Consider the following 72,089-nt stretch of genomic DNA (forward strand, 5'->3'; position numbering starts at 1 on the left):
AATTGAGATGGCACTAAGTGTGCAAAATTATTATAGCTTCGGCTAACCTTAAAAGCACTAAGTGTGTGGATGATTAAAGCATTGGTGATCTTCAGAAAATTTTAAAATATCCGAACAAGAGGTGAGAATGAAAACGAATGAATACAGGAATGTTCAGGTAAGTATAATACCTATGTGATAGATGGTATAATGCATAAAGAGTTTATTGAATTTGGTATAAACATATGGATGATGTTGGCATAGACTTGATGAATGAGCTGAGATATATAAGTACTTATGTGTTGATGTTTCATATTTTATGTACTGTTGATGTTTTTGATACGAGTTTACTAAGCTTTTGAAAGCTTACTTTGTGTATGTTTGCATTGTTTTATAGATATCGATGCTACTGTAAGCTCAGGGATCGTCAAGGATCGTCACCACACTATCGAACCTTATTTTGCTACTTTTGAAAATGTATATTTTTAAAGCATGCCATGTATAGGCTAGTGGTTATGGGATCATGTTTTGTGATGTATATACTTAGCCATGTGATTTGGCTAGTTGGTGTTTAAACTCATAATTGATAATGGCTTATGGTATGTGATGTTAATATGCAATTGTGGTATGTTATAGTAGGTAAGTTTTGGTAAGTTTAGTTTGAGATTGAATGATGTATGGAAGGAAATGTTTTGGTATTATCTTATCTTATGTTGGCATGAATTGGTAAAGTATAAGTATGAAAATGGTTGATATTGTTATAATATAAATGATGAATTTTTTGGCATAAGATTGGCTAAAATGGTAATGCATATATGCTTGTTTCTTTGCTTGTAGGTTGTCCCAAATTTGGGGTGGCAAATTGGCTATTCAAATGGCCTATTTTTGTCCACACGGGTAGAGACATGGGCATGTGTCACAGCCGTGTGCGACACACAGGTATGTTGCATAGTCGTGTGTCCCCTAGGGTACCCTACAATTGTAAGTCAGGCCCGAACACGGCCAACGCACACGAGTATGTAGCTAGCAGTGTGGCCCAAGTCAGATTCGACCAGGGCCAAGGCACACGGGCGTGTTTTGTAGCCGTGTGATCAAGTCAGTAGCTATGCCTGTTTTGCCACGGCTTAGACATACAGGCGTGTCTAAGACCGTGTGAGGCACACAGCCTGTTCACACGGGCGTCTGACCTTTTAAAAGTTGAAAATTTTTATAAGTTCTAAAACTTTCATATGTTATTGAATTGATCTTGAAAGCATGTTTTAGACTTCGTAAGATTGTTTAAAGTTCACGTTGAATATGAATGATTTATGTTTATTGAAATGATAGGATATTTGATTTTTGATGGTTCTGATCTGTGTTATGAGTCTGGTAATGCCTCTTAACCTATTCCGGTGACCGGTACGGGATTGGGTTGTTATAAGTATCCACTATTGAACCTTCCCTTATGAAAGTATATTTACTTTACTAGCTGACCAGTAGACGTGATGTCCTTGAATTGTTCGGCCATTTGTGTAAACGATGATATACCTCACACAACTACCTCCCTGGCAAGGTTTTAGTTCTCATGGTTATGTTCATATAGCCGTGAACATATCCTGATTCTGTAAGAGTTTGAGAGAACTATGCCTCAATAGTCTCCTCAAAGCAGCCCCACTTTACTCTCACATAGGTGACTTATGTTGTTCGACTCACCGAAACATACAACGATCATTAAAAGCATTGCTTAACCTATCCCATTTTTTAGTCACTGTTTACATCATAGGAACGGACTGGGGATAAGAACCCCTACAATAACTTTACAAGGTCTATGCAATTAGGTTGTCCCTTTGAACCTAGATATTGGGATCTCCAGTCAACTAGGTAGGGTTTTCCTTCACATAGCGCCTTTAATTTCCATAGGCTTTAGTCCCATTCTGTTCAATGTTTTATCAACCTAATCTCAATTTAAACCTTTAGTTAGCAGATCTGCAATGTTATCTTTTGATTTTACAAAATCAATAGAGATAATTCCATTTAAGATCAAGTATTTTAACGGTATTATGTCGACGACTTATATGCCTCAACTTACCATTATACATTACGTTAACAAGACACCCCCACACTTTCAAGTGGTTTGTAGGATGATTTTCTACCTTTCCATAACTCATATGGTGTCTTGTCTTTTCTTGTGGGGCACCTTATTTAAAAGGTAATTAACTCATAGAGAGGCTCCCCCCACATTTATGTGATAATCCAGAGCTTTCTAACAATGCGTTCATCTTTTCCTTTAGAGTCCAATTTTTTCGCTCGACTACTCCATTTGAGGAAAGTATGGTAGTGTTACTTCAAAAATAATTTCATGTTGTGTACAATATTCAAATGGTTCAACATATTCACCACCACGAGCATTTCTCACCATCTTAATCTTTTTATTAAGTTGGTTTTCAACTTCTTGTTTATAGAGAATATATTTCTCTATAGCTTCGTCTTTGCTCTTAAGCAAATATATGTAGCAATATTTTGTGTTGTCATCAATGAAGGTAATAAAATATTTATTCTCTCCTCTCGTTTGAACAAATTTTTAAGTTACAAACATTGCTATGTATTAGATCAAGTGGTTTTTGACCTTGTTAATTTTGCCTCAACACATGTTTTGCAATTATAATTATAATTATTGTGAAACTAATGAATGTGCTATAAGTTAATTAATGTACATAAAGTATCATAATTAACATGTCCAAGCCTATTATGTCATAAATTAAATGACTTAAGCATATAAACAGGAAAAAAAAAAGAGCAACATTCATAGTTTTGCTTTTACAGAGATTGCATTTAGTTTAATACATATCCCTTTCCCACAAACATTCCCTTTTAGAAAGAACACTCTTATTCATAGTTTTTGCGTATGTTAGGCATATAAGCCCATATCGGACACTTCCTTGAAAATTTCTTCTACAGTATTGGCCTTGTTAGCTCTAACTTTTTTTGGTATCCTACAGCTGGATGACTTGTACCCCATCTTGTTGCAATTGAAGCATTTTCCTTGAAATTTTTGCTTCTTGGAAATGCCACCTTTTGGTCCCAGTTTAGACCCATTTTCAGGTTGTTTTCCCTCCTTGAAATCTTTATTGACTTCTACGATGTTTGCCCTAGCACTATTGCTATTTGCTGCTTTGCTGAGCCTTTTTTTCGTACCTCTATTGTCTTCTTGAATCCGAAGTCTGACAATTAAATCTTCCACTGACATTTCCTTTCTTTTGTACTTTAGGTAATTCTTGAAGTCATTCCAAGCAAGAGGCAACTTCTCAATAATGGCTTCCACTTGGAAGGATTCACTTATCATCATCCCTTCAGCAAGAATTACGTGAATGATCAGTTGAAGTTCGTGCACTTGATTCACAACTAATTTAGAATCAATCATTACAAAATTCAAGAATTTAGCAACTAAAAAATTTTTAGCTCCAACATCTTCGGCTTTGTATTTATGGTCCAATGATGTCCATAAGCCCTTAGTTATTTTCTTAACACTATACACTTTGTAAAGTGCATCCGATAATCCATTCAGGATGTAGTTTCGGCACAAGAAATCAAAGTGTTTCCAAGCTTCAACAGTAGTGAAAGCGGTAACTTCATCTTCCTCACCCTCTTTAACAGTAGGAGGGTCATCTTTCAAAATTTTGTTCAAGTTCAACATGGTCTGTTTCCAAGTCGTGAAATTTTATCCCGAGAATTTTGCAGGTTTCGCATTGTGGCTTACAGCAGCCGCCACCGACAACACTGAGTTTTGGATTAAAGATTGTGTTTGAACAAAAGCTTCAAATTGCTAATTGACTGAATTGGTGGGAGTTTCCATTTTCTATTAAGAAAAAAAATCAAAATTAGAAAAATTATCAACTTCTTTTAAACGATAGGAATCTAATAAAACCCGAAACAAAAGTTTATACAGTCTAATAAAATACAATAAAATAATGTACCAGGTAGGTAACCCTAAAAGAGAGGTGTTACACTCGGCATGCTTAAATACCAAGTCTTTCAAAGAACCAATCCTAAACATGCATTCTCATATTGTCTTTTTAATTCACTGTTAATAAATTTCCTTTTTCTTTGATGTCACAATTTTGAAGCTATAATTTAAGCTTTCACAATTTAAAGCCACAAAAGTCACTATAAATAGAAAAATTTATCTTTGATTTGTTAAACGGCAAGATTAAAAATCTGAAACAAAATCAAAATCAATTTTATAAAACGGCAGGATTAAATCCCGAAACATAATTATTTGATTAAGTCTTTTTTTGGAAATAAAATCAAGATCGGATAAAATCTGTTAAACGGCGGGAATAAATCCCGAAGATTATTCAATTTAATTCTAATTTGGAAACAAAATCAAAAATGAATAAAATATGTTAAACGGCAGGAATAAATCTCAAAACAGATTTTATTTCATTTTAGTTTCTCTTTTGGCAACAAAATCAAAAATGGAATAAAATATGTTAAACGGTGGGAAAAAAAACCTCAAAATAGATTTTATTTAATTTTAATACTCGTTTTGGAAATAAAATTAAAATTGGAATAAAATCTGTTGAACGGCGGGAATAAATTTTGAACTAAATTTTATTTAATTTTAATACTCGTTTTGGAAATCAAATCAAAATTGGAATAATATCTATTGGACGGCGAAAATAAATCCCGAAACTAATTTTATTTAGTTTAATACTCGTTTTAGAAATAAAATTTGTTAAACAGTAGGAATAAATCACAAAAATAGATTTTATTTAATTTAAATACTCGTTTTGGAAATAAAATAAAAAATGGAATAAAATTTGTTGAACGGTGAGAACAAATCCCGAAACAGATTTTATTTAACTTAAATTTTTATTTTCAAATAAAATACAATTTTTTTCTTTTTTGCCTTGGTGTCTCATTTGTCTCGAATTAGAGAACTGCAAAATACTAAATTATGTCTTAAGGTTAATGGACGAAGCATGTTAACAAACAAAAAATATATATAAATAAACAACTATTTATATAAAATAAAATAAATAAAATTTATTTAAAATATCAAATACAAAAAACCAATACATAAGATTAGAAAACCAAAAATCGAATAAAGAATTGAATTTTACTAGATGTTGAGGCATGTTTTACACAGTTTCTTTAGACAATGATCAACTGTCTCCCAGGATACAACAATACGATGATCGAAGCCGTAGCACCACTACAGAGATCAATGAACAAGCGATATCTTTTTCTATCACCGAACATTGGAAAATATGGAGAGGAAAAGAGAAGAATTTTGGAGAGAAAATAATGTCGGTGTGAGAGACTGAGATTGAGCAAAAAATTCTGAAGAAGTCTTAGCGTTTTATAAGCATTCAAAGTGGAGGAATTTTGGAAATATCCATATACAATGAGACAAAATCTGCATTAACGGCGCAATTAAATCAATTTGATTAGAATAAAATAAAATCAAGATATATGTCCTTTTAAATCAAATTTTGTATATATTTGCTGAGGAAAAATAAATTTCGTGTTGGGCTAAAATATCTGCAGGCTCATTTTGGACCTGATCAATCCAAACATTTTGCATCACTCACGTCGTGCAAGCCCCCCCTGAGTGCGAGACAAGGTTTCAAGCTTAGTCATTTAGTTACCTTCATATATATACACATCTCACACTTGATATTTAACCAATGTGGGATCTAAGTTTTTCTTTTCCTCAACAAATATTTCCAAGTAGCTTACTTTGAGCATCAATTTCTTATTCATCACTCAACAATTTTGAGCCTATGATATACCGTTGTAAAGGTCTCATGTACTAGAATATAAAACCATAATTTTATGATTCAACTCTCAACCTTTATCAATTGAGAATATGCCTCAAAGTTTCCATAAATTACAATTTTTCCAACACAGTTGGCATGCCATAAGGATTAGTGTGTGTGATTTTATTAGAAGACAATGTTTAGTGTGAAGACCACGATATATGCCTTATGCCATAACACATAAGTGTCTAGTACAAGCCCTAAGTGTTTTGGTTGTGCTGGTTGGATGCACTTTTAGTGTAAATTAGCGTATTATGTTTAGTTGGAATCACAAATATTCGAGTCATATTTTACTAAGATTTACTTGGGGGTGAAGTTTTTAAAAAAGTTGTAACAATAAGTTCTGTTAATTAATGTACTCTATCATAAATGTGACTTAAATGAGTGAAACTATAAAATAGTGAAAGCACAAGTTGAATCAATGATGACAAGTGTTAAATGATTTAGTCACAAGGTGAAATAAAGGATTAAGAAGGCCCTTTTTGATATGGCACATTTAAAAGCCCCAGGCAGTGATGGCTTACACGCTCTATTCTATCAGAGTCAGTGAGAGCATGTTGGTCCTTCGATTTGTGAGTGGGTTAAACGAATTTTCTCTGGGGAGAACATTGATTCAAACCTCAATAATTTACTTATAGTCCTTTTACCTAAAGTTCAGCATCCGAAATATTTTTCACAGTTTCGACCTATCAGTCTATGTTCGGTCTTATACAAGCTAGTGATGAAGGTCATTGCTAATAGATTTAAAATGGTTTTTCTGAAGATCATTGGACCTGAACAAGCGGGACTTGTAGCAGGGAGAAATCAACGACAACATCATTATTGTTCAGGAGGTCATACATTCTATGAAAAATAAGCAAAAGAATAAAAGATGGATGGTCATTAAAATTAATCTCGCGAAGGCTTATGATTGCGTTCGTTGAGATTTCATAAACGCTTCTCTACAGGCTACAGGTATTCCTAATGTTCTTCATAATGTAATTATGTCAACTATTTCAAGTTCCACTATGCAGGTGCTTTGGAATGGAGTACCATCCTAGAAATTCAAACCGGCAAGAGGTATTCATCAAGGATGCCCGCTTTTACCTTACCTTTTTATTCTGTGTATGGAGTGGCTAAGGCATGGTATTCATGCAGCCATGGTTGATGGTAGATGGTCGCCTATTCAGTTGTCTAGATCAGGTCCATCCCTTTCCTATCTTTTTTTGCAGATGACTTGATCTTTTTTGGTCAGGCGGAGAAAAATCAAGCACGGTTATCAAGGAAGTTTTAGACATGTTTTTTGGTTTTTCGGGACATAAATTCTCCAAAGGTGTGGATGAAGACATTCAAAAGCGTATTAGTGGAATTTTTGAGTTTCAAGTGGTGCAAAATCTTGGTTCGTACTTAGGTTTCCCTCTCTTTCATGAGAAGATTATGAATAATACTTTGCGCTTTGTTGTGGATAAGGTGCGTAATAAGCTTTGTAGCTGGGACGCTAGACAACTTTCTCTTGCCGGCAGAATTACCTTAGCTCAATCGGTCTTGTTATCAATTCTGAGTTATTTTATGCAATGGATGATGACCCCTAAAGGCTTGTGTGATGAGATTGAAGTTATGGTTAGGCAATTCATTTAGGGATCCACTGGTGGAAATAAAAAAAAAATAGCTTTGGTCAGTTGGGACACAATATGGCAACCTAAATCGCATGGTGGTCTTGGTATAAAGTCTTTACATGATCATAATACTTCATTCATATTGATATTTAATTTAGTGACTAATACTTCTTCTCTTGGGTTAACGTGCTTAGATCTAAGTATTATGTTCAAAATGGCTTGCCAGAAACCTTATTGAGGGGTCGGAGTTCTTTTTTGTAGAGATCTTTATTGAAGGTTTGGCCTCTCATACGTGAGAATCTACTCTGGTCAGTTGGAGATGGTCGAAGTATTAACTGTTGGAGGGATCCTTGGGTTCCTAATGTTGGGTCTTTGGAAAAAAAAAGGTAGCTTCTAATTATAACTTGGATATGGATTGTACTTTCAGTGATATGGTCACAGAAAATGGGGATTGGAATTTAAAATTCTTTCGTCTTCAGTTCTCTGAGGATACCATTCAACGGATTGTAGGGATTCTGCCACCTCAACTAAATTCTAGCATGGATAGAATTATTTGGGGAGGGACCACGTCTGGTTCTTTCTCAATTAAAAGTGCGTACAAAAAACTTCGGGAAGAATCATGGAATGCAAAAGTGGATGTTTGGAAATTACCGTGGAAATATCAATGGTCACAAAGGGTTAGAGTTTGCATTTGGCTTGTTTTTAAACATCGTTTGCTCACTAATGCAGAAAGGTTACGAAGAAGATTGGAAACAGACACTACTTGTGGAATATGTGGTCATAATTATGAAAGTGTCCATGTTTTATGGGATTGCATAACGGCACGGGAAATATGGATGTAGTTAATCCCTACAGGTAAACAATCTGTTTTTTTTTTTTACAGGGCATCTTTACGAGTGGATAAAGCTTAATCTATGGAATAAGCAAGCTATTACCTTAGTCGGAGGAGTCAATTGGACTTGTTTGTTCGGGATTATCATTTGGCGCATTTGGAAGAACCGGAACCTACGCATATTTCAAGGTTTTTCGTGGAGTACTGATGAATTTATTAAAGCCACTTTGTGTTGAGCAAAGCAGTATGTTTCTATGTTAAGTTCGCATGCCACTAAACCTTCAAGATCGGATTTCGTTCTTGTTTCTTCGGATGGTTGGGTTTATTTAAATACGGATGGTTCAGTTAAATCTGTGGATATGTTTGCCGCAGCTGAAGGATTTCTGCGAGATCATAATGGGAATTGGATTATTTGTTTCAACGTGTATTTGGGCAATTCTGAAGTTTTTGGTTTAGAATTAAGGGGAATCTTAGACATGTTGAAAATTTCTCTTGATCGAGGCTTTCAAAAAGTCGTCATTCAAACAGATAATTTTAAAGCTGTTAACATCATTCATAAAGGAGTTCGTGAAGACTCTAATTCTACTTTAGTAAGGAGAATACTTTTGTTTTTGAAGCTTCTAAGCCATTGAAATCTTCAACATATTCCTAGAGATGAAAATAAAATCGCAGACACGATTGTTAAGGTTAGGCGAAACAGAGAATCGAGGTTGCAGTTGGTTAATGAGAATTATGTGATGATGTTTTTTTAATGTTTAATACTTGCGTTGTAATATCTTTTTCACCAAAAAAAAAGTAATAAGTGAAATTATATGTGAATAAAAGATAATAATAAGGTACTAAAATAAAATTTAATATTGAGACGCCATGTAAGTAATTAGTGAAGAGAAATTTCGTAATACTTTTGTTCTCACCTTGATTTAGTAAAGTGAAATGTTATAGAGACCATATTTGAGTGTTTAGAGCCTTGGTCAAGAAATGATAAATGAATGGACCTAACCCCCCTAAATGAGCAGCATAACGTGAAAGAATGACTAATTGATATAAGTAGATTCATCTGACTAATGGAACGAATGAATTTTAAAAATAATATATAAAATCATTTAGAGTTTCTATAAAAGATTATTATTTCTATCTTTCATACAATATATAAAATCATTTTAAACTATAATCCATCTATTATGAATTTTTCAAATGTCAAATGAAGAAATTCTAAAAGGCAAATAGTAAAGAAATTGACACTTATTTATAGGCTAAGCGTCAATGCAACATATACATGACATATCATTGCTATACATATATATATATATATATATATTCCTTGGATCAAAAATCTACTATACAAATGGCCACCAATTTCTAGCAATTACATCAATGGCTGCTCACAAAGCAGTAACTTGAGCCAACCAAGGAAGCAACTTTTGATGAACTAGGTCAGGTTTATCATCATGGGGGCAATGCCCTACACCTTCCAACATATAAAGGCTTACATTCGACGATTTCGAAGGTAAGGAAGAGAAGTACTTACCTACAGGCCCATCTATAGGGGTGAAAGGATCTTGATCACCCCATAAAACTAGGACAGGTAAGTTGATTCTCGGCATCAATTGCACAGGGTTTGGCCCTGGTGGACCGGTTATAATCGAGACAAAGGCATCGAGAGCACCTTCATCGTTCGCTGGTCCATTGATGATCTGCATTGTAAAAGAACATTATTATCAAGTTTAAATGGTTCGTGTTAATAAGGAACCGTAGGCGGTAACTCAAGGAGATTGATTGCTGTACCTCAACTAGTTCATCATCAACGGACTCTTTATTTCCATAAACAGATAACAAAATGTTTCTTAGATTATCTCTGCATTAAAGACAACTGGATGAGTAGCAATGAATATCAGTACAGGAAGATGGTTGAACCAAATAGAATACCTTTGCTTGGCGCGCTCAAAGACGGCCGTGGCGATTCGTCTTTGCTTCAATAAGAAATCAACCAACCAAAGCAAAGGTAAGAGGAGTTTGATCCTCCAATCATCAACAATTGCCTTGTTGTTCATCCCACCAGCACAATTCAACAGCACAATCCCTCGAACCAGGTTTTGACTAGATTCTTGTTCCACACAATATACATTAGAAATTTGTAAGTGGAAACACAATCAAACGCGAGATCAACATGGAATACATGATACGCACAAGAGATAATATTTAACATGCTCCAGTTCTGGTTGCCTACATCTAGGGATAAGAGAAAAACTCCACCATAAACATAAGGATTACAAAGAATTCAAAACACTCAATGGACAAACACTAAACCTGAGCCCCAAAAAGATGCCCAGTTTTCTATGTTCCCTAGGTTTAAGCACATGGAAACACATTATCCCATTAACCCGATATTTTACCAAGCTCTTCCTCACGACCCTACAAAGTCATTCCTATACAAAGATGCCACAGAAATTACCAAACTCTTCCTCACACCCAATAGACAAGCACTAAACTCGAGCCCAAAAACAAGCGCAGTTTTCTATGCTCCCTAGGTTTGAACACTTGGAATACACTTTACCCCATTAACCCAATATTTTACCAAATTCTTCCTCACACCCCTACAAAACTCATTTCCTATACAGAGACCCCATAGATATTACAAGAGATGATTCGGTTCCGGTTGCCTACATTGAGGGATGAGGGAAAAAAATTCCACTATAAACACAAGGATTACAACGGGTTCAAAACACGCAATACACAAATACTAATCCTGAGCCCCAAAACAAGCCCAGTTTTCTACGCTCTCTAGGTTTAAACACATGAAATACATTTTGCCCCATTAACCCAATATTTTACTAAACTCTTTCTCACAACCCTACAAAACTCATTTCCTATACAAATATGCCATAGAAATTACATCTATCTCATAATTCTGACCTAAGATCCTATTGCTTGATCATCAAGAAATCTTATTCTCTAAGATTTCTTACATGATATAAATATTTACGTATTAAATAAACTTAATTAGCAAGTAATCATTGATAACTAATTGCTAAGTAGAATTTGGTTCGGTATCTAGCAATATAATCATCAAAAAAAATTATATATGGATTTAAACTATGTGTTTTAACTACCTGAGGCAGCTATCACACAAGCAAGACTTCCCACAGAGTTTCCAATCAACACAGTAGGCTTCTGAACAACTTCATTCAAGAAATCTAGTATCAACTGTGAACAATAATATTGAGTTTAGAAGGATTAATTTTGATTAAAACAGTTAAACGCCATGTTTTTGTGAGCTTGGGGTGTAGTGAAATATACCTCAGCCCAAGCTTCCATGGAATATGAAAAACCTTGGGGCTTATCAGATGCACCAAAACCCAGAAGGTCAATAGCATAAACAGTGTAATCCTGAGCCAATGTGTCAATATTCCTACAACAATTGTTAACCCAGTTCAAATACTGCAATCATTTCAAAATAAATGAAAAGCAACGATATTTCCAGTTTGGGTACCTTCGCCAATGGGGAATGGAGGCACCAAATCCATGAACGAGAAGCAAAGGAGGGTTGGTAGAAGATGATGAGGAGACAAAGTAATTGATGGAGTACCGACCTTTCCATTGCCACTTACTGCATTTCTCCTTTATCTGACTCACCCCTAACACGCTGACACGAGACTCAGTGGATGGGTCAACATAGCAAGTGATGAAACTACGGTTACCAACACCATAGCCACGACCGAGAACGGGAAGCTTGTTATCGTAAAGGTGAGGGAAAGCAAGTCCTGGTTTCAGTCTGGGTTCTTTAGCCTTCGTCCGCGGCAGCGAATGCGGCGGTCGGAGAAAAGCCGCCGCCACAACATGAAGAACCGTGGCAGCCGCCATCTTTATTCCCACCACTCAACTGTTTGTTATTTTTGTTCCACTCAAATTTCATTCCTTTGCCATATGGGGGGAGTTGTGTGTGGTATTGGTTGCATTTGGACTTCGGATTGCTCCCACCTCTCACTATCTTCAACACTGTTTTAAATTTTACATAATTGATAAAAGCTAAAATATTTAGATTTTTTTTTCGAAAACAATTATTCTATTAAATTTTAGTAATTTGTAAAAAAAAAATTATGGACTTTTATACAATGAAAGCTTACATTAAATTACTTTTATTTTCTAAAATATATGTACATATTCATACATTAAACAAAAATAACCATATATATAAGAAGTTTAGTGCCCATTGAATTTTAATTTAATTAATATTAATATTGTTATATTGGTACGAATGTATTAAATTATTAAAATATTAATGAAAGAAAAATTATGAGATGACATAAAACTATGTTAATTTTACATGCCCTCCTTTATACCAAAATTTATTAAACTTTTCCATTCAATATTTTAATATACCAAAATTTCTAAACTTATACTAAAATTATTTGCAATTTATCAAAATTTCTAAAGCATTTCCTAAATGTCACAAACTCAACCCATTCAATATTTTTGTAAACCAAAATTTTAAGGGTTTTCTTTAGAATTTTCTACATACCTAATTTACAATTTTAAAGGTTTATGAAAATTTTAAAATTAAACCAAAATTTCTAAAAGTTTATCAAAATTCCTAAATATTTATCAAAATATCTAACGTTATACAAAAATTTTAAGATAATAAAAATTGTTAAAATTTTTCTTTTAAAATTTTAAACTTGATCCATTCATACCATAATTTTAAAGTTTATATCAAAACTCCTTACAATCTAAAAAAAAATCTATACCATACCAACATTTTAAGAGTTTACTAAAATTTCTAAAGTTATTTCTAAGAGTTCCAAACTCGACCCATTGAATATTTTAATACACCATAATTTCTAAAGTTATACCAAAATTTCTATGATTTTTCCTAAGAATTTTCTATATACCAAAACTTAATTGTACTTACCAAAAATTTTAAAGCTATATCATTTCTAATGGTTTTTAAAAAATTTAAGGCTTTACCAAAATTTCTTGTATAGAAAAGTTTTAAGGATTTAGGTTATAGTAACATTATCAAGGGTTTATCAAAATTTCTAAAGTTTTTCCTTACTTATCAAACTCGATTCATTCAACATTTTGGTGTACCAAAATTTATAAAGTTAACTTTTCATAGGATTTACCAAATTGTTTCCTCAACCCATGCACCAGTCTTGATATACTTAAACCTAAATTTCTAAATACTTATCAAAATATTTAAAGTTATAGCTAAATTTTTAAGGATGTATCAAAATTTTAAAGTTATATCAAAATTTCTTAAACTTTTACTTAGGGTCTCAGACTTGACCCATTTAACATTTTAATATACCAAAATTTTAAAATTATATCAAAATATCTAAATTTATTAAAATTTTTAAGGATATACTAAATGGTTTACCAAAATTTCTAAAAGTTTACTAGAATTTCTAAAGTTTTTCCTAAGGGTCTTAGATTCGATCCATTCAACATTTTAGTATATCAAAATTTCTAATTTATACTAAAATTTCAAAAGTTCACCAAAATTTCTATGCATTTTCCATAGAATTTCTTCTATGCCAAAATTTGATTTTTTTATAAAAATTTTCAAGGATTTACCAATTTTTTAAGATTTACTAATATCTTTAAGATTATACCAAAATTTCAAAAGCTTTTCCTTGAAACTTTTGTGTACCAAAATTTATAAGGTCACACCAAAATATCTAAAACTATACCAAAATTTTTAAGAATTTCCTAAAATTTTTAAGGTTATATAAAAATTTCTAAATTAGGGTCCTAACCTTGATCCATTCAACATTTTAGTATACCAAAATTTTAAATTTATACAAAAATTTCTTAGGACTTACCAAAATTTCTAAGAATAGCATTTCCATAGGATTTATCACAATTTTTCCTCAACCCACGCAGCTGTCTTTGTATAAGTTATACCAAATTTCTTAAGGCTTTACCAAATATTTTAAGGTATATTTTAAACTTTTCCTTAGAGTCAGATTTACCCATTCAACATTTGGGTATATCAAAATTGTTAACGTTATACGAAAATTTCTTGAAACTTGATCCATTCAACATTTGGTATATCATATTTTTAATATTATATCAAAATTTTTAAGAATTTACTGAAAATTTGAAAGATTTATCAAATTTTACAAGGGTTTGCCAAAATATTTTAGATTATGCCAAAATTTTAAAAAGTAAACTTTAAGAGTTTGTTTGGATAAAGAATCTTAAAATTTTGAGATTTTTAAAATACATTTTAAAATTCATCAATTCAAAATGTTAAGATTTGCAATTTTTTTTGTTTGGATAAATAATTTATTTAGAAAAGATTAGGTTAATGAAATTTTACAAATTAGAAAATAATTATATTAAAAACAAATAATATAAAAAATATTCAATTTGAATATCATTATATTTGTAAGCATTTATAAATAGTTTTAATAAAATAAAATTTAAAGTATATACTATAATTAAATAAAATAAATTTTGAAGTTTAAGTTTTCATCTTATAGCGAAATTATGTGTAATTAATCAAATAAAATTATGAAGAATTTTGAAAACCACCTTTTAGATGAAATTTAAAATGAATTTGAACAATTAAATTCTCTATTGAAATTTACTCATAAGTTTTGAAATTCTCTAATATATTTACTCAAAAAGTAAATTTATTTTTAGACATTTGAAAACCTGGATACAAATTAAATCTCTCTTATAAATTTCTCACCCAAACAAATCATAAAAAATTGACATTAAATTGGTAAAAGTTTTCCTAAGTTTTAAACTCGTTCTTCACATTTTTGGAGCCCTAATTAGCGTAACAATAAATTGAATTTCTTTTTAAAAACAATTATAAAATTTAAATATAATAAAAGCTAAAAAAATTTAGAGGTTTAAGAGATGAAGTATTTATGGTGAAAAATTGAAAACATTAATCATTTAATAAATTTATTTTAATTTGAATTTTCTTTTTTTTATTCTAAAAGTTGAAAATTTTTAGAGCCCTTCCAATTTTGTGCCCTAGGCGGCTCTGCAAAGCTTACTAAATTAATTTTAGTAAAGCTTTGAAATAAAGTTACAAATAAAAAAGAAAAGCGAAGAATTCTATTCGTTTGTCGTTTGTTTTAAAAATTTTAGTCTTTTCTTTTCAAAGGTAAACATAAAGAATTTGAGCTAAAATTTAAAACAAATTTGGGTTTAATACATCAAAATTAAAGAACGATCCCAAACTTTAGCTACATTTGGTTTAAACAATTTCAGTCATCCATTTTTAATGATTATTAGTAGCAATTCAATCAATATCTCTAACTTTTAGTACTAGTCAAACAATTGGATTATTCTTTTCCCTGTTTCAATCTCATTATGAAAATTATGATTTTAAAGTAAAGGTGTTTGCAGGTTAAGTCGGGTTAGATTTAAGTATGATATTGATATAATATAAAGTATTATAAATGTGTTTGTGAGTCAAGTCATGTTAGACTTAAGCATGATATTAACATAATATAAAATAGTATAAATTTAAAAATAGGCCAACTCGAGTCAAGTTCGGATTTTAAATGTTCAAGTTTGAACGTAGTCCATATTTTAAATGAGCCTAATATTTTCTTAAGTCTATTTTTGGGGATTAATATTTTTTCTCAAATCTTTCCAAATTTTAAGATAAATTTTGAGCTTGGACAGATAACTTAACTCATAAACAGGTCTATTTCAAAGTCTCATTATCATTTTGTTTTGTACAAATTTATTAATTTGTTCTTGGTTTTATCAAATCAGCCCATAACTTTAGCTTTATGAAATTGGCTCAAGGTAGTGGATCTTAGAATGAAGTCAAAAAAATTTTAGAAGGAAACAAAAGGGCAAGGCTCCTATTTGTCCTCTTTAGAACCATCCTTAGCTCTTTTGTTTAGGCATGTTGATTATTTTCGGATGTGATGAACTGGTGCTTATTTGAGCTAATGGATTAGGTTGGTGGAAGTAACTTCTTACAAGGTAAAGTTGAGGGGCGTTGGAGTTTGTGTTACGAATGTTTTTTTATACCTAAGTCTATATAGGTGTGATGAAGGAGAAAGCAAAGAATTTCAACAAAAGTTTGAGACACTAAAATATTAAAAAAACTATAGAAGTAGAAAGATTAAGATTCAGTTATTGAAGAGCACGAGACTTGAATCATGATTCTAATCATGCATATAATTGTGACATTAAACCTCCAATTAAATTTTAAAGTGATAAACACTTTTCCCACTTAAAACTTGTTATCAAAACTTAATATTTTATTTTCGCACTTTTAGCATCCATTATGATCATGTTCACTGATTAAATCGAGTCCAGATTCGATTCTAAAAAAATAATTTATACTCAAATTTGAACTTGATTCCGTCTATCTAAATGGTCCTTTTATTATTTGAAAAATAATTTTTAAACTAATATTTATATTTTATAATAAAATTTAAATAAAAATAATTTTAAAATTATTTAATTTTAATTTGAACAGAATCAAGTTAAATTAAACAAATTTGATCTAAAGTAAACCAAAACAGATGAAAGACTCAGCCCATGCCATGAAAATTTAAGTCAGTTTGTTTTGAGTTTTATTTAACTAGGGGCGTATCTAGGGGGTTGGTAGGAGACCCGGCCTCCTCTAAAATGAAAAAATTTCATTTATGCCCTTTAAAATTTTATAATTTTAAATTAGTAAAGGTAAAATTACATTTTGACCCTTTAAAATGATAAAAATTTAATTTAATCATTTAAAATAAAAATATAAACTATCTAAATAATAAAATTATATTTTTATTATAATAAAATTACAATTTAATTTCAATCCCCTAAAAATACCATACGGGAAGGCAAAGTCCAATGCCCTGAAAAAAACGAGTCGTTTGTGTTGGGGTCTCGGTGGTTTAGCGTAAACAATTATTACCCTTTGAAATTGCACGAGTTCAACTCCTCACCCTCCTACTTGCTTTTGATCACGGAATCACCATGAATTTCTCTATTTACGTTTCTTTAAACTATAACTCACCCTTAACCCCTTTTTTCATCTAAATTCAGTCCAATTTATTTCTTAAATAAAAGAACAAACCTTTTTTGTGTATTTCTTTTTTATTTTTAAAAAATTTGGTAAATTTCTTCAAAATTTAATGTCAAAATTCGTAATTATTCATCCATGAAAAATAAAATAAAATAAAAGACAGCTATATTGAAAGCACACAATGAAGCATGTTATGTAGGACAAAAGGTTAAAAAAGAGAACAAATCAAGGGTCATGAGATTGCCTAGGGACACTCACAGTCACGTTTAAGCGCCAAATGACAAATTGATCAATCCCTTGGACCATGATTTTTTATTTCAATCATGGTGAGTGCTTGTTTTAATTTTTATTATAAAACTATAATTTTAATATTTTATTAATTTTAAAACACCAAAACATGATTTGCCTTGAAATTTTTTAAGAATTCAAATGTGACCTGAGTCATGAACAAGTTGAGACATTTTTAATTTTTATAACTTTAGTAATATGTTAAATTTAAAAATTCATCAACAACAATCAACAATATTATTAATTTGTATTTATCAATAACCATTATAAGTTTAAAAATAAAATTAAGTCAAAGTTCAAATTCAGATGCTAAAATCATAATTAAATTATCCCAAGAGAAAAAAGGTTATTGTCTGGCTCTCTTGGCAATGTTCTATTATAGTGACAGGAATAATGGAAGGATCCTAATGTACACATTTTCATGCTGATGTCACTAATGAATGTGACCTCCATTTTCCTTTATCATCATCATCATTGTTTTACCCTACCTATAGTTGGCATCTCTTGGAAGCTTCACTTTCCTCTTCATTTACGTTTAAAAAAAAAAAAAAAGCATGCTTCAACCTGTCCTATATATATATATATATGAGTTCATATATAGTTGAAGATACAACACTTTGCTTCAGCCTGAAGGATAATACCTCCTATGGCTCCTTCATCATCAACCCTTTGTTTTCTGTTTTTCTTGGGGATATTCAGTTCTACTTTTACGTCGTCGTTGCCATTGACGGTCAGCTCTGTCACCGAGATCGGGGCTCGAGTCGAGGGTTCGGGTAGGATTAGAAGGAGGACTCTGATGGATAATGGGCTTGGTTTAACTCCACAAATGGGGTATGGATGTGATTATATGATGCCCTATTCTTATCCTTTTTCTCCTAATCTCATTTGTTTATAAGTTCAAAAGTATAGTGAATGGTATTTTAATATGAGCAGGTGGAACAGTTGGAATCATTTCCATTGCGATATAAATGAGACATTGATCAAAGAAACTGGTATTTAGATCTTTGTCTGCACTTTCATAATATACTTTTCTTTATTATATATTTTGTTAATTCCCTTTATTCATTTCAAGTTTTGAACACTTTAGGTTATTTATTAATATCATTCTGGGTTTGAGTCGTTGTTGTGCCGATAATTATGAAATAATGAAATTTCCTTTGCTCTATGTTGCAGCTGACGCAATGGTCTCAACTGGTCTAAGTGCCGTTGGCTACATCTATATAAATTTAGGTGATAAATCGAATCTAAAATTGGATGTCATTTCAACAGAAATCTTTTATCAATACACCACTGAATTAGTTGACAACATTATGTTTCTTTTCCTTTCAAAATAACATTAGATATTGCTTTACAACATTGGTTTCAATTAGTTTCTTACTTGCTCAACTTAATTAGATGATTGTTGGGGAGAACTCAACAGAGATTCTCAGGTACCATGTTCTTAACTCTGGGCCTCTTTTGATTCTTAAAAACTAATAAAAAGTTTTGCAATGACTAAAATGTACTTTTATTTTTCCATCAGGGAAATTTGGTTCCTAAAGCTTCAACATTTCCCTCTGGCATCAAGGCTCTTGCAGATTATGTTCATAGCAAAGGGCTTAAGCTTGGGATTTACTCAGATGCAGGGTAAATCCTTTTTCATAAATTAAAATGGTTTACTTCTGATTTTAGTCGCTAAAATTTGAGATTTAATCCTTCTAATTCAGCGTAATTTAGTGTGGTTATTTTTAAAAATACATCCAAATTAGTAACACAAGTAATTAAAGTAATGACATGAATTTTATAATTATTATTTAGTCACATAATAAATTCACATGTCAATCTAATGTTTAAAGCTTAAATAATTTTATGCAGTCTAATGTTTAAAGCTTAAAAATAATTTTATGCAATCACTTTAATGATAGTAATTAAAGGTGCTATCAATTTGGATTTACTAATAATTAAGAATAAAGAGATCAAATTATATTTATACCAATTAAAGGAGGATTTTAAATTTAAATTTGATTTTAAATCTAAATTTTAGCATAGTATCAAATTAGACCAAATTGAAATTATAAGGATGAAAGCCTAGACTTTCATACACAAGGGTGACTCTTTTTTAATGAATTATTTGCATTTTCAGGATTCAAACTTGTAGCATTTATTGAATTATTTGCATTTTCAGGACTCAAACTTGTAGCAAGACCATGCCTGGCTCCCTGGGACATGAAGAACAAGATGCAAAAACCTTTGCCTTATGGGTATACATGATTTTGTTTACCTTATCTTGTCATATTTATGTTATTTTTCGTATTATAAAAGTACGATTATATAAATATGTTAATGATTTATTTTAGGGTGAATTGCATCAAACATCCTCAAGTTATGACTTAGATTTTATAATTAATCTTCAAACTTTAAAATGTCCAAATTAAGTCCTAGAAGTATAAGTACTATATCAATATGATTCTTCTATTAGCTTAGCAGTTTGATATTAATAGCAGCTCAAAGATGACCTGAAACATATTTAAAATTATAAGAGTCTATTACATAGACAATTTATTAAAATTTATGTTGATTTTCTTTTAACATGTTAAATCAAAGATGTTAATAGATATACACAAATTTTAGAAATGGTCTACGCTACATCATATTCAAGCCAGTGTTTAACGTCCATGATAATAACTAGGTTGACTTAATAATGCCATAATCAAGGGCAAGGGGGGGGGGGGGGGGGAGCAAGTAGCATTCCTCCTTTTCGTATTTTCTTGGAACTTTTCAGTATATATTTTTTTTTGCATATTTACATTTATTTTGGTCCATAAAATATATATTTTTTAGCTTTGTTCTTAACTTTTGGAATTTTGAATGGCTAATTTAAAAAATTGTCATAATCTTTTATTTTATATAAAAAATTTTATATTCATATATTTTAAAAAAAAGTTGCTTTTTATGCATCAACTTTATTGATGGTATGTAAGAATGTAGTAAATTGGTGATAGGGAGTGGATTACTTGAAATATGACAACTGTGAAGATACCGGTGGCTTAAGCCCAAAGGAAAGGTAATTTTACATTATCTAAATGATGAAGCCAGGCTTTATTCATTTGTGCCCATCATTATTTTAGAAATTAGTCCAACTTTTTCCAACTTTTTAGTTATTTTATTTTTGGAATTTAAAAATATAAGTTCAATTATTAATACGGTCAATTTTTTATCAAATTCAAATTTATTATAATGTTAGTAATTGTATTTGAATTTTAAAATCTAAAAATCAAGAGACTAAATTTTAAATGCATGAAAAGTATAAGGACTTTAAAGAAAATTTTAACTTTATTATTTTATTATTATAGGTACCCAAAGATGAGCGAAGCATTACTTAACTCAGGGAGGCCCATATTTTTCTCTTTATGTGAATGGTTAGTGATGAATGAATAATATATTTTCTTAAGTAAATCAATGGTTAATGCCTAATCAAAATTTCTAATATTTATTATTATTATTATTTAAAAAACACAGGGGACAAGAGGATCCTGCAACATGGGCACCAAGTATAGGGAATAGTTGGAGAACAACTGGAGACATTGAAGATAACTGGGACAGGTATACACCTATGCATTAATTGCCTTATTTTAAATATTTTGGCTCAAATTATAGTTTTCATCCCTATACTTAATGAACTTGGAGGTTTTATAGTTGGAGAACCCCCTAGAGTCCTATAGCCACAATGAATCCTAAGTTTTTGGGGGTTTGCTTAATTCTTTTTTAAATTAAAGGTTTAATTAAAATTTTCAAAAAGGTTTAATAAAAAAATTTTAAGAATGTGGGGGGTTTAATTTAAAATTTTCAAAATTTGAGAGGATTAATGGAAATTTTCAAAATGTTTGGGGAAGGTCTAATTAAAATTTTTAAAACTTTTGGAAGGTCTAATTAGAATTTTAAAAAAAATTGAGGTCCCTAATTAAATTCTTTTAAAAAGTTTAAAGGGTATAAATTAAAGTTTAATTTCTAATATTGTTTTATCCATCAAAAAACGCAAATTTGAGACTTTGCTTAAGAGATATTGAACTCTTCATCACACTAACATAGTTAAAAAATTACATTAATTGTACAGTTATCAAAATATGTCAAATTATAGGAGCTAAATTTTCAAATTAAATATGATATAAGGATGAAAATTGTAATTTGGCCAGCATTTTGCTCAATTTTTTTTTTTTGTATTTTTGTCTATGTTATTCATATTCAAGTATGTGAGGCCTTCAATAAGAAATTATTTAGGTCAAGAAGAAGATTTGATTTTAACATTTTAAGTAGTATGTCTAAATCTCAAAGTTTAACAAATTATAAGGACTAATCACAATTTTTTACCATTTACTTATTTTTCAAAAGAAAATATCTCATAACTACTATAACTGTGCCTTAGTATGACGGGAATAGCTGATCAAAATGACCAGTGGGCTTCGTATGCTAAACCGGGAGCTTGGAATGGTATGAATTTGCATGTGGTAGACTTATGCTCTCAATCCTTATACTATTTGCATATTTACAATTTAATCCCTTAATTTTTAATTCTAAGAATTTATTTCATTTTCTCTTTTAATTTAAAAATTAAAGTCCAATTGATGCATCTTTTAAACTGGATTATGTGGCATTTTAAAAAGATAAATTTGCTTTGTAGCCGACTTAAAAAGGGAAAACAAACATTAACACGAAAAGTAACAATTAAAGTGAGATATTTTTTCAATGGGATCTGGTGCAATAATGTTTGACATGGATTTTTTTTATTAAACAGCACTTATCCCATTCTTATAATTCAGATTGAAGTTTAGGGTTTAGGGTTTAATTTTTTTGTTTTGTAACCGATTGATGGGTGCAACATGAATTCATCCAACGGTTGCAAAAGTCTCCTTATCCCCTTTTCATTCTAGGCCATAAATTGCAATGGATCTCACTGGAAAAAAATTCTACCGTAGTTGCCACCCAACCAAAGAGAAAATAAGGTGTTTATTTTCACTTTCTACATCTTTGAAAGTGAATTTATTTACTTACATCCGTGTAATATTGGTCACATGAGCATCATTTTTTTTTAAATCTGCCATGTAATTCAATTTAACAGAAGTTCACTAACAGTGTTTTAAATTGAACTTTAATTTTAAATAGAAAGAGTAAAGAAATTAAAATTCTAATAATTAAAAATTTAAAGGATAAATTTCAAATGCATAAAAGATATAGTAGTTTGAAAGCATAATTAAATCATTACATACAAATTAAAGGTAAAATTCTAAAATAATATTTTTCATTTAAAAAAATGATTGAAATTAAAATTATGTGAATCAGATCCCGACATGCTGGAAGTAGGAAACGGAGGCATGACAACGGAAGAAGATCGGTGCCATTTCAGCATATGGGCATTAGCTAAAGTACATTTGATTTTAATACTTCTTTATCACTCCTTCATATGTTTCGAGCTTGGATTTATATTTTTTAAATCTAATACATATTTTACTGTTTAGAATTAATAAAAAGTTATAAAATTAATTGATTATTTAAACTTTAAAACCAATCATTTTAGTGGATTTATATGAACTAATTCAGTATTAATTTTTTTTAAATCAAATTTAACTCAATTCATAAATACCTCAAATTACATCTATTGCAGTTTTTTTTCATTTTTAGAATTACTTCTAATCCTATTCTTTTTCTTTAATTTTAGTACTTCACAGTTCCTTTTTCGTCTACACTATTTTGTAGGCTCCGTTGTTGATTGGCTGTGATGTGAGGTCTATGGATAATGTGACATTTGAATTGGTAGCCAATAAAGAGGTTATTGATGTCAATCAAGGTAATTTGTTTTTTCTTTTAATTGCTGTGAAGTTTGAAAGTTTTTTTTTTTTAAATTGGGATTAGAGGTGTTGGTAGATAGGACTAGATTGAGTTTAAGTCAAGTCTATTTATGATATCAATATTATGTATAATTATTTAAATTTGACTTGATTTGAAATATGTGTATTAAATTTTGTATAAATTTACTCGTATTTATAAATAGTTAATCTAAATCTATTTAAGTAGATACATATGTTTAAAAATTTTAAAAATATAATTACTATTATTTAATATTTGATATTAATATATATTTTTATTACTATTGAATTTTTTTCCTTTTATTAAATTTAAAATTCACAATTTCGTATATTTTTAAATATGTACATTATAATATAATATATTTAAATTTCATTTGATATAAATTATTTAATATATAAAGTAAAATAAAAATAATATATCATAAACTTGAAAATGTGCTAATTCGAGTCAAGTTTAGGCTTTAATTATTGAAACTAAATCTTAGCTCAAATTTTAAACGGGTTTAAAAAATTTTCTAAACCAAATCTAATATATATATATTTTGACTCTCTCAAAATTTAATGATGCCTCTAACTTGAATGAATAGCTCAACAGTTGAACAGCTCTATTTGAGACCTTCCAGTGTACAATCATTTATGTTGGACTTTGATTAATTTTGAAATCAGGTCAAGTTAAAACATTGATGAGATATAAAACTTTTTTGAAAGACTCAAAATTAAATTATTATTTAAGAAATATCGATTTTTTTTGTTATCTAATTAAATAAATGTCAATATTCAACAACTAATTCCACATTTGAAAGAAAATAAAATAAAAAATAAAAAGCAAAAGCATCAAGTTTTTGACCAAAATCTTTGAACTTTTGTAGATAAACTTGGTGTTCAAGGTAAAAAGGTGAAGAAAGAAGGGGATCTTGAGGTAAGTTTCATTCTGATTTTTAAATTCATGTTTTTGGTCTAACTTTGGATTTAATCATTTTATCATGTTGATATTTATAATTTAATCTTCCTAATTTAATTAGACATAATTTAGTTTATCTTACTTATATCATATTAAGGGAGAATATTTGATGTATTGTCCATGCATAAGTCCTATTCATCATTGTTGAATTACATGACACATCATTATTAAATAAAACAAAACATAGTGAAGAACTTATAAATAAATATTAGTAACTTCATTTAAACATAATTAAATAATAATTAATTATAAATAAATTTTAAAACCCAAAACTCTTAAACTTAATATCATAAATTCGAGAGTTATTAATATTTATTTATAATAGTTACTTTTGATGTTTAATTATATTTAAATAAAATTATTAGTATTTATTTACAAGTCCACTATATATTTTTTGTGTAACTTAATGATGATTTGTCATGTTATTATTTATTTATGATGCACGAGACTTATGCACCGGCGAAGATATCAAATATTATTTTTAATATTAATGGTAAGTTCAAATTTGATGACATTGCTAATTGTTGTTGTCAAAATATTAACACTGATTTCTTTTACTGTCATTTGATCACACAATCAAAGCCACATGAAAATTTAATTAGTTGTGTTTAAGAAATAAAAACTCTGACTAAAAATACTTAAAATGATTTAAAATTTATATTAATAAAATAAAATATAAAAAATATATCAAATTAGAAAAACTAAATCTCAAATTTTTTCTTCAACAAAATTTGAATAAACTTTGTAGGGATTTTGTTTCTAACCTAACAATTCCTATGGGAAATGATTTTCCAACATCAAATTGATAAATCCAGGTATGGGCAGGCCCATTGGCTAACAATATGGTAGCTGTGGTGTTATGGAACAGAGGATCTTCCTCAGCAAACATCACAGCTTATTGGTCCGATATAGGCCTTAAGCCATCAACGGTTGTCGATTCTCGAGACTTGTGGGCGGTGAGCTTCCCCATCTCTATACAACTTTTCATTTAGCCTTTTATATTCTTAATCATAATCAACCTAGTGTGTTGTATCATATCTATATTCGCAACAGGGGCAAAGACAGAAAACTTTTTTAGGGGGGCCGGATGAAATTTTAATTTTTTATAGTTTATATTTTTATAATTTATAAATGATTAAATTGAATTTTTATAATTTTAGGGGAGGCCAAAGTGTAATTTTACATTTACTAATTTAAAATTTTTAAAAAATTTCAAGGGCCTAAAATGAAAATTTTCATTTTAAGGAGGGCCGAGGCCAATGCCAGCCCCCCTGGCTACGCCCCTAATTTGCAACGGATTATTTTTTTAGTTTTGGTTTAAATGGACGGTGCGGTTATCTATAATTAGTGTAAAAATAATGATGACGATGAGATTAAATACGCAAGATAAAAAAATAAACTAAATGCATTACATCACACCCTACCACCCATCAAAACTTACCTTTAATCATTGTATTGAAGAGTGTTACATTTTTTAAATTTCATCATTGGCTCTAAAGACAACCTTACAACACCCCCATTAAAAAAAAATCATACATTGAACAACATTGTCCACGACTTTTAAAATAGAGAAGTTATGTAGGCACATTTAATATCACTTAAAATAGTTTTTTTTTTTATTCTTTACATTATGAGTTTGATGATTGGATAGTTAATTTTTTCATTTATAATGTGTTAAGAGTATCATGTTAATAATGTGAATATATTATTATTTTTTAATGTCATTGCATTGAAGAGTACAATATTATTAAGATTATATCTTCGATTCTAAAGAGAGCTTAGAAGCTATTCTTGAAGACGCTTAAAAATGGTCTCGTCATTTTAAATACAATCCACAATTTATAAGATATAGAGATCATGTGAACAAGCATAGGGGTTTGAATCACCCTCTATGCACTCTCCCTTTTAGTGTCATTCAAATGAGTTTTTAGACTCTCTTTAAAGAGGATAAAACCTTTAAAAAGTGGGATTTATATGGTGTTGGACACCAATAATACTGGATTTATCTATTAGATTACTGTTTTGAAATGAACAGCATTCGACGGAGACGGGTGTTGAAGATGAGATATCAGCGGAAGTGGGTTCTCATGCATGCAAAATGTACACTTTGAAACCACTTACAAATAGAGATCGGAGTTGAACAAATAGATATTTTGGTGAAAAGCGAGTTCAATTATAGCAGGCATAAGCAGCAGTAGGACATGTTGAGAGACCATGCATGTTCTTATGTATTGTGTGATATTTTCAATGAAAAAAGAAAGACTTTTTAGTATCCGACACTCACATTAAATTTTGACTAAATAAAAAGTTGAATATCTAAATGGAGCCAAAATTCACTTAATTGTAATTTTTTTCATCCGTAAAACTTAAACTCTATAAATCCTTTAAAAGACATGAGAATTATGTATTAGAAAGGAATTCATTCAGTTTTGTATTTATCTTGGATTTTTCCTTATCCTTCTAAAAGAAACCATATTTATTAAAAATAGTTAATTTTATTTTTAGGCACAATGATTTATTTTGTCCTCTATTTAAAAAATATTTTTGCTTTTTATTTAAAATGTCACTTTTTAGCATTTAAATTTGTATTATTTGTCAAATTATCTTCAAAATAGATGAAAAAGTTAACATTTATTAACTTTGTTGATGTAGCATACATGTGGACTACCACGTTAGAAATTACTTATTTTTAAATATAAAAATTTTAAAAGTATAAAATTATTTTTAAAAAATTTAACAGTTATTAGAAGTATAAAATTTTATATACTTTTTAATTTTAAAAATTAATTAATTGCTAATGTGATATGCACATAAACTTCCATGAGGGTGCCACATCCATAAAATTAATATAAGTTAACTTTTTCATTTATTTTAGGATAATTTGACAAACAATACAAGTTTAAGAGTTAAAATTAAGTGAAAAATTAAAATAAATTTTCTATAAAATTGAAGTACCAAATAAATTATTATACCTTATTTTTATTTCAAATAAATTGAATCTTATTTTATATTTTAGAATCTTAATTGGACCTGGAAAAAAACTTAAATCGACCCGATTCAAAATAGCAATTAAATATATATTGTAGAAACAAAAGATTCTGTATTTTCTGTTTCATCCATTTTGGCCACCATGACCTTAAATTAAATTTTTTATAATAATTGTTTAAGTTTTAAAAAATACGAATAAATGTTGATTGATTCTTATTTCAATTGGTATGCGTATTGTAGTTAATGTAAAAGGACATAAGTTCGAGTGTATTAAAATACATTATCTTCTTATTAATGGGTTGAGAAGGAGTTATAAATAATTCTAATCATTATCTAAAAAAAACAGATATTATCAAAATGTATAATAAAATTGTTAAAAAAATAAAATAAGAAATATGAATAAATAGTTTGCCATAAAAGTCATGTAGCCCAAAAAAAAAATTTATGGTTTTCCCCCTTATTTTCGATAAGGTTTAAGGCTCCAATTTCCTCTCATTTGAATTTCTTCCTAAATGTCAGAAGAAATAAGAAAAGAGAAGTCAAAATTGGCTGCGTTGGGAAGACTTGCAAATGCAGCATTTCTCAATTTTCTTTACTGCTCCAACTAACAAAAATGAAATGTAGTTTATTGTTATTAGGGTTAATTCCATTATATACCCTCAAACTATGATTAAGATTTTAAATTATTCTCAAACTTCAAACCGTTGTAATTAAAATTTTAAAGTATTAATATCAATATCGATCAAATTCTTCTATCAACATAGACATTAATTTGTTGTTATCGGTACCTCACTCAATAAAAATTTCACCACCCTTACCTCGTTGTATCAGGATATTACCAACTATGACCTCACCAAAAACAACACTATGCCAACTAATAGCAAGTGTTGGATCTTTCCTTGCATGGACTTCGCCTAGTCCATGTATATTCCATAATTACCTATCTAGAGAGTTATTGTGCTCCCTATATGGTCGACACAATGAAAGCCGTATTATACACGTGTAAAATCTAAGGTTAAATGAGGCCCACCTTCTCTTATAAATACTCTTCTTCCTTCTTTACGCACACATATAGAGAAACACCTCTTTCCTTCTTCAGCGACTCTCAACACTCAACTATTGTGTGAACACCCAACTTTGCTACCCATATGTCTTATCTATTAACACTTGTATATTAAATATTAGCTCAAATATGAGATGATACATATTTAAAATAACGCAAATTAGATCGTAAACACAGTGTTTCTATATGATTACAAATTTAATCCTTAAATTGACAAAAAGATTATAATTGTTTACTAATGCTTTGGTTATTTTAAAGTTTAAATAAGACTGAAATTAAAAATTGAGAATGTTTAGCACAAGTATGATATTTTATAATAAAAATAATGGAGCAGTAGTTGAATAAAATATGCAAAAGAAAGTAAAAATGGAACAACAAAGGTAGATTCTCATATTTGACCAAAGATAAATTAAAATGAAAATAAGAAGAACCTAAAAGACAAAGGTGCTTTCTTCAATTTTAAGTTACAACCAACGAATCCGCTTTATCCAAACCTAACTCTTTCCGACAGGAATCTCATTCGTCGCCGTAATCGCCGCCGCTTCCTCCTTCCTTTTCAGGTGGGTTTCAATGGAATTGTCAAACCCATATTTAAGGAATGGGAACCAATTTAGAAGAAGTTTTCCATATTCAATGGAATTGTCGCCGTAATCGCCGTAATCGCATTTTTGGAGGATTCTTGCATTTGAACACAAGCTCAGGTGGAGTATCCATCGGAACCAATTTAGAAGAAGCTTTCTTCTTCGAAGAAACTAAGGGTGAGGCAAACAATTGATATAACACTGCAGGTCAGCAAACCCACCAACCCATTGAACCGCCTCTTCTACACTAGAAGCCAAGAATCGAAAATCCTTATGCCTTCTCTTTGGTTTAATAAAAACCGAAAAGCCACAAGCACCCTTTTTAAGAGGGTAAGAATGCACAGTGAAATGTCTAACACCAACATTGTAGGATACCTATAAAGATAAAAGAAACTAAATAGGATGATTGCAAACAAAAACCCAAAATTAAACCTTATTGGAATGATCTATTGCAGAGATAATTCCAAACCTGAATGGGTCGTTTTAGTAAAGTTTTCCATGGAATTGTCGAACCCATATTTAAGGTATGTTTTGTATCTTTTATCTTACCAGTTTATATAGATTTTTCTAATTTTCCATATTATTTATGAATTTGATACTTTGGAATCACTAATCAGTTGTCCTTGATCATAATTGTTGTTGCTAGTCTGTAGTTCTCTTCCTATCCACCTTATCCACCCATAAGATGAATAAAATCCATAATATAATTTTCTCTTAAATGAACTTGCATTGATGTGTCAATGCATCTTATGATTGTGTATGCTTTTATTATTAGTTTCTCAGATAATTATCTTTTTTTTTAAATAATTCAAGAAATACCAAAATAGTATATTTTGTCAATTATTCACTAAATATCACGAAATGAATAGTGTAACATTTTCCCTGACACTAAATCACCATACCGAAAAGTGATTTAGCCCTCTCTTTTTCCAATAATGCTGGTAAAAAAAAAAAAAAAGAGAATGGTGTAGGGAGGGACTGGAAGCCGAGTGAGGCACGCACTGGCCAGTCTAATTAGTGCTAGGGAGGGGTCATTTTGGCCCTGTGAGGGACAGAGAATCTCTGTTGCCTTGGGGGCTAAATCGGCTACTCTTTCCTGGCTCCCTTTTTGACCGGCATTATTGGGAAAAGAAGGCTAAATCGCCTTTTGGTATGGCGATCTAGTGTCAGAAAAATGTTGCATTATTCATTTTTATTATTTTGGTACATATCAACTATTATAGTAACTTTTTTTTATGTATTATTTACCAAAAAATCCTCTTTTCTTTTGTGGCACGCTTTATTCATTTTTCTATAAATTCTTGCTTTTTTCTTTAGTTCTACGTCTATTTTCTTTTTTCCTGTTATTCTTATAGTCAATAAGAAACACAGACTTTAGGCTTGTTGTAAATGCAAACCGTGACAGCTTGCTGGATTTAAATTGGAGGTAGTCAAAACAACATCTGCAGGCCATGCTAAAAAGCTGGCATCTACTGTTGACATCAACACATGCCTTGATGATAGTACTGCTTCAAAATTTAACTACTTATTCTAGCTTTGTTTATGTTTTTAATGATTGTTATCATCATCTTACCTGTTAATATGAATTTAGATCATTTTACTTACTTTCAGGAATTATATGCTTTGGTGGTGATGGGATTATCAATGAGATTAGCCATTTCAATTTTAGTTAAATTCTGATTGATGTTTCATATTTATTTATTTTTCTAGATAACCTGTTGTTCAATTTTCAAGAGTGTAAGCAGAAATTAGGAGCCCGATATTGTTTGAGGTGCAAGAAAAGCACTTGCCGGAGCAAAATGGTGCATAAAATATTGAACATTAATAAATTTAAATGATTGTTCTGTGTCTAATAAATTTCTTAATCTATTTCTAAGATTAATCGCCTTAAGCATCATCATCAAATGAAAACTCCATGTTTCCTTCACTTTTAATGTTCTCCTGAATGATAACCGTCCGCATCCTGCTCCTTTTCATTGTCATCTTCCTCTTCAGAAGCTGATATAAACTTAAAACCTTTGAACTGTATCTCGCTTGTGTTCTAGTATATTTCCTTCCAATACCTGCAGTACTTGCTACCATCAGATTTTTTATCTCCATTATAGGGACGGCTGAGTATTTTTTTGATATTGGAATCATAATATTGAGTATAAAGCTTCAATGTTCTTTGGGTGTTGAGTTTTATTAGGTTCTCTACTAATGTTTCTGTTTTTATCATTTAATTAGTTACTTTATCTTGGTAAATGTGTAGGTTCTAAATGGTCTGCTTAGTAGAGACAATCAAAAAGAAGGAATTTCTATACCTATTGGAATTATACCGGCAGGTTCTGATAATTCATTGATTTGGATTGTTCTTGGAGTTAGAAATCAAGTCTCCGCTGCGATTTCTATTATGAAGGTAATGCTGCTTGGCATTCAAGACGAGATTTGCTTTGTGTGCTGATTATTTTTTCACTCCCTTTATAGGTTGATTTTAGTGTTTTTCAAAACCATATTGATCCATGTGTCTTAAATTGGTTAAAAACACCTTGATGGACCCTAACGCATTGTGAATACCATGATTTTCTTCTTATAGATGTATCAAATTCCAACTTTCCTTCCTGTTGCCTACAATTGAGCTCTTGTTGGTTTCAAGGTGGTCTAACTGCTATAGATGTTTTTGATATTGAGTGGATTCAAACTGGTCTTATTCACTTTGGGATGACAGTCTCCTATTATGGTTTTGTCAGTAATGGTATGTATTGGTAACATGACAATATATCCTTGTTAACAAAATAGAAATCTTTTGGTTTCGATATCCAGTCAACCTCTGTTCTCTTGAAATGCGTTCAAAATGCTTCAATGTAACATATCTTAGCATCATACGTTCAAAGATGCCTGAATTTAGAGTGTGAGTTACACCTACTGACTATGAATTTCCTTTTAGAACGTTTTGAGCATTCATCCTCATATATGTTGCACTCATGTAACATTTTAAAAGAGTGTCTGATTTCCCTTTTTGTCTTTTTCGCATTCCATGGGTTCAGGAAAAAGTTATTTCTGTACCTCATCCTTGGTTGTTTTCCCGTTGTCATACCATAAGTTTGTGCCTATAATTGAAATTACGTCAGAACTACTTCTAGACTAGCCATCTTTACTACTTTTCTTTGAATCTTTTGGCTGTAAGTTGCCTAAGGCACATTAGATTCAGGAAAGGCATATATAATGTTTGAATGAAGAAAATCTTTTATGAGTGTATGTATGGTGTTGCATAGAGTAACTCCTCCGTATTTTATTATCTCCTAGTGTGGGAAGGATAAACTGTCTGTTTGTATCTTTTTCTTATGTCTTGCAGTCTTAGAACTATCTGAGAAATATCAGAAATAATTGGGTCCACTACGATATTTTGTTGCTGGCTTCCTAAAGTTTTTTTGTTTGCCAAAATACCACTATGAAGTGGAGTACCTTACAGTAGCCAAAGAGGATCGAGAAGGTAAAATCTCAACTGATAGGGATGTAGTTGACATGTCAGACTTGTCCACCGACATTATGAGGAGGTCAAACGCAGATGGCATTCCTAGAGCCTCTAGTTTATCTAGTATTGATTCAATAATGACTCCTAGCCGAACATCTGTAAGTGAGATGGACACTTGTAGTAGCACTCATGCCAGCACAGAACCATCTGAATATGTGCGTGGCCTTGATCCTAAGGCTAAACGGTTGTCGTTTGGGAGAAACAATGTAACAGCCGAGCTTGAAGTTATTCACCCTCAGTTACCACCCTCAACAACTCCAAACTGGCGTAGGACCAGATCAAAATCTAGGACAGATAAAGGATGGAGTGGATCGACTGCAGCACATGATCCTTCTAGATGTTCTTCAGGTAATGCTGCAACAAATGATAGAGAGGATATATCTTCGACATTGTCTGATCTAGGTCCAATTTGGGATGCTGAACCAAAATGGGGCACTGAAGCTAATTGGGATGTGGAGAATCCAATCGAGTTACCAGCGCCACGAAATGATCTCGAGTCAGTAGCAAAGAAGGAACCCACCCAAGAGTCGAAGATGAATGGATTGTAACTAAGGGGCCATTTCTTGGCATCCTTGTGTGCAACCATGCATACAGAACTGTGCAGAGTTCTCAGGTGGTGGCTCCAAGAGCTAAACCCGATGACAACACCATGGATATGTTCTTAGTTCACGAGAGTGGGCGACTCCAGTTGATGAGATTTTTTGTGCTACTATAGATGGGTAAACACCTTTCACTGCCATATGTTGAATATGTCAAGGTATGAGCGTAAAATTTCCTTTACTCCATGAACAATCTTAAACTCCGAATACAGCAACTTGGTCATTGCACCAATAAGAGTCCATCCAAGTTCAAAATTATTGTTACAATTGTTGGTGCAACTGGACCGGGTGCTTTGATGAAATAACTATTACTGGTTTGAACATATGTTTTGCAGTTAGTGCTCTTCCATAGGGATAGTTACTCCATGATATTTAATGGGTGTTTTATATGCACAAATATCTACATCTTATTTAAACCATGTAACTATAGCTTCCATTAAAATTTTTAGGTAAAATCTGTCAAAATTAAGGCTGGGAAACACACGCATAATGGTTGTGGCATTGACGGTGAGTTTTTTCCCCTCAATGGAGAAGTAGTGTCATCGTTGCTTCCGGAACAGTACAGACTAATTGGTCACCTCTGTGGCCATCATGATGTCTGATGAAGAGATTTTTTATTTTTTTGAAATGTTCTTGTCATATCTAGAATGCAAAAGGCTCCCAACAAGACTCACGGCTTTGTGAGTGTGCTGAGTATGCTTAAGACATATTTTGTCTGAATATTATATTATATCACATGTGAAACCCCTCCTATTTGTGCTAGTAAACATGCAATGAGGGTTTCTGTAAATTTTTATTTTTGTTGGGTTTTTGTGTATCTGTTGCTTTGTCTAACTCCGTGGTCTTGTTTCTTTCTGTGTGGGCTTCTCAATGTATGGAAAATTCATTTCTTGTTTTTCAGTACCTTTTGCTTTGCTTATATACATACATATTGCTTTGTTAACTTTTAGTCTAGGTAACGGCAGGGGAAGTTCTACTCGATTAATTTGATTTATTTTATTTCAAACAAAAACAAAACAAGAAATAATTCAAATTGAAAATAATTCCAACTCAGAAAATTTGATTAACAAATTTGAATTATTCATTTTGGATTAAAAAAATTAGACATAAGTTATCATTTTTTTTTGAATTATAATAAGAAGGTAAAGTCTAAACAATAAATACGATTAGCACGACTTAAATTTAAGCTACACCTGAGACGATGAACATTCTAATCTATTAAGTCATCACATGGGGTTCACCATAAAAGTTAGCAATTTTATTCCTTCATTAAGTAAATTTTTTTTTATCTAATCTTATCTTTTAAAGCATGTGAGAACAACATATTTTATTATACTATTAAACAATTTATTAAAAATGTTAATAGGTTGAGATTTTGTTATGCATTTTTACTTAAGTAGTATTTAAAAAAATTAAAATATAGATAAATAAGACGTCGCAAAATTTCAATATCGTGAGTTTATTGCTTTTTTTTATGTAACTATATAAGAAAACAATGCAATTATTCGTCTTTCCAATATAGGTATCGACTCATTTTTCTTAATTTATTATTTATTTTATTATAAAATTACAAATAAATTACATAATTTTATAGAAGTGTAATATGATGATATTCATTATATTTTAAAAGTTTATAGTGAAATGTTGTATTGGTTGAAAGAAAGATTCGATTTGATATAAAAGAGAAAGTTGCAAACATTGGGATTCATGATAAAAGATGATCGCATGAACCAAAATAAGCTTGAAGTTCAAAGTTAACTACATATTACATGCATACTACTAACGTATACGTTACTATATGGGGATGTATATTGCTACAAAAAAGGCCTCGGTTTGATAATAAGAAAAACTTGCAAGTGTTAAAGATTCGGATTAGAAGATGACTGCATTAACCGAGATAAACTTTGGGCTCAAAGTTACCTACATATTACATGCATTCTACTAACGTATGCATCAAGAAATAGATTTCTTGAGTTATAAACTAGTGAGACTATATATTTGGGTGAACTAAATTTATATCTCATTCTGGATATGGAACAATCTTGAATAAACTCCATCACTTGTTGATATCAGTGTTGAGTGTGAACCAGTCTCCACAATCTCACCTTTATCCATTACAACAATCACATCTGAGTTCACAATTGTGGATAACCTATGTGCAACTATGATCTGTGTGGGATTAGAAATGAACTCACCACAATTACCCTTTCTTCGATCTATCGATTTCATAGCATTTACTATGGTTCTTTCAGACTCTGCATTGAGTGCACTTGTTGCTTCATCGAGAAGCAAGATTGCAGGCCTCTTTAGTAGGGTTCTACTAATGGCTACCATTTGCTTTTGACCACCTGAAAGTTGACACCCTTTGTCCCTAACTAGTGTGTTGTATCCACCAGGAAAGTTTCTTATGAGCTCATGTATGTTTGCTTCTATTGATACCGCCACGATTTTAGCCTCGGAAGCTTGTCCGGTCTGTAACATCCCGATTTTGGGCTTAGTCGGAACAATGGTTTTAGGACTACAAATCCGAAGAGGAAAATTTTATTTTTATTATATTTTTATGGTCTAGAATTTCACGAGATGATTTCGTGAAAATTTCGTTCAAAAATTTTGACGTTTGGGCACTCAATTTAGTCAAAAGGACTAAATCGTAAAAAGTTCAAAAGTTGAGTTCTACATGCTAAAGGTGTCCAATTGTTATGAAATTTTAAATTGGAGGTTCTTATATGGAAATTAGACCATTGGTTAAGTTGGTGGACAAAAATGGACATGGTTAGACATGTTTTCAAAGTTTTTCATTAAAGGCATTTTGGTCATTTAGTTATTAAAATGAATTAGAGACAAAATTAAAAGCCAAATTTTGTCCATCTTCAACCTCTTGGCTGAAACTTGCATGGAGAAACCATGGTTATGTTTTTTTAAGCTTCCAAGTTCGATTTTAAGTCCGTACTAGCCCCGTTTTTAATGATTTTTACGTTTTTACAATCTCCGTAACAAGATATATCTATTTCTACCATTAATTTGAGCTAGGGTTCATGTTTAAAAATTTACCCATGTGTGACATGCATGCATTTTGATGTCTAATGGAAGAAAATGAGTGTTGGGTGTTAAATAAACGACTTTTACTAAGCAATTTTCGACGAAAACGTCCGGAAGAACCGTTTTGTAAAAGTTGTAAAAATGGTATAAAAGGGTGTTATGATGAGAATTGTAGTTTGCTATAGCTATGAAAATGGTTCGACTAGGGTTATAGAATGAAAAAATTGAATAAAAATAATTTTATGAGCCTAGGGGAAAAAGTGTAATTTTGACAAAGTTTAAGGATAAAAATGTAATTTTGCAAAAATATGATTTTGAGTCAATTTGAATAATGTGAGTCCTAAATAGGCTATATTTGAAATGATAGATCAAGGAAATTGAGATTCGGGCTTAAATCGAGAAAATACAAGTTTTGGATTAAAATGGTAATTTTGTCGTTTCTGTATTCGAGGTAAGTTCGCGTGATTTAATAAGCATATTATTCATGTTATTATTGTTATACATGAAATATATCTTGCTATGATTATATTGAATTTGATGTTAATTGACATTTGATGGAAATTAACATTTTAAATGAAATGAATAAGTTTGTATGAAAACTAGGTGATATGTTGTTTTTGGTTGTATGGACTAATGCCCAAATAAACATGTAAATGTGTTGAATTGAATGTACATTGCATGATCATCTGTGCATATTGATATACTTGATGAAAAGAGAAAATCCCAATTGAATAAAAAAGGATATCCGATGGATAAATCATTATTTACATGACATGAGATCCTGCATGTGGTGCAAAAAAGGATTTACCTTGGAAGGGTAATCTGTTGATCTTAATATAGAAAGGATCTAGCCCGGACGGGTGTTCCTTAAGTGATCGAGCCTCCTGAAGAATATGGGTGCATTAAGGATTTAGCGTGGAAGGGTAATCCGATTAAGGACTGAATTTAGCCTGGAATGGTAATTCAGATCCGAACTTATGAGAGTGTATGTCATTGTAAGGGATTTAGCCTGGACTGGTAATCCCGACAACAATCTGTGAGTTATGATACGGGGGATTTAGCCTGGACTGGTAATTCTGCTGTAATGAGTGAGGTTCGCGGGAGTGCGTACTTGAAATGATCGCTTGCATGACTTGATGATAAATGTGATATCCATCGAGATTCTGAGGAATTCAACGGGAATTAATATGAGAAATGGAATGGAAATACTTGAAATGATAAACTCATCTATGTTTAGATGATACTAGTATGATGTATATGATTGTTATGTTTAGATGAGTGGTTGTGCTAAGAGATAGCACAGGTACGTCCTCGAGACCCATGTGCATGTGTTTGCCATGTGAAATAAAATGGACTTGTGATAAGAGTACAAATGAATGAGTGATATTTATGAGAATAATTTCTATGACAAATTTGTGATGGTTGTCATCATGTTGCACTAAGACAGATTAGTACAATACCGACGGTTTGATTTTGAAAATCCACAAAAAATAGTGGAAATTGAGTTAGGCTAAGTAAAATTTGAAATTAAATCTTATTGAGTCTAGTTTCAAGTAAAGGAAACGGTGTAAGCAAAGGAATCTCATATAAGGAGATAATTGAATTTTTGTGAAATAAGGTCAGAGTGATCTCGGACTCCCCTGTCTTCATTTTGGAAAATCATTAAAAATTGTAAAAAAATGATTATGGATTATAATATGTATGCTTAAATCCTTAATGAGTTTATTTTCAAGGGAAATAGACGGAAGCATTATCTGAGTCCCGTACTATGAGATAATTAATTTATAGTGAAGAGAGGTTGGAACTGCCAGACAGCAAAATAGGGGTAACTTTAAAGAATAAACTATACTTATTGGCTAGACCAAAAATTCTGAAAATTTTATGGTAAGAAGATATGTGAGTTTAGTTTCAGGGAAAATTAATAGTTCTCAATTCGGAGTCCTGTAGCTCCAGATACGAATAATTTAGTGACTGTGACTCAGGAAAATAGCTTGACTGGACTTTGAATAAATAGAAAGAATTTTAAAAATAACATGTTTATCACATTGCTGATTATTTTTCATGCGAGCTTACTAAGTGTAAAGGTTACTCCCTCTTTTCCATTTCCTTAGCATTTTCAGGTCAGCTCGGGGTTGGAGATCGTCGGAGGCAGCATCACACTATCGAGACATCTTCGTTGGAATATTAATATAATTATGCTAGCGATTCCAAGTGAGTGGCATGTATAAGGACTTAGTTTTATGATAGATGTTGTTATGAGTAACCAAATGTATTGGCTTATAATGATTCATTGTTTATAGCCATGAGATGTGACTTATAATGATTATGGCTTGTAAGCCTATTTATCCATGTTAAGCCCTAATGTTTGTGATGTGGATATGCTTGTTGAAAATGCATGTTGGTGTATAACATGTGTGTATGATGAATGCTTCATGACCAATCAAACCGGTCATTGCTATGAGAAAATGCATGATATAGAAAAAAGAAAAAAAATATGATAATGTTGATTGAACTTGAATGCTCAAGGTCTAATGACACAAGTGATAAGTGAATAATTTTAGATTATTAGTAAATGTGGTGCAATAGTTAGGTTAATGGTTATGGATGTTTGCATCTAGACTTAATATTGCACGAGTACGAGAAATACGTGAATAATGACATGTTAATGTTAAGAATATATCTTAATGAATGAGGTTAAATCATTAAAATGATGCCATGATATGTGTCCTTAATATATGTAATGAATTGTGGAAATTAAGGGTAACACAAAGGCTTGGAAAATAGCCTAAGTGTTTGTCACACGAACAGAGACACGACCATGTGTCTCAGCCGTGTGGAGGACACGGCCTAGCACACGGGCGTGTGGCTTGGCCGTGTGGTTCATTTTGTGTGATGATGTCATAGTCAGAGAGTTACACGGCTTGAGGACATGGGCGTGTTGAAGACACACGGGCCTGTCCCTGTGTCCACACGGGCGTGTGGTTCCGTTTTATGGAAAAAATTTCATAAATTTTCCCAAACCTTCCAAAGTTCCCGGTTTAGTCCCTAATCACTTTCATAGCACGTTTAAGGTCTCGTAGGCCCAAATAAGGGACTTTAAGATAAAAATTGAAAAGTTTTAAATTTGAACAAAATTTTATATCCCGGTTTGCATGATTGTTTGTGTTTAAGTTCGGTAATGCCTCGTATCCTATCCCGGAGTCAAACACGGGTAGGGGGCGTTACATTTAGTGGTATCAGAGTTATAGTTTAGTTGGTTCTCAGACTAACCTAGCATGAATGAAAATCTATCTATACATGCCACCGATCCGTGATAGTGTGATGTCTGCTGGCGTGAATGAGAACCATCTTGTAACACCCCCTTACCCGAGACCGTCGCCGGAGTCGAGCACGAGGCATTACTAAACTTATTTGAGCACTTAAACAAATTCGAACAAGCTGTCCAATTGCGTCAGTTGCTTAAAAATTCATATCTCGAGTTCTAAAACTCAAAATCAAATTCCATAAATTTTTCCTTAAACTAGACTCATATATCTATCTACTAATTTTTTTCTAGAATTTTTGGTTAGGCCAATTAGTACAGTTTATTAGTTAAAGTCTCCCCCGTTTTAGGGTTCGACTGCTTTGACCTCTGTGTATTACGAATTAGATATCTCCCTGTACAGAGTTTCAATAACTATGCCGTTTGTTTCTAATAAAACTAGACTCAATAAGGAATCTGTACATATAAAGTATAACTTCTAATTATCTTTGTAAAATTTATGGTGAATTTCCAAATTCAGAACAGGAGATCCAGAAATCGCTCTGGCCCTGTTTCAGAAAAATTTAAACTTCTCATAAAATATAACTCATATACCTGTTTTGTTCCATCCATATGAAAATAGACTAATAATTCTTCAATTCCATATTTTATTCATCATCTAATTGTATCTCTACTATTTTTAATGATTTTTCAAACTCACATTTGAATCTATTTTATGGTAAATTTTGCCTATTTCATGGTTTCCATGGATTAGCTAGCAATTTAGCATACATAACACCAAATATGATCATGATTAGCCATTCCAATGGCTAATCATTACCAAGCATTTCCATACCACTCAATATCCATATCATAAGACCATATATACAAAATGATTATAATGCTATACATGCCATACTCAAAATATACAAGCCATTATGCCAAGATGGTATACGGATAGTGTGAGTGGGCCTCCGACTGTTCCCGATTTCCGAGCTGGCTTGTTAAAACTATAAGGAATGAAAAGGAGGGAGTAAGCATAAATGCTTAGTAAGTCTATATGAAATTAATAAGCAATTACCAACATGCTTTTAAGATAAAACACCACAATTGTACAATTATACATACTCAGCTTAAACTGTTTTATCGAGATATATTTACTAAATAATTTATTTCTGGAGCTACGAAACTCCAAATTAAGTTCCGTTAATTTTCCTTGAAACTAGATTCATATACCTTTCTCCCATAAAATTTCCAGAATTTTTGGTTTATCCATTTAGTACAGTTTATTCATTAATGTTTCCCTTGTTTTGCTGTCTAACAGTTCTGATCTCTCTTCACTAAAAATTATTTATATCATAATTCGGGACTTGGATAATGTTCCCGTCTATCCCTCTTGAAAATAGACTCGATAAGGATTTTAAATATATAAATTAAAACTCATAATTATTTTTTTACAATTTCTAATGATTTTCTAAAGTCAGAACAGGGGATCTTGAAGTCATTCAAACTCTGTCTCACAACAATTTAAATATCTTATAACATAAAATCCAATTGCATGCACCATTTCCTCTATATGAAGCTAGACTCATCAGGCTTTAATCTCATATTTTATTCAGCCCTTAACTCAATTTCCACAATTTATGGTGAATTTCAAAAGAGACACTACTGCAGTAACCCAAAACTGCCAAGGCCATATTTATCCATTCACCACTATTATTCACTAAATACATACAATATCATTTCATCCATCATGGTAAGAACACATAATTATGCTTCATAAGCATAGATCCATAATCTCAATGTCATCAAGTATCAAGAACTTATTCCAAATCGTGTCATTTTCATAGTATTCACCAATTCTTAATCTTTTCGGGCCATTTTACATTTTCGTTCATAATCAAATTAGGGAACGATTATGGAATTGAGTACCTCATTATCACAATGCCATAGTAAAACTATGGTCTTGCACATAGTCACATATCACATACCGAGGCCATAGCCCAGCCATGGTCTTACACGGATCACATATCACATCGATGCCATATCCCGGATATGGTCTTATCTGAGAGCACATATCACACCGATGCCATATCCGGATATGGTCTTATACTGAAGCACATATCACATTTCTCCGAAGCCGTAGCCCAGCTATGGTCTTATACGAAAATCACATTTCACATGCTGCCATGGTCCAACCATGGTCTTTTCCGTCAATTCGTCTTAGCCACTGAATGAAAGTACTCAAGTCCGTTGTTCCATTTCATTTGTACTTTTATTCAAATATCATTTTACAATTATCACAGTTTAATGACATTTTATATGCAATAATATACTATATCATTCATGAAATTTTCATTTCAAAACATTAAATTACACATTGCATTATTAAAAATCATATGAGCTTACCTCGATATAAAATATTAGCAATCGAGCCTATTCCTCGTAAACTTTATTTTTCCCTCGATCACGACTTGAATCTCGTTTCTCTTGATCTATAATATAAATTATTTCTACTCATTAGCATTTATTTGATTTCTATTTCACTTCACAATTTATGCTGTTCAAATTTCAAAGTTGCACTTTTACCCTAAAATTTACAGTTTTTACAATTTAGTCCCTGCTCAATTCATCCATCAATTGAACTAATTTTTTTCTCAATTAACACTTTTATTTTATCATTATAAACTAATTCACAACCTTTGATATTCTGAATTTCAACATCAACATCTAATTCATAACTTTTTCACAATTAGGTCCTAAATACCATTTTCTATCAAAATGACTTAATAAAACAACCTTAATATGAAATTAGAACTTAAATTTCATAATAATTCATCATATACTGCCCGTACTCAGCCAGGGTAACTTCCAATTTCACCCACCAAATCAAAAACTAATGAATTAGATGATTGGACCTAATTGCAAAAGTCTTAAAAATACAAAAAATATAAGAAAAGGGCAAGAAATAGACTCACATGCAGTGAAATTGTGCAAAACCAGCTTAAAAGCTCTCTCCCATGGCTGTCTGGCCGAAATTATGAGAAGAATGGCCTAGAAATCTCTTTCAATTTCAATTTATTTGTTTAATTTTGTAAAATTTACCATTTTACCCTTAGCTCACCTGATTCCAGATTTTTTTTTCTTGCTTATGCCGGCTCATCCTTTCCCTTTTGGCTAATTTTCCTTTTAAGTCCTCCCTCATTTAACACTTGAGCTATTTAATCATTTTATCAAGTTTTGTACCTTTTTCAATTTAGTCATTTTTAATTAATTGACTATCCAAACGTTAAAATTTTCTAACGAAACTTTAATACTAACTTATTTACACTCCATAAATATTTTTAAAAATATTTATGGCTCGAATTATGCATTCGAGGTCTTGATACCTCGTTTTAGGCCCAATTTACTTATTAAATTCTTTTCTCTCTCTCTTTTTTTTTAACACAAAATTCACTAATTCAAAATTCTTCTAAATTCACACTTGACTCATAATTATTAATTTATTAAATTTTCAAACATACTTGTCGGATTTAGTGATCTCAAATCACTGTTCCGATATCACTGAAATTTGGGCCGTTACACATCTTGTTTGGACAAAGGTACTCTCCGAGCTACACGACCATGTTAAATGTGATGCTAAGGTATTCGAGTAAAGTATAGTCGTGATAAGCCTGGATTCAGAAAATTGTGAATAAAAGTTCATGATATATGTGATAACATGTGAGATGAAAGTTCATGTTACGATGAGTACCTATGCTTGTTTGGTGTTCATATGATATTGTGCACTTGACTTGTTTGATTAAGTGAATGTGATAAAAAGAAATTCATAAACGTATGAATAAAGGTTTCCAATATCATGTTACAGATAAAAATGTCATTGTCCCGATTGGACATTGAATGTTGATGGATTGCAATGATATCCATGAGTGAGATAAAGGGATATATTGTAATGAGTTTGTCTATGTTTAATTGATAGCCCTATGATCCCCTAACCCTATACTGTCGCCAGAACAGGGTTACGAGACATTACCAGTTATTACAGTACAATACAAACATTAATTAAATATAAATGTTCACACTCATCATAATTAAGATATCGACCCTTTAATGGGCCCTCGCGGTCCAATATGAACAGTAAAATCAATTCGGGGCTAATTTAGAATCACTATGAATTTTTATTAAAATTTCAAAGTTTCTTCGCCCGTATGGCCTAGGAGACACGCCCATGTCTCCGTGACACGCCCGTGTCCTCTACCCGTGGAGCTCTCTGACTTGTAGCTTATGAATTAATTGATTTCACACGGCCAAGACACACGCCCGTGTGCTCAGCCCGTGTGGCAATCTGTTTTGTAGCATTTTAGGTGCAGGGGGCACACGGGCAATAAAACATACAACCAATGTACCTTCAGTGATACTACAATTTATAACAATTAAACATTATCATACTAACCTAATTAATTTTCTTAGGTTTAATCACCAAAACTTACATGTTTCATACATAATTCAACATCTTTATATCTTTCATTATCATTTACAAACATTAACTTAATGACCTATGTACATGCCATTATCAACATTTAACATGTGTTACCTTATTGAGTTCGAGATCATCCTAGCATGCTGATTCAACATTCTAGCTTTAACTTAACCTGCGCACGGAAACAAACCGTACGCTAAATATGAACTCAGTGGTATTTCTATAATCCGAACATTTAAAACATAACATACACTTATTGTCCTATAATAATCATAAATATTCATTTATTCATTTCATAGGTAATTTCTTTACAACTCATTCAACCTTCATCATCTAATAACTTAATTAGCTTTTCCATTTAATTCATAACAATAATATTCTCCATTCATATATCTTACTTATGTTTCTGTTCACTATTCAATATCAGTAAACATATTTCAGTATCGATTAATTTATTAGTTTCTTCCAGTAACATTTAGTCATTCGATAACAATTAGTTATCCAGTAACGATTATTCGTTCAGTAGTAATCCTTTACTCAGTAGCAATCAATTATTCGATGACAGTCAGTATTTTTCAATAACAATCATTTAATCATTATTATTCAGTATCAGTCAATCATTTATTCAGTAACAGTCTAATATTCGTAGCAGTCAATTTTTCAGTACCTTTATTTGCCCCTATTAATATGACTCGGACCTAGACGGATACACGGATCCAACCCACACACCGAGGATAGTATACAGTGTTTCATCGGTCGGAGCTAGAATACACCGTAGTGGTAATAGTAACAGTAATAGAAGCGGTACACAGAGTACCTCATCGGAACAAATTCGGAACAGTAATAGTAACAGTCAGGTACGGAGTACCTCATCGGAACGAATCCGAAACAGTCATAGTAGTCGACACGTATAGTGTCTCATCGACACAAAGTCAGAATATCCCTGAACACTTCCAATCCTATGGCATGCCAACTATATTCGACTAGCTCGATACAGTTAATAAAGTATTCAGTAAACTTTCAAATTTCAATTTCATTCGTAATTTAATTTCAATTCAATTTAATACATTTTTCCATATCAATCCACATGCAACTCAATTGCAATACAAATATACATTTTGATTCATTTCAATAATCATAAAACACAATAATGCTTACCTTAATTACTTATCATAACATTCAATCAAAATCTAATAATTAACAATTAAGTTTCACTTTTCAATGCATCACCCTACACATTAAATAATAAATTGAACAATTAATTATTAAGTTCAAATTATAGAAACAAAAATCGTGATTTCCGAGCTAACCTTTGTTGACCTCGTCTTTTCCTCGCTTAGCTGAGATTTTCTGGCATAGCGATAGCTACGGAAATTAATTAAATATTATCAATACACTACCATTCGTTTTTCTTTTGGAATATTTCAATTTTTATTCATCTTTTGCCTAAATTTCAATTTAGTCTCTAAACCGAAACTAACTTTTATTCTTCACATTTAACTCAATATTTTCAATTCAATTTTCACTTTAAACTAATTTTAGCCCTTTAATTTCACCATAGAACCATAATTTTGAAATTCTTTCAATTTAGTCTCTACCATTCAAAACTTATAAATTACTTTACAATTCAATCCTTTAATCAATTCTAACTTTAATTTCTATTAATTTAGCCCTAAATTCATCTTTTTGTTCAACATGAACAATGTCTAATAATTAATTATCTTTCAAAATATCAACTTAACTTCATTAAAACCTTGTTCCAAGGCTTCTAAAACATCAAAATTAAGTAAAAAAGGGCTAAATTAATTTACCTATTAAACTTCCAAGCTTCAAACCTTTAATTTTCCCTTTTCTTCTTTCTTTTCTCTTTTTCTTTCTTTCCTTCCCTGTTCGTTTGGCTTTCTGTTTCTATTTCTATTCTTTTCTTTCTTTATTTCATTAAACCATTATATATATATATATATATATATAATATAATAACTTAATAAATATCTATTATAAAAATCTATTTAATAACAAATATTCTTTTAACATTTGTATCCATTTATATTATTACACTTGTTTTTTTCTAATCTATTTATTAGAAAAATATCTTTTACTTAATAGTAATATATAATTTAATAATATACCTATATAATAAGTAAATATACATGTATTTTACAAATATATGTATATTAATATCACACATGTCACTATATGCACCATACATTTGTCTTACTTGTATTTATTTATCATATAATATCAATAAATACATTAATATTTACTTAAATAATAAGCAAATACATACATATATTACAAATGTATGTATAATATTTAGTACACATGTATTTTATTTTATCACACACTTGACATTCACTTTGGCTTATTTACTTATTTAGTCATTTCAATTTTCTCTATTCTATAATTAAATATTCACACTATATTCAATTTAATCCTTTTATCCAATTATCCTTAATTTAAGCTAATTCACTTAATTAAACTCTAATTAACTACTCAATTAACTTCGTAAATATTTTTAATAAATATTTTCGAATCTATTTTTCAGAAACAGAGACCCGATAACTGTAAAATTCGGGTCGTTACAGTATATGACTGATTTGCTCGAGTGAACGTATGTATTTGAGTAACTCACCAACCTTATTAATAGAACGAATTCATGTATGCTTGTTTGAGTAAGTATGATTGGCAAACTCGCATAGCTTTAATAAATGTGCTAAATTGATTGAATCAAGTTATATGACTATAATGATGAAATAGTGTCATATGTATATACGTATGAGGGACAAGTTAGGGATCTTACGACCCCACCCCCTTACCAGAGTGGTGTTTATAAAGGATTTTACGAGATCTGTGGGATAAGCTCCTAAGTGTGAAACCAAAGAGTTCAGCTGTGGAACGATTATAAATATGGTCATAGTTTGTAAATGAATTGATAAGTAAAGATAGAACTAGAAAGATATCAGGTTGATTTAAAGATTATTCGGTTTACGAAATATCATAATGAAAGGAGAAATTAACGTTGGTAAACCGACTGGTTCAGACACGATGTTGAAAGAATGTGGTAATTAGAATTCTTTTGAACTTATTTTCTTCAGTGAAAGAAATAATACGAGATTAGTGATGACAGAAATAATCAGAGGAATAATATTTGAAATGTATGACATTTGAGTGTAACAGCTTACAGTGAGTGGTTTATGACTGTCTCTCTTGAGGTACCCTAAGGATATATTTGTTCTCGAAAATGTTATTATGACTTTCTATCTTTTGATAAATTGTTATTGTACGAGGATGTTTTCTAATCTTGATGTTTGCCGAAGGCATTGATAACCTGATTGGTTTATAATCGGTGTTGTTCCATTTCTCTCGAGTATTCTGATACATTTCATCTATTGAGACTTTATGAGAAAACACACATGACGCTATGATTCTGTTTCTTCTAATAGTTGATTTGCCCGATATGTGTATGGAAGGTAAATTCTTCTTGTTGCATCTATCTTTGGTGGTTAGAATGATATTTTCTTCTGGATTTCTTTATGTTGGATTTCTATATTCTGGATTTCTCCGTTATGGATTTCCTTATCTTGAACTATTGGTCATATTTATCTCGTAACTTGTCGAACATGGCTTATAGTTAAAGTATGACCTTTAGATTGCGATATATATATCAAGTGTGATTATGCTTCTGATTTGATCATGGTAATCTAGTGATCTTAATATTTGGATGTCTCTAAATTTTCGTAAAAAGATTTAACATTGGCAAAGACTTAGGTGGTAAAATCTTAATTTTGTGAAATTAATGGCTTAATTCATGATTGGCAAAGTTTAGACAGATGATAACATTGTTAACCGGAGCCTTTGAACTGGTCTAGTCTGTGTTGAGCAAAGACTTCCTGATTTTCAGTGATTTATTGTTGTTTGAATGGTGATGTGTTTTAAGACAACAAGGCAAGTGATAGCTTAAAGTATCTGATGTCATAGAAAGACCTGAGTTTGCTATAGTGTAAATGACTTGGGTATTAAAAAATGATGAGATGGTTATTGTATGATCCTTGTGTAAGAATATTTGAAATGTTAATAGGGTTAAAGCCGAGCATCAGGTTCTACTAGAGTTATCTTTGCTAGTATTGATATTAAGATGGAAAATGAGAAAGGATTATCCTCAAAGTCTTATCAGGATCATCCCTGTCTTTGAAATAGAAAAATGTCATGCAGGTTATTGTTAAATGTTTGACGAGATATGTAAATCATGCTGGTATGTACTGAATTTTAGCTCATCAGGTTTAAGAAATTTTGTGTCTTTACGACTATCGGACATCTTGAGATTCTAGTCTCTACTAATTGGATTGAGATCCGGGTTTCATATCATGATTTCTTGGGAAAACTAGAAGAGGCTTTGAAACTTAAAGGTAACCGAGAGTTGAATTGGTAAATAATCGACCTGTATAGAATTATAGAAAGTAGAAAGCCGAGATGAACTGGTTAGTTTCACTGTTCAAATTCGAAATATATTCAAGTATGAATGTATATGTAACATGATGATATGGATCGGACTTTTGAATACATGAACTTTCTGATAGAGATTAAGTTGCAGTAAAAGTGTTGTAAAGCGAAAACCGCTCATGATTCTTGTTTGTAGAATTTAAAGAGATATGTAGTAAAAGTTCAGCCTTGAGTGAAAGTTCCTTGACATCAATTATAGGATTGAATAATCAAGTGAAAACCAAAACCACTTTTCTTGTAAGATTTTCGGGGACAAAAATGCCTAAAGGGGGAGAAATATAACATCCCGATTTTGGGCCTAGTTGGAACAATGGTTTCGGGACCATAAATCCGATGAGGAAAATTTTATTTTTATTATATTTTTATGGTATACAATTTCACGGGATGATTTCGTGAAAATTTCGTTCGAAAATTTTGACGTTTGGCACTCAACTTAGTCAAAAGGACTAAATTTTAAAAAAGTACAAAAGTTGAGTTCTACATGCTAAAGGTGTCCAATTGTTATGAAATTTTAAATTGGAGGTCCTTATATGGTAATTAGACCATTGGTTAAGTTGGTGGACAAAAATGGATATGGTTAGGCATGTTTTCAAAGTTTTTCATTAAAGGCATTTTGGTCATTTAGTTATTAAAATGAATTAAAAACAAAATTAAACGCCAAATTTTGTCCATCTTCAACCTCTTGGCCGAAACTTGCATGGAGAAACCATGACCAGGGTTTTTTAAGCTTCCAAGCTCGATTGTAAGTCTATTCTAGTCCCGTTTTTAATGATTTTTACGTTTTTACAATCCCCGTAACAAGATCTATCTATTTCTACCATTAATTTGAGCTAGGGTTCATGTTTAAAAATTTACCCATGTGTGACATGCATGTATTTTGATGTCTAATGGAAGAAAATGAGTGTTGGGTGTTAAATAAACGACTTTTACTAAGCGATTTTCGACGAAAACATCCGGAAGGACCGTTTTATAAAAGTTGTAAAAATGGTATAAAAGGGTGTTATGATAAGAATTGTAGTTTGATATAGTTATGAAAATGGTTTGGCTAGGCTTATAGAATGGGAAAATTGAGTAAAAATAATTTTACGAGCCTAGGGGAAAAAGTGTAATTTCGACAAAGTTTAGGGGTAAAAATGTAATTTTTTCAAAATATGATTTTGAGTCAATTTGAATAATGTGAGTCCTAAATAGACTATATTTGAAATGATAGATCAAGGGAATCGAGATTCGGGCTTAAATTGGGAAAATACAAATTTTGGACTAAAATGGTAATTTTGTCGTTTCCGTATTCGAGGTAAGTTCCCGTGATTTAATAAGCATATTATTCATGTTATTATTGTTATACATGAAATATATCTTGCTATGATTATATTGAATTTGATGTTAATGTACATTTGATGAAAATTGACATTTTAAATGAATTGAATAAGTTTGTATGAAAACTAGGTGATATGTTATTTTTGGTTGTATGGACTAATGCCCAAATAAACATGAAAATGTGTTGAATTGAATGTACATTTTATGATCATCTGTGCATATTGATATACTTGATGAAAAGAGAAAATCCCGATTGAATAAAAAGGGATATCCGATGGATAAATCATTGTTTACATGACATGAGATCCTGCATGTGCTGCAGAAAAGAATTTAGCCCGGACGGGTAATCTATTGATCTCAATATAGAAAGGATCTAGCCCGAACAGGTGTTCCTTAAGTGATTGAGCCTCCCGAAGAATATGGGTGCATTAAGGATTTAGCGCGGACGGGTAATCCGATTAATGACTGAATTTAGCCTGGACTGGTAATTCAGATCCAAACTTATGAGAGTATATGTCATTGTAAGGGATTTAACCTGAACTGGTAATCTCGATAACAATCTGAGTTATGATACAGGGGATTTAGCCTGGACTGGTAATCCTGCAGTAATGAGTGAGGTTCGCGGGAGTGCGTACTTAAAATGATCGCTTGCATGACTTGATGATAAATGTGATATCCATCGAGATCCTGAGGAATTCAACGGGAATTAATGTGAGAAATGGAATGGAAATACTTGAAATGATAAACTCATCTATGTTTAGATGATACTAGTATGATGTATATGATTGTCATGTTTAGATGAGTGGTTGTACTAAGAGATAGCATAGGTACATACTCGAGACCCATGAGCATGTGTTTGCCATGTGAAATGAAATGGACTTGTGATAAGAGTGCAAATAAATGAGTGATATTTATGAGAATAATTTCTATGACAAATTTGTGATGGATATCATCATGTTGCACTAAGACAAATTAGTACAATACCAGTGGTCTGATTTTGAAAATCCACCAAAAATAGTGAAAATTTAGTTAGAGGCTGAATAAAATATGAAATTAACGCTTATTGAGTCTAGTTTCAGATAAAGGAAACGATGTAAGCAAAGGAATCTCATATGAGGAGATATTTGAATTTTTGTGAAACAGGATCAGAGTGATCTAGGACTCCCCTATCTTAATTTTAGAAAATCATTAAAAAATTTTAAAAAATTATTATGGGTTATAATTTATATAATTAAAATAATGAATGAGTCTATTTTGAAGAGAAATAGACGGAAGCATTAGTTGAGTCACGTATTATGAGATAATTAATTTATAGTGAAGAGAGGTCGGTCGGAACTACCAGACAACAAAATAGGGGTAACTTTAAAGAATAAACTGTACTTATTGGCTTGACCAAAAATTCTTAAAGTTTTATAGTAAGAAGATATGTGAGCCTAGTTCAGGGAAAATTAACATTTCTCAATTTGGAGTCCCCTAGCTTCGGATACGAATAATTTCGTGAGTATGACTCAGGAAAACTGCTTGACTGGACTTTGAATAAATAGAAAGAAATTTAAAAATAGTATGTTATCACATTGCTTATTATTTTTCATGCGAGCTTACTAAGCGTAAAGCTTAATCCCTCATTTCCATTTCCTTAGCATTTTTAGGTCGGCTCGGGGTTGGAGATCATAGGAGGCGGTATCAGACTATCGAGACATCTGCGTTGGAATATTAATATATTTATGCTAGCGGTTCCAAGTGAGTGGCATGTATAGGGACTTAGTTTTATGATAGACTTTGTTATGAGTAGCCAAATGTATTAGCTTATAATGATTCGTTGTTTATAGCCATGAGATGTGGCTTATAATGATTATGGCTTGTAAGCCTATTTATCCATGTTAAGCCCTAATATTTGTGATGTGGATATACTTGTTGAAAATGCATGTTGGTGTATAACATGTGTGTATGACGAATGCTTCATGACCAATCGAACCGGTCATTGCTATGAGAAAATGCATGATATAGAAGAAAGAAAAAAAATATGATGATGTTGATTGAACTTGAATGCTCAAGGTCTAATGACATAAGTGATAAGTGAATAATTCTAGATTATTAGTAAAGGTGGTGCAATAGTAAGGTTAACGGTCATGGATGTTTGCATCTAGACTTAATATTGCATGAGCATGCAAAATACCTGAATAATGACATGTTAATGTTAAGAATATATCTTAATGAAGGAGGTTAAATGATTAAAATGATGCCATGATATGTGTCCTTAATATATGTATAACACAAAGGCTTGGAAAATAGCCTAAGTTTTAGTCTCACAAGCAGAGACACGGCCATGTGTCTCAGCCGTGTGGAGGGCACAGCCTAGCACACGGGCGTGTGGCTTGGCCATGTGGTTCGTTTTGTGTGATGATGTTATTGTCAGAGAGTTACACGGCCTGAGGACATGGGCATGTTGAAGACACACGGGCGTGTCCCTGTGTCCACACGAGCGGGTGGCTCCGCTACATGGAAAAAAATTCATAAATTTTCCCGAACCTTCTAAAGTTCCTGGTTTAGTCCCTAATCACTTTCATAGCACGCTTAAGGTCTCGTAGGCCCAAATAAGGGACTTTAAGATAAAAATTGAAAAGTTTTAAATTTGAATAAAATTTTATGGCCCAGTTTGCATGATTGTTTGTGTTTAAGTCAAGTAATGCCTCGTATCTTGTCCCGGCATCAGACACGGGTAAGGGGCGTTACACGGTCTTGTAGCAGATATTATCTCTTAGTGTGGAGCTGAAAAAAGGTGGCTCTTGTCGCACCAATCCAATTTGTTTCCTTAATGTTTTTAGATTGTATTCCTTTATATTCATTTTATCAATGAGGACCCTTCCTTGGTTTGGATCATAGAACCTTAACAAAATGGCTACACAGATGACTTGCCAGCTCCACTTGGTTCAACAAGTACTACTTTAGTCCCTGGTTCAATTTGTAAACTGAAATTGTTAAGAACAGTTACCTCTGGCCTTAACAAATAGTAAAATTCAATGTTTTGGAATTCAAATTTCCCTTTGATCATCTTCAGCTGTTTATCTTGTGGTGCACCTAGTTCAATTTCAGTTTTTCAGTTGAGGGTTTCTAATGCAGTAGTTAGGATATTGATTGCGGAAATGACGGTGGGGATCAACATCCATAGTTCGATGATTGAAGGTACAGTGAGGGAGAAAATCCAGTAAGATCTTATGTCGTCTTCGAATCGTGCTTGGTGTTTACTAACCAAAATCGCTGTGTACCATAAAGAAACAACATGAGCAACGTTCTATAAACAAAGGGAAAAGCTTTGAATGATTCCATATTTGATACTTTCTTTCCTGCTTCTTTTCATTGGTTCTTCTACGGACATCCTGGCTTTCTCCAGTATGTGTTCTTCATGGAAAAATGAGGCAATGGTTCGTATATTGGTGGTGGACTCGGAAGCAAGGGCAACAACTTTACGTTGGGTAACAGTAGAGTCACCTACAAACCCTTTAGCAGATTTGACTTGAATGAGTCCACCAATGAAGTGGCAAGGCATCACTGCCCAAGCTATCAGTGCCATTCTCCAATTAACAATCATGCTAACAACCATTGCAATCAATATCGAGGAAATGCATTGGACAATAACCGACATATGATAAAAAATTATGGTTTTGACCACGGAAGTATCATTGATGACCCTTGAAGTAAGTGAACCAACATTGTTCTTAGGTTTCTTGAACTATGCTAATTCGTTTCATAGTATGCCTGCCCGATTTTAATGCAACAGATGTTAGTATGTGGGATGATTATGAAGTTTTTTTTTTCAATATTGTTGACGACATAATTCGTACCTGAATATAAAGCTCTTTTGAGATTTCCTATGGCCTTTTCACTAACCACTCCATTGTAGTAATGCTGCAAGGCATGCATGAATAAAACAAGCAATCCTATTAGAGAAAAGGTAATCGAATACCTTCTAAATAGCTGTTTTGCATCTTTATTGTAATATGCTAATCCAACTATTGTGATGAAGAATACGAAAACAGGCTTTGAAATACTAGCAAAAGCTGCTGCTATAGAACTTGTTGCAATCTTTGCAAGCTCTCTTTTACCTAAGCCAAACCAGATTCTGAAGAATATATTTGTGTTTATTCTCCTTTTCTTTTCCTTAGAAGATGATTCACTATGATTTTCCTTGCGATATCGTGTTTCCTATTCCTTGATGTCTAGTGGTGAAAACTGCTTATTAGTAGTAAGAAATTCTTCAGTGAATTCAGTAGCCCTGTGTCATGTTCCACACATTCCAAGCAACTTGAGAAAATACAAAAGACTTACTGGATTCTATTTCTAATGATTTGGACATTGAACCTACCTTGACTCACAAATTTTCTCGATGTTTTAAATGCTGAACAAATTCTTATAGAACTTGTTAGTGTCTAACAAGCTGCGATGTGTTCCGGTTTTGGTTACTTGTCCGTTCTCACAATTGTAATGATATCAGCATTGATAATGGTTGACATCCTATGTCCAATCAGGATAACAGTCCTCCCTTGCATAGCCTTTTCCAATGCATCTTGAACTAGTTTCTCCAACTAAAAAATGAGTGCATTTGTTGCCTCATCAAGTAAAAGAATTGAAGGGTTATTTATAATAGCTCTTGCTATTGCAATTCGCTGTTTCTGTCCCCTAGATAACTGGACTAATCTTTGACCTACCTGTATGGATTTTACATCACAACATAGGGCCTGAAACACTGTAAAGTAGTGAAAATGGAGGCTAGATGGATAACCTCGGTTGAAAATTGATTCAGAAGTTGAGTGACAAACGTATGTGCATTCGCCATTATTGCCGCATCCCAGACTTGTTGATCGCTTGCATCCATGTTTTCTACTTTGATATTATCTTTGATGGTACCAACAAAAAGTGATGGTTCTTGGGATACTGCTCCAATATTCTTCCGAAGAAACTTCAAATCGAGATCTTTGATGTTATAATTGTCGATGAGGATCTCCTCTATAATGTGTAAGCACATTTTATTAGATCGAAACCGTGCTTGCATGAAAAATTTAGGCATTTGCATAAAGAACATTGCACTACCTTTGTAGGGATCATAGAACCTTTCAACTAAGGAGATAACAATACTCTTTTTACAACCACTCCAGCCTACTAATACAACCATCTTTCCTGTCGGAATCGACAGTGAAAATCCTTCAAGGGTCGATTTTCCTGGCCTAGAAGGGTAAGTAAAGTATACATCTTGTATTTCGATATTCCCATCGATCTTCTAACTTTCTTCTTCCCCTTTGAACTATAGTTTATAGTCGATTTTTTTTGGATCACCATGAAAACCTCATACCCAATAGCCTTTTCTTGATTGAATATTTTTAGGTCTGGTGCAGCAAAAGTAAGTGATCTACAAGTTTCATGAAGTTGGTATTACACATATATATACATATATTAAGAAATAGCTTTGTTTGAGGTCTTTTCTTACACGAAATCGAAAAGAATGCTCATCATTGCGGTGATTACATCACCTCCTTTGGCTTTCTTAGAAGTGACAGCAATGACACTATCCTTATGATCAAAGCCCAAGAACAAAAGGTCACAAATTGTAACATACCAATTCCAACTCCTTTTATCAATACTTCACCATTACTTAATGAAAATTTCTTCTCCAAGATCTCAGAGAATGATATGATCGCGGAATTTCTTCTGAAAAATGCAAATACTGTTTTTATTTGAGTGATAGTTTATGGCACATAAACATTGCATGTTAGTAATAGAGCAAGTAATCATCTTAGTGGTTAAGCTCAAATGCATGGAACGAGAATGTTTTACCTGTTCCACTATCGATGTAGCTTTCGATATGTAAACTGTCTTAGTAGATGAAATCGTAATCATTTTCTTAGTGTAGGTAGCCCCAGTCACGAGAATCGTAAGGGCCACCACTAAGGTAAGAAATGACACTTCCCAATAGCATATGACATCAATAAAAATTCCAGAAAATAATGTTGCAAAGCTTGAAAGAAAATGACCCAACTGAGAGTCAAAAGTTAAGTTAGCAATACATACATAATTTATCTAATCTACCTTCTCTCCTATTGCAACTTGTATGATACTCATGTGATAACTTATTGCACTAATGATTTTCCCACTTGTTATTTCCGTATCAAACGCTCCGATCTCCTGGTCGAGCATTACTTTGAGAAAAGCTAACCGTAATCGGGCCATTTGTCTTTCACTTGCATACATCCAGCATCCAATCTCTGCAAAAAAAAAAAGAAGAAGAAAAAAGCTCAAAAATCAAGGATAAAGCAATAGAAAGGAGTTATAGGGAGTCTAAGTACCATACAAAGGGAATAACATGTATATATGTATGTATACATGTGACTAAGATGAGGGAAGATACCTAGTACACCAGCAGAGAATGTAGCAAAAGCCATGTACCATACAAAGGGATCAACCTACAAAAAAAAAAAAGAAAAGAAAAGAAAAACAAGCAAGAAAAAGAAAATTCATGCAAATAAAGTGTGTTCTTTTTTTTTTTCATAACTTTAAGCTGGTTTTATGAAGTTTGTAGATGTATATACATACTATCTTAAGTTCTTTAACCATAGCATCAATGTTAGCAATGTTATCCCCAAAGGCATTAAGAGCTTTTCCAAGCAACAGATACCCCACAGGTTGAGCTATGCCATGGATTATGGAGCCAAAGGTCTCTAATGCCATTAGAGTCCAATCAAGTGTATCTTCATAGCTGAAAAGCATATAAAATGTAAGAGCCTCTACATTTACTTCCCTTGTCTCCTCTTGTACATGCATGAGTTCATGGGCTTTAGGAGCCATTGGCACGTATGTATGATAAGTGTTGAATCTTATAAGATATTCTTTGAATTCTATCTCGTTGATTAGATTTATAATACTAACAGTTGTTAAGGACATAATATATTATTATATTATATTAAAGAAAGAATATACGGTGGATATGCTTTTAAATATAAAAGTGTGAGTTGGTGTTAGAATTAAGTGACCAATTCTTATTTAAATAAAATACGATAGAAAATAAAATAAAAGTAAAATCCATATAGAACTAGACTTTTTATTTTATTTTAGAATAAGGTTTTTAAACCTTATTAAACTCCATCTATATTATATTGATTAGGATAAGGTGTTTCAATCCTACTAGAATATGGCTTTACAAGCCTATAAATAGACATAGTCTATTCCTCTTGTATTGAATTCAATTTTTCGACATAGTGAATTTTCTTCTCCTCTGCCCGTGGTTTTTTCCCGAAAGAATTTCTACGTAAAATTTGTGTTCTTTATTTTTTTTATTTTTCATAAATTGGTATCAGAGCTTCCGAGTTGTTCATCTCAATACAGTAATGGCATCTTTGAAGTATGAAATTCCGCTGTTGGATCGCAACACCAGATTTGCATTGTGGCAGATTAAGATGCAAGCGTTCTTTGCGAGATGGATCTGGAGGATGCCTGCTAGGATAGATAAGATGCCTTCGACATTAACAGATGAAGAGAAGAAGCGTAAGGATCGAAAGGCGTTAATACAATTACATCTGCATTTGTCCAACGAAATTTTGCAGGATGTGATGAAAGAGAAGACTATCGCTGCATTATGGAAGAGGCTAGAACAAATATGTATGTCGAAAACTTTAACAAGCAAGTCGCATATGAAGCAGCGTCTTTATGCTCATCGTTTGAAGGAAGGTGCGTCTGTACACGAACACTTAACAGTGTTTAAAGAAATTCTCTCAAACTTGGAGGCCATGGAGGTTCAGTATGATAAGGAAGATCTAGGGTTGATTCTACTTTGTTCGTTGCCCCCGTCTTATTCAACCTTTAGAGACACGATTTTATATAGCCGCAAGTCTCTCATAGTTGATGAGGTTTATGATTCTTTAACCTCATATGATAAGATGAAGCATCTTGTGGTTAAACCCGACTCTCAGGGAGAGGGTCTCATTATTCGTGGGAGACAAGATCGGAATGCTAATGATGATCGTGGTAGGACACAGGAACGGAATCCTCGTGGTAAATCTAAGGTTAGATCGAAGTCTTCAAACAAAGGTAAAACTTGTAACTTCTGCAAGAAGAAAGGGTACATTAAATCTGAGTGCTATAAGCTACAAAATAAGATTAAAAGGGAGGTTGTGAATCAAAAGGGAAAACAACCAGAAAATTCCGGTGAAGCTGATGTTATAGAAGACTACAGCGATGGTGAACTTCTAGTATGATTCTAAAGTAAGCGATGAGTGGATACTTGATTCAGGCTGCACCTTCCACATGAGTCCCAATCGGGATTGGTTTACAACTTACGAAACAATGTTTGAAGGTGTTGTTTTGATGGGAAATAATGCTTCGTGTAAAATCGCAGGTGTTGGAACAATTAAAGTTAAGATGTTTGATGGAGTTGTCAGAACACTTAGTGACATACGACATGTTCCAGAATTGAAAAGAAATTTAATTTTGTTGAGTACTCTTGATTCAAAAGGGTATAGATACATAGCTGAAAGTGGGGTTTTAAAGATTTCTAAAGGGTCCCTTGTTGTGATAAAATGGCAGAGAAATATTGCCAAGTTATATGTTTTGTAGGGTTCTACTGTTACTGGTGATGCAGTTGTCGCTTACTCTTCATTGTCAGATGATGATATTACTAAACTTTGGCATATGCACCTAGGGCATATGAGTGAGAATGGCATGGCAGAATTGAACAAAAGAGGACTTCTTGATAGGCAAGGAATTTGCAAACTGAATTTCTGTGAGCACTGTGTTTTTGGAAAGCAAAAGAGAGTTCGATTCACTAGAGGAATCCATAACACGAAGGGAATATTTGAGTATATTCATTCTGATCTGTGGGGGCCATCCAGAGTGCCTTCGAGAGGTAAAGCTGATTATATGCTAACCTTTATTGATGATTTTTCCAGAAAAGTTTGGGCGTTCTTCCTGAAGAAAAAAAGCGATATGTTTTCCGCATTTAAATCTTGGAAAATTATGATTGAAAAATAGACGGGAAAACAAATAAAATACCTTCGCACAGACAATGACTTAGAGTTCTGTTCTGATGAGTTTAATAGATTGTGTAAGTCAGAAGGGATCATGAGACACTTGATAGTTCGTCATACTCCACAGCAAAAGGGCGTTGCAGAACGAATGAACAGAACGATCATAGAGAAGGTTCGATGTATATTGTCAAATGCCAAATTACCGAAGTCATTTTAGGCAGAAGCAGCCTCTACTGCATGTTTTTTGATCAACCGATCTCCATTCGTTGCTATTGAGAAAAAGACTCCACAATAGGTATGAACTAGTAATCCTGCTAATTATTCTGATTTAAAGATTTTTGGGTGTCCTGCGTATGCTTATGTTGATAATGGAAAATGGGAACCGAGATTCATTAAATGCATTTTTCTTGGTTATAAAACTGGTGTAAAAGGGTATAAGTTATGGTGTCCTGAAAATAGAAAAGTTGTGATTAGCAGAGATGTTGTTTTTAATGAAACTACTATGCTACCTAACTTATCTCTTAAAGACTCTTCCAATAAACAAAATCAAAAGCAGGTAGAGCATCAGATTAATACAGAGTCAACTCCTTAAGCCAGAACAAAAATTGAGAATAGAGTTGCTTCTTCACCACAATACTCTATCGCCAAGAACAGAACTAGAAGATAAATTAAACCTCCAAAGAAGTATGTCGAAGCTGATTTAGTTACTTATGCTTTAAATATGGCTGAAGATATAGATACAAACCAAGAGCCATCTAATTATTCTGAGGCGGTTAGTTGTGAAGACTCAGAAAAATGGATGTTTGCTATGAAAGAGGAGATGAAATCACTTCACAAAAACAAAACATGGGATCTTGTGAAACTTCCTAAAGGTAAAAAGACTGTTCGTTGTAAATGGGTGTTTAAAAAGAAAGAAGGGACTCCAGGAGTTGAAGAACCCAGATATAAAGTAAGGCTTGTTGCAAAAGGTTACAGTCAAATTCCAGGAGTGGACTTCACAGATGTGTTCTCCCCAGTTGTAAAGCATAGTTCGATTCGAGCTTTGCTTGGTATTGTGGCCATGCATGATTTGAAGCTTGAATAGTTAGATGTAAAAAATGCATTTTTGCATGGAGAACTTGAAGAAGATATTTACATGCAACAACCAGAGGGTTTTACAGTTTCAGAAAAAGAGGACTATGTTTGCTTGCTGAAAAAGTCCTTTTACGGTTTGAAACAGTCACCAAGGCAGTGGTACAAGAGGTTTGATTCCTTTATAACTTCTCATGATTTCAAAAGAAGTAGTTTTGACAGTTGCGTGTACTTTAAGAAAAACAGTGATGGTTCTTTTGTGTATCTACTTCTTTATGTTGATGACATGTTGATAGCAGCAAAAGATAAAGAAGAGATAAGAAAGGTCAAAACCCAACGAAGTAAAGAATTTGAGATGAAAGATTTAGGACCAGCAAAGAAGATACTTGGAATGGAGATTCTCAGAGATAGAAAAACAAGTAAATTGTACCTAAGTCAGAAGGGGTACATTGAGAAAGTTTTTTACAGGTTCAATATGCAGAGTGCTAAACCTGTTAGTACTCCTTTAGACCCATTTCAGGACTTTCATCGGCTTTGTCTCCACAATCAGATGATGAGATTGAGTACATGTCACATGTTCCATACTCTAGTGCAGTGGGATATCTCATGTATGCTATGGTTTGTTCACGTCCAGATTTATCATATACAGTTAGTGCAGTTAGCAGATACATGGCAAATCCCAAAAAAGAACATTGGAAAGTAGTTCAGTGGATTTTAAGATACTTACGAGGCACTATTGATATTTGTTTACAGTTTGGAAGAACTAAAGATGGAGTCATAGGGTATGTTGATACTGATTTTGCTAGAGACCTTGATAGAAGAAGATTTCTTATAGGTTACGTCTTTACAATCGGAGGTTGTGCAATTAGTTGGAAAGCCACTTTACAAACTACAGTCGCTTTGTCTACCACTGAAGCTGAGTACATGGCGATTACTGAGGCTTATAAAGAAGCTATTTGGTTAAAGGGACTATTTAGTGAACTCAATGAAGACCTTCAAATCAGTACAGTATTTTGTGACAGTCAGAGTGCCATCTTCCTTACAAAAGATCAAATGTTTCATGAGAGAACAAAACATATTGATGTTCGGTATCATTTTGTTCGTGATATTATTGCTCGTGGTGATATTGTTGTGAGCAAAATTAGTACTCATGAAAATCCTGCAGATATGATAACTAAGTTACTTCCTATAACCAAGTTTGAGCATTGCTTAGACTTGGTTGGTGTTTATTGTTGAAGTTAAACCCTTAAGGGGTTTTATGGAAAAGGTAGAGAACTTGTTCATTGAGAATTTGTGTCAAGGTGGAGATTGTTAGAATTAAGTGATCCGAATTCTTATTTAAATAAATTACGATGGAAAATAAAATAAAAGTAAAATCCATATAGAACTAGACTTCTTTTATTTTATATTAGAATAATGTTTTTTAAACCTTATTAAACTCCATCTATTTTATATTGATTAGGATAAGGTGTTTCAATCCTACTAGAATATGGCTTTACAAGCCTATAAATAGACATAGTCTATTCCTCTTGTATTGAATTCAATTTTTTGACATAGTTAATTTTCTTCTCCTCTGCCCGTGGTTTTTTCCCGAAAGGGTTTCCACGTAAAATTTGTGTGTTCTTTATTTTTTTATTTTTTTTATTTTTCACAGTTGTGTTTATCATTGGAATAATCCCATATTTATGTTGTTTTGCATGGCATGGCTGTGTGAAGCAGAAAAATACGTTTAAGATTCCTAATCAATTCCAAGTAAACCCATAAGTGATTAGAAAATATTGAAGTAAACAAAAGGGAATATTAATATACAAATATTTGGATTAGTTGACGTGGTAAGACGCTAATAATCGAAAGTGGAAGGAAGCAACCTTCATTTTCATCCATGCTACATTTTGTTAAAAAGAAAACGAATCCAAATAACAGAAACCGAAAATAATGATTGAACCGAGTATGAAAAATTATTGCGAGATGGTCAACCATGTATTCACAAGCACATATAGTGAACAGTCCAAGTGCGAAGTCACATGGTAGACTGTCCATATGTGAACTGTCATTCGGAGAGTTCTTATACGACAAGCTTGGAGGATTGTCTAAACACTTTCGCGAACTGTCTAAATGCAAGCATTTTTGCAAACAGTCAAAGTGCGAGCTGTCCAATGATAAGGCAAACTGTAGGATGAAGTGCTAGCTAGCTTCTTAGAGCAGAAAATCGATGTTTTTGGTTTAATCTTTTCTTCAATTCTTTTGCTAAGATACTTAGTTAGGTACAAATTAAGTTGGTAATGACTTGATGTGTTTAGGTGCTGATTTCAATAATCACTTTGTGTACAAATTAAGTTTTCCTATTTTCAATATGTTAGTTGGATTAGCTAAGGTCTTGGAAAGTCAAATAATATATATTGTAATCTTTTGAAATTAAAAAGGAGAGTGTCATAGATAAATCCATCTTGTTGATTCTTTGTCTCATTTTTTACTTTTTTTCTTAGTCTTAAAACACCAACACAAATTACTCTATATCGAAAAATCCAACAAAGCCAAAAGCAATAACTAAATGGATCAATTTACTGTACATTGAGCTTTTGACCGTAATTTTTGTGCGCATAACTTCACCGAGATTTTCAATTTCTCTCGATGAAGGCTTGGTTGGGTACTTTAAAGGAGCAAAGAAAGTGAGGCAGTGAAATCCACTCTCTCCCTATCTCTTTGTATTGTCTATTAATGTTTTAGAAGACTACCTGATATAGTAGCATCTCAAAGATTATTCAAGTTTTTGTAATGACTTGATTTTGTAGTTTTTGTAACAATTTGATTTTCAATGGTACCAAAAATACGGTTTCAGAACCCCATTTCCATAAACCGAGTCCGTAAATATTAAATATAAATATTTATGAGAATAATATAAAAATATATCAAAATTTGATCCAATAATTTTTTCAAACTAATAATTAATTAAGGTTTATGGACTAAATTGTAAAGTCCAATCAATATAGAATTTTAATTGATGAAAGGCTTAAGGACTTGAATGACAACTAACCAAAGGGCCAAAATGGTTAATGAACCATTATAATGCTAAATTTAATGGATGATGATGCCAATTTCCATTAGTTATAGTTAATATGTAGATTACATTAATTAAACTATGATTATGTTAATTAAACTAACTTAATTAAGCTATAGTCTAACTATAAATGTATGAGGTTAGTGAAAAGATGCCATCTTCTTCTTCTGCCATTTCTTTTTCCATCCAAATGATGAATTTTTCAAGACTTTTAGCCATAATTTGGTAAGCATTTTCAAGTCTTTTTTCTTTTGTAATTTGCATAAAATTGAGGTTATGGGAGTTTGATTTAGCTAACCCATACACTAAATTGTAAAATTGTTAAAATTTTACAAAATTGCCATAGTTGATTTCTTGAAGAATTAGACTTGAAATTTGATAGATTTTAAGCTTAGAATATAAAAAGGATTAGATTGTAAAGTTAATTTAGCTTATTGCTACTTTGTTACATTAGAGATCAAATTGAATAAATGTAAAATGTGGTATAAAATTATGATAGAAATATATAAAGTAAGGTCCCTAATGAGGGTATATGAAATTAAATTTTAATCGAAAGCTAAGAATTAAAAGTTATGCTTATCTTAAGTTCATGGACTAAATTGAATAAAATGTAAAATTTTAGGGAAAATGAAAAGTAAATTTTGATAGGATCACGCATAGCATAACATTGTGTAGAAGTAATCAGTATTTATTTGTATATAAAATAATTGTTTAGATCAAGAATCAGATCGAAAAAAAGTTAATCGGGGAAAAGCTAAAATTACAGATTAGCCCTAAATTGTTCACTCTTTTCATATTTTAAATAGGTAAGTTCATATGAAACTTACTGACTTATATTTTATTAAGTGTGAATTGCGTTTGATTTCATTTATATGTTTAGATATAATTAGAATCTAGTGAATTTGGCATGTGTGACTTGAAAAAGGACTGAATTGAAAAGTCATATGAATATTTACTATTATGAAATAGTACAAGGTACGAAATGTGAAATTTGATTAAGTACATAACTTATAAATGAAATATGTAATATGGTACAGGGATTTGTAATGACTTATATATAGAAATGATATATGTGTGAACTTTGCAAAAGGTTAGGATACGTATGGGATGCCATTAGGGTTATATACGCGATTGGTTAGAGATTTTACATGTTTTAACAAGGCCTAGCATTTGTTGCAGATTCTCGAGTTATACGTATTATAGGTTTACCTCGAACGGGTAACCTCGATATAATGTCAGCTTGTGTGAACAACTCTATTATAATGTCAGCTTGTATGAACAATTCTGATATATTGTCAGCTTATGTGAGTAACTTATTCCCGTATATCAGAATCATTTTTACTATAGTTCTATTGGGCGATATTCAATTGAATAGATATGCAAACCTTAATGTGAATTGGAAATGAGATGGTATATGTTGATATTTGATATGTGATATGTATATGATTTCCTTGAGTATATGATATCTTTAATGTGCATAATATTTCTCTTTTTATATAAGTATGACTAACCCATTTGATTGATAATGTGGATATGTACCAATATGTGTCAAGAATAACCACTTCTGATTGCTAAAATGTTTGATATGTTATTATGCTTTAATGGATCAAGGTAAGCATTCTTAATGTTTACTCTGGTTGTTTTTCCTTCCCTGTAGATTGTCACCTTGCAGAACTTGTCGAGCTAGATCAACAGAGGAGCACACACTATCCAAATACGATAGTTACATGTTCAATTTGAGTCTAAACTATGTGACATGCACATAAGGACTCTTAGTGTGCAAATGGTCATTTTTGGAGATGATAGTCTTATGTAAGTTGTGGTGATGTTTGATTATGAATATACCATTCGGTATAAAACTTGTAGTGCATATTTTGATTAAGCTTGATGATATGTGATTGGTGAGGTTACTCTTGAACGGTTTGATATGTTTAGGCTATCATTTAGCCTATATGAATTGGTTAAATTGAGTTGATGATTTGGAAAGGGTAAATTAAATGTTAAACATGCTTATTGGCTTAGAGTGTGCTTAGATTGAATTATGTTAATCTCATTGTTTTGTCAAGTTTCTAATTAGTGTAATGATTATGTTTTGAGATTGGAAATTGAAAGCATTTGGCATGGATAGGAGGAATGGAGTTGAATATGTTTAAATGTTGAATGGTTGGGTAATATGATATAGAATGGTTGGTTTAAATGATTGAATGCTTGAATTGGTTGCTCATTGGCTTGGCTTGAATGAAACACTTAGGAATGGCTTGAAGTTAATTGAATTAGGTACCAAATGTGTATTTTGTCAAATGTGTATTCTTGACATCGCAACGTTGTCTGATAAAGAGTGGCATCGCGACGTGGATGTGCAAGTGCATGTCATTGCGATGTGACTCTCTAAGTTGGTAATGTTACGATGAGGAGGTAACAAAATTGCGACGTCGACTTGGAAATTTTTAGAACTTCACAAATTGGTCCTGGTTCAAGTTTGGTTAGCATAAGATTTTTCGTAAGCTCATGTAAGATCCAGACTTGACTGCATATCACATTATATGTATGCTTTGCTTGTATTTAAATGTATAACAACATAATCTGAGCAAATATTCGATCGTTTTTGCTCCAGGAACAAGTGTAGCATTTTGTAACTTAGACCCGACGATCGGGTCGGATAAGAGGTGTTATAGTTTTTTACCCAACCTGAACATAGAGGTCGTTTATGTTGAAAAAAAAGAAGAAAATGATGAATCTGTAAGTCTTTTTCATGATTTTTCCTCTTAAATTGTTTTATTTATAATAATATTATTTTAATAAATAAATTTCATGTTAGGAAATGAGAAAATATATATTCATTTATTTATAACTATTTTTATAAATTTGTATGTATTTTTATAGAAAAATGAACTTTTAAATAATTTTTATTTTAAATTTTTTAATTTTAAAATTTTAAGAATCAAGACTAAATTGAAAGAATGTGTATCGTTTATGGCTAAGTTTGTTGATTTTTTTAGATTTAGGACTAAATTGATAGAATTTGTAAACATTAGATGACTAAATTTGTTATTGTGCCAATAAAAAAGCCACCGTTTGTGATTGAACAAAGGAGTGACCAAATATTAAATCTCAATAAAGTTAGTGACTAAAATAAAAAAATTTAAATCTAAGTGACAAAAATAAAAATACGTTAATATTTGAGTAACTATTTTATAATTTACTTTTATCTTTATTTGAGTTTTGAATTATAATTTCAATCTTATTTCTATTTAAAATGAATAATTACATTTTAACTCTATAAAAAGTAGTTTTATTAATAAATTTAGGTGGACACATTTCATAAGCCTCCTTGTTTAATGAAGGAACATCATTAGTTAAACTAGTTAATAATGGGTAAACAATTTAGAGTTCAATTGGGCTGGTAGGGTCGGATCAGTTTAGTTTAGTTTAGTTTCGTTTTGTTTTGGGGCTATTTGGATTTACTCCATTAGGGTTTTAAATTTTTTAAATTATTTTAGGTCAGTTCAATTTCGAATTGGAGTTCATTTGAATTCGATTCTTTCGGATTTTTCTGATGAAGTCATTATAAATTCAATTTTAAAACTTTCAAATCATTTTAGGTTAGTTCAATTTTGGGTTGAGGTTCATTTGAGTTTGAGTCTTTCGGAATTTTTGGTTGAAGTCATTATAAATTCATATCATTTCGAGTTCAAATAATCAAATTAAGTTGACAGTAAGGAATTTATCTGGGGAACATTGATGAACTTTTACGGTTCATGAAAACCTTGCATCATAATTTTCTTGTTAGAGACACTTTAAGCTTTAATGATTTTTTATTTTCAAAGGAGGAGATATATGACAAGGATTGTGATAGACAATAAGAACCCATCCGGCCAAGCAAACAGAAAAGAGTCAAGACATGCAGGCCAAAGACACGACTCACAGATAGCAGTGGACAGACCACAACCTCTTATATGACTTGTGATGGATCGAAGCTCGATCAGAACCACTAAGTTTCCCGCTCTCGAGTAGAAATTGGGTCGGTATATAGTGTCTAAATGACCAACATTTTCAATTCAAATTATATGAATTTATCTGTAATCTCAAAACACAACGATAAACATCCACCAAAAATTTCCCGGTCATCCAAGCGAAGTTTTTCCTTTAACAAAGTTTAACCACAATAAAAGATCATGAAATCAACATAAAAGGACTAAAAATAAAAATAAAAACCCCATTTTGAAAGTTCATCAATGGACGCTGCACAACCCAGCAATATCATCACTTCACTACGCAGATCTTAATAACAGAGGCAGCACCAATCCGGTGAAGTGCAACAATGGCATCACCAGGCTTGCATAGCCCCTTCTTTGTAGCTGATTTCATTGCAGCTTCTAATATAACCTCAGTGGATTCAGCATCAGTTGCCTTGGCTGACCCTTCTGCCAGTATCGGAATCAAGCCCCTGTATATCAGACTATGCCTTGCCGGCCGTTCATCGCTGCAGGACCAATCGAATGAATCCGTTGTCAATACCGGGACAACCACTGATAGGATGGGAACGGCTGGTCTGTACTTAGCAACCAGCTTGGCAGTTGTTCCACCGCGTGTTAGAACAACGATGAGTGTAGCTTTAGCTTTGTTAGCTGTTCGTACGGCTGAGGATGCGAGACTTTCCAATGGGCTCATTGGAAGCGGGGTTGATCGGATCATTTCTTTGAAGATCGCACCATAGTCAAGGGAGGATTCTGCCTCTATACAAATTCGAGACATGATTTTCACGGCAAGCTCCGGGTATGCTCCCGCAGCACTCTCGCCGCTGAGCATGACACAATCAGTACCATCGAGGACAGCGTTGGCAACATCAGTTGCTTCAGCACGGGTTGGCCTTGGAGACTTGATCATAGACTCGAGCATTTGAGTGGCAGTAACAACTGGCTTGCCTGCTAGGTTACACTTGTATATCATCATCTTTTGTGCTAGGAAGATCTTCTCCACTGGAATCTCCATTCCAAGATCACCACGTGCAACCATAAATGCATCAGTCTCACGCAAGATCTCGTCGAAGTTAATGACACCCTCCTGGTTCTCAACCTAAAACAATATCAATATCCATGCAACTTATTAGTCTAAAAGGAGAACTAAGGAAGATTCGTCGTAGCCAATGGAAAACATCGTCAAAGATGGGCAATCGGTGGCATCGAAAATTTGGAAATTGATATACAACATTAGAACAGTAAAACGAACAACTAAAGATAAACTTAAGTTGCTCCTCACGGGCACAAATCAATCAGCCTCGGTCTTCTTCTCTTAAGATGAAATTCATAGAGACATACAATGATCACATAAAGAAACCACATAAAATCTTATCAATGATGGTAGTTCAACAGTGAAACAGAAACAAGATACCTTTGACATCAATTGAATCTGCTTTGCATTGGGACCAAGAACCTTACGGACATTAACAAGATCGGACCCTTTGCGTACAAATGAAAGAGCAATCATATCGATATTGTTGGGAACTCCCCATCCTAAGATATCTTCCTTATCCTTCTCTGTGAGCGTGGGAAGATCCACCACAACACCAGGAAGGTTGACATTTTTCCGTTCACCAATCATAGCAGTATTCTCACAGCGACATCTCACAGTTCCAGCAGAAGGATCACATTCTAAAACCGTTAGAGTGATTGTACCGTCTGCACACAAAATGGTGTTCCCGGGTTTGAGATCAACAGCCAACTTTTTGTAGCTCATTGAGATCATATTCCCATCCCCCTTGATAACATAATCAGTTGTGATTGTAATTTCTTGGCCCTCCTTAAGGTGAACAGGTTTCCCATCCTTTAAGAATCCGGTTCGAATTTCGGGACCCTGCCACAACAGAGCAAATCAAACACAAACTACCATCTCAAAGAAGGAAAATATAGAAGTTAGAAGAGCTGAGAACAAAGAGAAAAGAAAACCCAGACATTCTTATGACCTATGTTACTCGGACTCGGACTTGAACTCAAACTCAAGTGTATGTGCCTTACACTGTTATAGTTAGATTTTTCTAAGTTTTTTCATGTATTTAGAGGATCCTTGGAGGTCAGATCGTATCCCAGTCAATCAAGGTTGCACCTAGGCGAGCCTGCATCTTAGCTAGAAAACAAAACAGCTTCAAATCATTTCGGGCCAAGGCCATTCGATCCCGCGCACACTGTGTGCGCCTAGACGCCCATTTTTGCAAGGTGATAGGCATAAAAAAAAGCCCGACTTATTGAAGTTCGCCTTAATTTCTTTTAGATTTCACTTTTCTTCATTGAATATACCTTTATTTTTCCTTTTAGATTTCACTTTTTTTCATTAACCATACCTTTACCAGTAAGAAAGGGAAAATATCAAATTTTATACTTATGGAGTATTCAGCAGATATAAGCCATAAAAATCATGCATATTTACTAATAAAAAACTTGTATATATATACAAGGGTTTCAAGCAACTAGAGTTTAAGGCTAAGGAAAAAAATCAAAAACTGATTGGAACCAAGGTGTTTAGACTATTTTTAAATAAAAGTTAAAAAAACCATAATTATCCGAACCAAATTTTATATTTTATTAATTTATAATTAACTTTAATTTTTATGATCTAAAATAAACATTCTAGGTTTAAAATAATTAAAATAACTTAAAAATTCTATATAAAAATTATGTTAAAAACTATATTAGATTTATTGATTTTTTATTTACTTGAAAAATTTAATTTTAGCAGATTTTAAAAACTAACAAATAATATAAAAAAAAAAAAGAGTCCAAGGAACCCAAAATCTAAAATTAGTATGAAAAAACAAAAAACCAAATAAAAGGAATTGGATTATGATGGATAGTTCAAAAAATCCTATTGAACTGATCTGAACTCACCCTAAATAGAGTGTGCCTTGTATCTAATGACACATTATCTTTCATTTGGACTTTAACAAACAAATATCCATATAAGCAATGCTTGGTTACTAAAAGTAGAGAATTTCTGGGCCCAAAAATTGATTTCTTTATTATCTCTAATCTACCCTTTAATCCCCGTTCAAATACACAAATAATGATAAAAAAGAAAGTAATAAAACTATGAGATAATGATGGGGTAAAGGGGAACCTTGGTGTCAAGCATGACGGCGCAGAGGATGCCGGTACTTTGCATGGCAGCCCTGAGATTGTTCAAGGTCTCCTGGTGATATTCATGGCTGCCATGGGAGAAATTGAAGCGAGCAACGTTCATGCCGGCCCTCAGCAGCTTCTCGATCATGGGTACCGATCGCGATGCCGGACCCAGAGTGCAAACGATTTTGGTTTTGGCGATACGGCCATCATTTGGCAGCTCCTTCAAGATCCCATCAATGTCTATATTCGCCATTTCCTTTTTGATTTGCTCAAAATAAAAATCTGCTCTGCTGCACCCATTATCAATTAAAAAATATTAAAAGTCATCAATGAAAAAGATTGGGTAAGAAAACCCAGAGAAAAGGAACATTGAGATAAACAGAATGGGGTTAAGGTAGGATTGGTGAGAGAGATCAAATGAGGTAAATACAGAGATGGTTTTTTAAGATATATATATATACATATATATGTATAAAACCATATGAACAAATTACAAGCAAACAAAAAAATAAAAATAAAAATGCTTTATGTCGAGTTAAATTGAGAAATGAGATACTATACCTTATAAGCCAAAAAAGAGTAGTTTTGAAGAACAGAACAGTGAGGAGAGTGGTGGGTGGTGTGGTGGCTTTTTGTAGTATGAGAGAGGACTGCAGGAGGAGTTTAGAAACTGAAAAGTAAAAGGTTGTATTTCTAATTTAACCCTTCAATTATACCATAATTTTACATATTAGTCCTTACAATTTTTAAGTGGTTTTCAGGTTATCAATTTTGTCCTAGTTTTAAAAACAATATTATCCAATAAGAATGTGAAATGTGGCATAGTATGTAGTAGATTCTTTTTTTATTAAATGAAATAAAATTAATAGTTAAAATAAAAACTTTTAAGGATGGATATTGAAAATTGGATATAGTTTGCAGGCCGACTTACTAATAAAACCAATATAAAAGGAAAAAAATTAATGTAAGGGACACGTGGTGGTAGGTGGCCCATTGGAGATTTTGTAAATCTTTGGATGTAGAATTATTGGTATTTGAATTAAAACAACAAGACTCAGAATCTAATTATAATTAGAGTGGTGAATATTTTAACTTGCAAATTTAGATATTTTAATCAATATATTTTTTAATTAAATTTATTTCAATATTTAAATATAAATTAATGATGTGTTGCCATATAATCATTTAAAAATTTGAAGTGATGTCTTGGAATAATCTTAATTATCAAACTTTTACATTTAGATAATAAAAGCAAAAAAGAAAATGTTTTATTGGAAGGTGAGGGATGGGTAGATAGGCGTGCGTACATGCGGTGGATGGGTTTTCCTTTTGGTTCCTTTTTGTCCCTCTTGTGTGGGCAAAGGCTCAAACTACACTCTTGTATTATTCATTCCTCCCCCAAAGATTTACTTCGCTTTTAGCTTTTTTCTTTGTTTTTGTTTTTATTTTTACTTTTTCCCATATTTCCAACTACAATAATCTTAGTAATTTATCCCAGTTTTGCTCTCAAATAATCTCTACTCATTTCAACTTTTTTAAGGCTAAACAAACAATTTATCCCTTCTCTTATTTTTTTTCCCTTACATATCGTTTTACTTTCAAATTATTGGCATTTAATAAATATGTAAAACATGTCACATTTTATTGTTATTTTTTCTATTTTAAGTATATTCGAATGAAAATGATAATTTAATATGATAAAAAATTAAATATCAAAATAACAAATAATGTAGTCTAAGAGATAAATCATGACTTAACATCTTTTTACATTAAAATATATTTTAATTTTATGTAATTTTGCATCTTTAAAATTTAATTCATTTATTTTACAGATTAAAAATATAAGTTCAATTATTAACATCATTAAAATTTTTCTGTTATATTTAGATGCATTACAATTATTATTAATTTTGTTATTTTTTATCAAATAAAAATATATTTCAAAATATTACACCAATAAATTTAATAAAATAATTGTAATAAGATTAACACTTAAATATATTTTTGAAATTTTAAAAAAATTCCAACTTATAAAAACAGAATATTTTTATATTATAAAAGCCTAAATAAACACGTGTTGAAATTCGGAAGGACAACAATGTCCGCAGCCTCATATTTAAGTCACGTGTGAATTTAGTATTTTATATTAAATTCTTTTAGATATATTTTGATTTTATTGTGATTGTGTTTTTCATAAAATTATTCCTCATATAAA

The 72,089-nt window shown here is 32.0% G+C and overlaps 4 protein-coding genes and 2 pseudogenes across 7 annotated transcripts; 2 read left to right on the top strand and 4 right to left on the bottom strand.

The window, feature by feature from the left end:
• Positions 1-2,866: 2,866 nt before the first annotated feature.
• Positions 2,867-3,652, bottom strand: LOC108462628 (uncharacterized). Its single transcript, XM_017762552.1, has one exon. The coding sequence runs from the start codon at positions 3,650-3,652 to the stop codon at positions 2,867-2,869; it is 786 nt and encodes a 261-aa protein (XP_017618041.1).
• Positions 3,653-9,362: 5,710 nt separating this feature from the next.
• On the bottom strand, positions 9,363-12,200 carry LOC108462828 (pheophytinase, chloroplastic). Its single transcript, XM_017762726.2, has 6 exons — positions 11,698-12,200; positions 11,505-11,616; positions 11,318-11,411; positions 10,134-10,311; positions 9,993-10,062; positions 9,363-9,901 (listed from the first exon to the last, which is right to left on the bottom strand). Exons 1-6 carry the CDS (start codon positions 12,066-12,068, stop codon positions 9,590-9,592), a joined length of 1,137 nt encoding a protein of 378 aa, XP_017618215.1. The 5' UTR covers positions 12,069-12,200; the 3' UTR covers positions 9,363-9,589.
• Positions 12,201-17,962: 5,762 nt separating this feature from the next.
• LOC108464386 (alpha-galactosidase) lies at positions 17,963-26,569 on the top strand. Of its 3 annotated transcripts, none has more exons than XR_008277419.1 (15): positions 17,963-18,327; positions 18,430-18,488; positions 18,670-18,726; positions 18,892-18,926; positions 19,019-19,122; positions 19,661-19,736; positions 20,478-20,539; positions 20,829-20,894; positions 20,995-21,078; positions 21,899-21,963; positions 22,813-22,895; positions 23,227-23,317; positions 24,206-24,255; positions 25,123-25,253; positions 26,333-26,569. XR_008277419.1 is itself a non-coding variant. In XM_053024364.1 (15 exons), exons 1-15 carry the CDS (start codon positions 18,143-18,145, stop codon positions 26,435-26,437), a joined length of 1,263 nt encoding a protein of 420 aa, XP_052880324.1. In that variant the 5' UTR covers positions 17,978-18,142; the 3' UTR covers positions 26,438-26,569. The 3 variants fall into 3 exon arrangements, 2 of the variants coding, with proteins under 2 accessions (XP_052880325.1, XP_052880324.1); XM_053024364.1 differs by having other exon boundaries at positions 17,978-18,327; positions 25,113-25,253; XM_053024365.1 differs by lacking the exon at positions 25,123-25,253.
• Positions 26,570-28,946: 2,377 nt separating this feature from the next.
• Positions 28,947-33,945, top strand: LOC108462627 (sphingoid long-chain bases kinase 1-like; annotated as a pseudogene).
• Positions 33,946-35,055: 1,110 nt separating this feature from the next.
• Positions 35,056-56,456, bottom strand: LOC108462626 (ABC transporter B family member 19-like; annotated as a pseudogene).
• Positions 56,457-66,809: 10,353 nt separating this feature from the next.
• LOC108464503 (pyruvate kinase, cytosolic isozyme-like) lies at positions 66,810-70,531 on the bottom strand. Of its 2 annotated transcripts, none has more exons than XM_017764840.2 (4): positions 70,436-70,531; positions 69,870-70,161; positions 68,151-68,612; positions 66,810-67,835 (listed from the first exon to the last, which is right to left on the bottom strand). In XM_017764840.2, exons 2-4 carry the CDS (start codon positions 70,125-70,127, stop codon positions 67,023-67,025), a joined length of 1,533 nt encoding a protein of 510 aa, XP_017620329.1. In that variant the 5' UTR covers positions 70,128-70,161; positions 70,436-70,531; the 3' UTR covers positions 66,810-67,022. The 2 variants fall into 2 exon arrangements, with proteins under 2 accessions (XP_017620329.1, XP_017620327.1); XM_017764838.2 differs by having other exon boundaries at positions 69,870-70,164; positions 70,436-70,527.
• Between the last annotated feature and the right edge of the window lie 1,558 nt (positions 70,532-72,089).

The sequence above is a fragment of the Gossypium arboreum genome, chromosome 13 (genome assembly GCF_025698485.1).
Source record: "Gossypium arboreum isolate Shixiya-1 chromosome 13, ASM2569848v2, whole genome shotgun sequence".
In the NCBI taxonomy this organism is placed as follows: domain Eukaryota; kingdom Viridiplantae; phylum Streptophyta; class Magnoliopsida; order Malvales; family Malvaceae; genus Gossypium; species Gossypium arboreum.

Excerpts from the sequence above, each read along its gene's own strand:
- LOC108464503 (XM_017764840.2), bottom strand. The coding sequence starts at position 70,127 with ATGGCGAATATAGACATTGATGGGATCTTGAAGGAGCTGCCAAATGAT. Across the intron at positions 68,613-69,869 it reads CCGTCATGCTTGACACCAAG|GGTCCCGAAATTCGAACCGG; the intron begins GTTCCCCTTTAC and ends CTGTTGTGGCAG. Across the intron at positions 67,836-68,150 it reads AGATTCAATTGATGTCAAAG|GTTGAGAACCAGGAGGGTGT; the intron begins GTATCTTGTTTC and ends ATATTGTTTTAG.
- LOC108462828 (XM_017762726.2), bottom strand. The coding sequence starts at position 12,068 with ATGGCGGCTGCCACGGTTCTTCATGTTGTGGCGGCGGCTTTTCTCCGA. Across the intron at positions 11,617-11,697 it reads TCCATTCCCCATTGGCGAAG|GAATATTGACACATTGGCTC; the intron begins GTACCCAAACTG and ends CAATTGTTGTAG. Across the intron at positions 10,063-10,133 it reads TTTGAGCGCGCCAAGCAAAG|AGATAATCTAAGAAACATTT; the intron begins GTATTCTATTTG and ends TCTTTAATGCAG.
- LOC108464386 (XM_053024364.1), top strand. The coding sequence starts at position 18,143 with ATGGCTCCTTCATCATCAACCCTTTGTTTTCTGTTTTTCTTGGGGATA. Across the intron at positions 18,328-18,429 it reads GGTTTAACTCCACAAATGGG|GTGGAACAGTTGGAATCATT; the intron begins GTATGGATGTGA and ends TAATATGAGCAG. Across the intron at positions 18,727-18,891 it reads CTACATCTATATAAATTTAG|ATGATTGTTGGGGAGAACTC; the intron begins GTGATAAATCGA and ends CAACTTAATTAG.
- LOC108462628 (XM_017762552.1), bottom strand. The coding sequence starts at position 3,652 with ATGTTGAACTTGAACAAAATTTTGAAAGATGACCCTCCTACTGTTAAA.